The following is a 63493-nucleotide window of genomic DNA, read 5'->3' as shown; positions in this document are numbered from 1 at the left end:
GCCTATGGCGAACTGCAGTGTTCACCTGTGCATCGAAGCGTGACGTTTCCTTTTTTCTCGTGTCGCGGTTGTCGCTTTAGGATGCAGATTAGTATTTCCATGAAAATATGTTTCGGTGGCAGGAAATACCCATTTTTCGGTTGAATGAGCACACATGCGTGCAGTGCTGTTGCCATGGTGAATTTTAGGGTGTTTGGGGCAGTTACTATCAGGTAGTTACTTGGTGGTGGCTGGTGGGTGTTGCTAAAAATTCGGTAGAATGGAGCACAGAATTCAGGCTGTTTGGAAAAATGAATTGTTTAAGTGGCCGATCATTTGTGATTTTATGAAAGATCCATCCCATATCTACAAATTTTGATCAAAATTAGTCACTAGAAAAATGGTTTAGCCTGCCCCTGGGGGCATTTGCCCCTCCCCTGGTTAGTCAATATTTTGACAAGAAAGCAGATAAATTGGAACTGGATTTCGTAGAAAAATGAATCGTTCAACTACCCACTCATTTGCATATTTTGTAAGTTTCAACTCTTCTCTATGCGATGGCATCAATTTTAGTTTGCTGAAAAATGTTCACAAGACCTTCCAGGAGGCTCAACAAGTCCTTGCTCTGTACAGTCTGATCCAGGAGCAAAATTTTGTTTTTTTGAACTTTGAAGAATATTAGGTCGTTGTGTAAGTCACAAGATCCATCAACGGTCATTGGGAAACAAGCGGAACAGTCGCTGGATGCATTACAGCTGCGGGCCTTGAAAACAGGATTTCTCCAATTGAATACCCATATAGGTCCTTCATACACGCGTATTTGGAATTGCTCGCCTTCTTCTTGACGGCCATTATCACTGTATTTCTTACTGCAGCTGCAATCAATTTTTGTGCTGTTCAGCAACAGTAGTCCCCCTTCATAAGTCATAAGAACAAGAGATAATTTTTGACAATCGAGAGAAATTGTCACCAGCTACATAAAGACAAATAACCTCCAAAACTTTGTATCCCATGTCATATTTCTCCTATGTTAAGTTGTGTTTTCGTGGCCTCAACTGTATTTTTATTAATGTCGGATAATAATCACGTCCTCAACCCGTATCAACTCATTTACGGCGAGCGTGCTATTCATTCGTTTGCAGGGAAGACAACTAAATGCCGACCTACATTGTGACAACTTCCAGCAACAAGCTGTCTTTTCAAAGGAGTCACGGATTAATCCGAACTCAAACGACCCTGTTTGCATTTTTTATATAAGCCACACATCTTTGGGTAAATGGTTATTCTATTGAAACAGACAGAGACTTTAGTACGCGTGGTTTGTAACGTGTTATTGTTAATCCTCGTGCGCTTGTTTATTATGTATTAAACTGATCGATTGACTTGGGATTTGATAGCAGCCTTTTTATCAGGAGTCAGATATACCCCATTGTTATTATTTGTGAAGACGTTTAAAGTATATAACGTCCCACAGCTTCATGCTTAGGATTGAATTGAGGGCCTTGTCCGCGAATTTTTTTCAATACAAACGTTGATATTTACTACTGATTATGCTACCTGCATTAAAACGTCAAGCCAACAAACCCCTTTTCCGTAATCTTTATGCGGTCGACTTAGCTTGAAACCGCTAGGTGGCGCTATCGAACTGTTTCGTGTGGAAGTCTTAACGTGTGGATGGTTTGAACTCTCGTTCGACCTCAGCTGCCCAGTTTATATCATCCATAGGGGCCTCATGTAAAACGTGTTGAGCAAAACTATACTGAGTTGGGTTGAAGTGAAAACCAAGATATCCCAGTATTCTTGTGACGTAACAAGTTATAACAACATGAAAATGACAAAAGTTTGCAATTTAAAATGATGGTTTTCTGTGCACGAATTTGTGTTATTGGAATAAAATGTTTTACTTTGAAATAAAATATAACAACGTATTCAACAGATGGCTAAATGTTCAGAAGGGCGGTAACATTTTATGGTCAGTTCATCGCGTTGGGTCCAGAAATGTTTCCTTTGGTAGATCTCGACGGTGGGCAATCCCTGACACACGAGGTGATGAAATTTAGTCGAGGCCAGGTTATTTACATGTTTATAATGGCTGATGCACCGCCCTTGCAAATACCATATGTAATGCATTCAATGCCGCGGAGCGCACGGGTTACTTAAAAATATCAACAAATATTTTGGTGTTGTGCTCGTGGTTGCCACACAATAACGTCAACATTTTGGCATAATTTGTAGACTAGCGCACAATAATCAAAAGGTTGGCGACCACTGCAGTCTCAACATCGTTTTGTTATGATCAGAGCAGGATCCCATGCATTGTTCGGTTTCCTGTATTAGTCACAAACCACAACAGAACAATGAGGTTCGGTCTAATTAGTTTCCGATCTGATTTGGAGACGCGATCTGTAATTTTCCACAGGTCCTAATCACGTGATGTGGCAAACGTGTCATGCTTGTGCATTCAAGCGTGACCCGCAACCTTCTACGCCTCGCTTCGGACATCAAACTACTGTTTCTGTATGATTAGAAACTAGACATGAAACTACCGCCCGAAATAGTTGTTTCTCAAACATTTTTAACCGGAATTAGATCCTTCCCAGCCACATTTTTTGTCGGTGGTCGATTTGACAGATAGGACTTGCTTTGTTACGCAATAAAGCTCGTTGCTCCACCCTCTGCTGAGCCCTCACCCTGCTTTTCAACGCATCTGAGCCCTCACCCTGCTTAAACACTTGATTTTCTAACGTTGTGATAAAACCTGGTCGTCACCATTATTCAAGTTAACCTAATAACAACCCTTTGTCGCGTCACAATGAAAATAATTGTTTTGGTCAACATGGAAAAGCACCAGGGGTTTGCATGACCCTTGTTTCCCATGTTTGACCGATTGACCCGTGGTTGATGATATCTACTGATTTATGTTCCGCTGTGTTCCGCTGTTTCGGCCTTTGCCTTTTTCGCCGCGTTATTTCCTTGCCTTTGGGTTCGCTACTGCGTTTGTTTGATTCTCTGAGTTAGCCTAATCATTCGAAACGTCAAATTATATTCTTTCTAAACAAAAGGTGTATTTTGGTCGTTTTTTCACCGAAGTAAACGAACAGTTTAGAATTCATCAGGTTATCTGGTGTTCAAAAACCTTTCTTTAGTTTTTACAATTCATTTTTTCCGTTTGATTTTATTTCAATTCACCAAAATTCACTAAACTCAAAAAAACTACAAGCAAAAAATTAACATTAAATGCATTTTAACAACATATTCGTTTTTCATATGTAAGATAATTCACTTAGTTTGAGAAAGAATTTAAATTTGTTGTACTTAGTAGGAATGCATCCTCCCATTGATCCATGTAATATTGAAAGTTAAACAGCGCTTAAGGGAGCACGGAAAAATCAAAACTACTTTACAGATTTCGAATTAAGCAATGGAACATGAGTTTTTACAAATATTTTGGCCATCCAACCAAACCAGTGTGTTTGTGTGCGTGCGCCCTCATGCGGTTGATTATATAACGTTGTACACAGAAGGTTTTTTGTGATTAAAATACAGAATCACTCCCACGGTAAGGAGAAGAGACCCGACAGCCAGTAGAGTAAGTGTAAAGTTGATGTCCTCTGTTGTTTTCATTTCCACATCTAAACACATGAAAACTTAGAATACCATGCTTTCGCATAGCAAGGCAGGATGAAACTTGTTATATTATTTCTATGTATTCAGAGCTTGTTTGGATCGCCGAGGATTTTATTACCTGTGCAAATTTTGCCTCCTCTAGTAAGTTTTCTTCCCTCGAAACACGAACACTCAGCTTTTCCATCAACAATTTCACAAACGTCCGAACACATTTCCTTCAAAAATAAACAAAAATCTATGATTACTCAATATTATTTCAATAACTGTTATTTCTTACGTTGTAACACTTTTCAGCTTGTACGATTTTTATGGGTCCGAATGTTAGGCGTCTGTGGTGGTCTGGATCAACAGAACGACGTTTCTTGCTGCAACCCTAGCAAAGGAATAATAATTTACATGAAAAAATATACGTTTACAAAACTTTTTTCGTTAAATGTCCACTGATGTAATTGTTAACGCACGATATGAAGTATTACAGTTTGCATACTTACAGGGTCAACACAGGCTCCAGTTGAATTCTGGCAAATTGTTGAATAACAATGGACGAATATAATTTGTTGCGCGTCACTAACGTTGGTCCACACAAAGGTCTGAAACCTGAAGGTTGAATTATCGGTCTGGAAGTTTCTCAACATCTCCCTGGTTCCAGTTGGTTCATCACCACTGGTATCGGCACAACTGTAAGGTGTTAATAAAGTGTTGCACTGATGTGTCATCGAATTATTGGTGGTAAAACAGTACAGGTTAATGCTAAATATGATATTTCTTAGGGGGATCAACGTTAAACCACCAATGAGTTTTTTTCTTTCATAACTTAAAGTCATTGTTGTCCATAAAACTGTTTGGTGAACCCGACACTTAATCAAAGCGTTCTATCTTAATTACTTATACATTTTCACCAGGATTTCCGCATTTTTTAGATACAGCTACCTCAAAACCGCAAACAAATATTTTATATGAAGTAAACGTACTGTCCAGATATGATGGGGTAAGAAGGTTCTGCGTTCGGGTCCGAAGTCTGCGTCGCCCAACACGTTTCAAGCTTAAATGAAAGAAGGCATTACACATGTAATAAGTGGAGTTGGTTTGTTCATGATTACCTCAACAATAAATTCCCCGTCAGTAACTTGATTAAGAGCAACCTTTCCATACAAGAAGTCGGGAACGGTGATGGAAGCGTCTGCTGGCAGAGCAGAAGAGAAGGCGTCGTTGTCGTAAAGTTGGAGGGACATTTCGAATTCCCCGGAAACTGAATCCAGTGCAGCCATAACTTCACTGAGGTTAAACAAATAGAGTCGTCAAATGTAAGTTAAAATTGGAGAATAACCATTACTTACTCCATCTGTGGCAGAATGTTGACGGATGTCAACTCAGCTGTGGCGTTGAACATACAAGTAAAGTTCAAGGCGTATCGAATGTAACGTTGCACTGGATCGGAGAGATCTGTTTGTTTTTGGTTCCATATTGTGTAAGTCATCTCAATCACATCAGAACCTGCAGGCTGTGAAAAACACGTTGTTTACACAACAAGAAAGCAGGAGAATATTCCAACACTAAGAAAAGAACAAAGCAATATTGGAAACATGTCGTGATTTTAAATGTTCGTTCAGGGAAAATAAAGATTTGGATGCTGAAAACCCGTATTGGGAATTATGGGAGGCAGCATTCCTATTTTCGTAACGATGTAGTCGAGATGTGATGAGAAAAATGCTGACATGTGTTTAAACATAGAGTTCTGTCGCCACCTGGTGGACAAATTTATTGAAAAATTCGACAAATACGTTGTTGTGAATGCTGCTACAATTTTACTTGAGTGAAAAGTTAATATGCAATCAATTGGTAGTTGTTTTTGTACATTGGTTATGGCGGGGCATTGGGAGATGTTGAACTTAAAGAATGCGTCGTCAACAGTGGAACGGCATTCAGGGTCAAGCTGGTCCAGGTTTTCAACTGAATGTGTTGAGATGTAAAGGTGGTCGCCTGAGGTCGCATTCAGTGAAGTCAGATCTTCGTCGAAAAGTCTAAATTTTACCGAGATATGAGATGACAGAAACCACATCCTACATATTGATCTGCAAAATGTTGCTTTTCTATTTACTATATTTATTTTCTCACCATGTCTAACTACGACGTCCGCTTACTCACTTCGCATGCTATTAGTTTTGTCTAATTTACCAGAAGCTTGATATTGACACACGTGAACAAATATGATTTTTTTGCAACTTACGGTATTTCTATTCCGGCTATGCTGCAGATCTTTTCCGGAGCAACTACAAAAATATTTTATTTTAATGAAACTAATGCAGTCAATGAACTGCATTAAATCATTTTAACATAAGTTGTTACATATATCCAGAAGTGCGGAAAATCTTTCGGAAGTTGCCGAATTTATGTAGTAGACATTGAAAAATGTAGTTTGCATGAGTTCAGTTGCCGTTAAATCAACGCTGGTTGGTCCTCTCCAGTGAATTGTGGGTCCATCGGGTTTCTCTGGTTTAATCTAAGTTTCATGCAGTATTGACAAAGAATCAAGAGAGTTTTTCATCCTTCAAGATCACTTACACTCAGCAAAGCTCCTGATGAAAGTGTGATTGGTTGAGTTGTTACTCGAACATCGATTGCATTAGAGGCCGTGGCAGACCATACGCAGGCGTAGTCTTGTGTGGAATCGCCACGATCTTGAATGGTTGCAGGAATATTATTGGCGGTTACTGAGTTCCCACAACCCGCTGTATCTGCGTAAGATACAGGAATGATTTTTTCGTTGATGGAAAAATGACAATAGTTCAAATCGATCTGTGTTTTTGAGAGTATTTAAGTTTCCTGATGTTCAATCGCAACAAAATCTGATCCAAAAACAAACAACTAACTTATGACAAATACAAATGTTCACTTTCTTACTTTTTTTAACTTGAAAAGTAACCGGCTCTCCTGACCGTGGCTGCCCGAACGAGCAGGAAAACAATTCAGCTCCAACCTTGGATACAGCGTGCACTTCACCAGACATGCCGGTGAACGTCGCCAAATCGGTTCCTTCATTATGAACCTGAACGTTTATTGATTAATCACAAAACAAGGTAGATTAATGGTGGCTGAGCGGAAAGGTTTAAGACATACAGGTGTACGTTTCCATTAGAGAAAATACTTCTTGCGGAAAAAACGAAAACCCCATGCGCACTCCTGGCTGTTCAGGGCCAGGAGTGCGCATGAGGTTTGCGTTTAAGCAATTGGTTGTAAACAATTGATGATGGTTTACAAGTATATTGTATACAACTACATACCCGGCACATATTATTTCCAATATCTCCACTCGTTTGATACAAAAACAATACGTTACTTCGTCCCACTCTTACGTCTATGGACAAACACGTGTTATCGATGATCAGCTTTCCGTTAATATCGAATGCGGCCAGGTTGCCACACGATTCCACAGGTCCTGGTGATAAAAACAGGTTGTTGTGGATTCACATACACAAAAATCGGCATTTGAATACGAAAACTAATCATCTTTATTGTCTGTTGGATAACAAACAAAATGGGGATCGGAAACCGTTGTTGGGAAACGCAATAATATTTCATGCAATCGCATGATTGGCAGGATCGCCCCACTGCGCAGGTACTTATTTGATAATAGTGGTAGAGATCCCCTACGTATATGTGAAGGTTGCCTGACAAGTTGTGCGCTTGCGCACCAGTGTACCTTGGCCACAATACACCCCCGTGAAACCGCCGAGCTCCTGTAGCTCAGTTGGTAGAGCGTTGGGCCTGGTTAGCCCAGGGTCGTGAGTTAAAATGCGACGCTTGTAAACCTAACGTTGTTGGTAGTATTTGTATTATTCCGCATTATTCTGCAAATTTACCATCAATAACTGTGAAGGCGACCCTTGCTGTTGTTGCGGGTGACATCACGAAAATCTCGAAGCGGCCATTAAAGTTCATCTGAAAATTGTAATCTTCATAATCTCCTTCAAAGTGTGTTGCGGTGTCATCATCCTGCACCTGGAATCACAAAACAACAATGTTTCTTTGATTTTCACGAATCCAATGGGTCTGTTATTGAATTGGAACTTTTTTGTCGTGATTCAGCTGCAAAAGCCATCATGATCGATATTTGAAGCTAGAAGCAGTGCTGACAACAATTGGTAAATTGTAATCGTTTTACACTGTGTCAATAGTACGCAGTGCAGAGTCTTTAGTATGTGCAAAACCCTTCCATTTTCCTGCATTGTTCAGCTTGCACATTAGTCACAAAGCATAGCGGAACAATGGGAGCCTATACAATCGTTTTCCGCTCTACGTTAGAGACGTCTGTAATTTTTCACCGGTGTTATCTTCGAATCACGTGGCGTTGCTTACGTGGCCACCTTGCGCATTCAAGTGTGACTTGTTTGAGACCTATACGTTAAACAGATATTCTACAAGGCCTGTTCCTATTTTGTGCCGTATTAAGCGATATTGTTCCGTAATGTTACTCCAATCATGAAATGTACTCACAAACAAACGAGCACCGGCCACAAGAAACATCGGTCTGAAAACAAGACGATAGACGTTCGTGGGAGATGGTAAATCAACCACCCAACTACAGACGTCCGGTGGTCCTCTTATTTGAGTGGTTGGTTTTTCAGCCACAACGGGCAGACCGGTGAAAACTTGATTACAGGTTGGAGTAACTGTGGATGTGACGTACAAGTAGTGGAGTAATTATTTTAATTTCTGACGAATCGTGTCTACAGGCATGCTTATATTTGATATATAACAGCAAAGAGCATTTGCAACTTTCATTTCCCCAAATTCGAGACTGGTTTGTTTCAAGATTTTTACAACACACCGCTCGGTTATATCAATCGACACAAACTAAAACCTTCCCGAAGAAGAAACCTTTTGTAACTCGTCAAAGTTTCCTTACCAGGTTTCAGAGCGAAGCCCAGTGGCGTACCAGTGCGATCTTGTGTTAGAACGCATTCTAGAAAACGGTTTCCAGTCACCCTGTTAAAACCAGACGACCTGCCGTCTCCTGTAAAGCTCCTCAGAACATTTCCTGATGCGGAAGTTCCATTATAAAGCTGCATAATAACCCTTAGTTTAGTTTAACATCAAAAATCTCAAATGATGTTGTTTGTTTTGGTGCAAGGCGAAGTAAACTTTTAGGGAAAGTAAGAATTACTTTTAACCAGAACATCCACTTTATTGTTAGTTTACTAGAATGCTGAAAGTTGTTAAAAGAGTTTGCAGTTTTTTACGGATTCGCAAAAACATTAGTAGTAATTTTACAACCTTGCAGATGTCGTTGAGAAGATCCCCGCTTTCGATGTAAAATATTTTTGGATCAGCCTCTGTTGCTGTGAATGAAACTGACAATTGGCGACAGTTGTTGCCAATGGATAATGAAAGAGTGGCGACGCCAAAGCTGAGATTGAGTCCGCAAACGGCTCCGACACCTGAACAAATAAGATTGATCGCGGGTAAATCATGGAATGATTTTTAGGCAACATCTCCCGTAAAAAAAGTTCTTTAGGCAATTTTTTGGGTTTCCGATGCTTCGATGGTGCAAACACACGAAAATTTTCACAACACACAACGATGGACACCATTTACCAACAGCCTGATACTTTCCAGTATTTGTATCAAGGTAAACAGACAAATAAATAACTCACCGTTCAGTTTGAAGCTGATTAATGCGGCAAATAGCCACAAAACAACACGAATTCCCCTCATATTAATTGGATTGATTAACACAGATCCTATTTCTATGTCTAGCCAGTACGACTGATGCACAAGTGAATATTATGTTATGTTGAAGCGCTCATTGCATTGTTCATTGTTGGTTGCCTCCGGAAACGTGGTTGATTGCAACGCATCGTAACGGCCCCCTCGCACATCGCGAGCTCACACCGGGGAGGCCAACATTCGTCCCGAACAAAGACTCACGACCATCTTGTTCTGCAACCTCTGTCAACCAAGAAATGCTGTCTTTTCCTTGCAAACATGCAAACTTAGCCGACTTAAACAAAGAGTTATTAAACGTGCCGCATCAGTCTTTATAAGTCTAAGAACATTATTATCTTTATTTTGCACTCTTTTAAAAAGACTGACTTTTGTCTCAATGTGAAAACTAGCTTTCGCGAGTTTACCTAGCTGTCGTTAGTTGGCGTCGTCGTGTTGCGGCATCGTTCCTGCGGCATCGTCGTGGTGATAATGGCTCATGAATCCCCAATCTCTGTTGAGCTCATCTTTGATGACGTTGAAGCGGTTTATGTGGTGTTGCTCGGCCGTCTCCCATGCTAGTCTTGATTTCCCTTTGACTTTTTGCAAGACCATTACCCGTATATCGTCCACGCTATGCTCGGGCTCGTTAAAGTGTGCCCCCACTGACTTTTCAGTGTTATTATGTCGGACATCGTTCTTGTGGCCATTCATTCGCTTTCGTAGAGTTCGCCCTGTCTGTCCAATGTACAGAGCATGTGGGCAGTGTGCACATGTTATTGCGTGCACCATGTTCGTTGATTTGCAACTGAATAATCCATTGCACATGTGTCCACTTTCTGAATGTGGATGTAACGGTCACACTGCAAAACGGTGAACTCTTTACCTCCATCTACCGTAAACCGACGGATCGAGGTACGTATCTACACCCTTCGAGTTCCCACCCCATACATGTGTATCAGTCCATAATACATTCCCAAACGCTGCGATACAGACGGATATGTTCTCGTTACGTCGACTGCAACACACACTTACGTCCTTTGCGGGATGTATTCCTGGCTTCCCGGCTAGCTTGGTAGATAAAGAAATGAAAAGAGCAGCAAAGATCCCAAGAGACCGTCGTCTACAATACAACAATCAAAGGAAGAACCCAACGCGTTTACCACTTGCAATCACCTACAACTATTAGGTTGGTCGCCTCAAAAAGATCGCAAGAGCCCTGCAACTCATTTCTTCATCAAGACTTTTTCTTTTTTTTTATCAAGATTTGTATTTAACCGGGAATTTATTACAGAAATTCATGTGGTAGTAAATATAAATGATGAATAGGAAGTAAAGTTTATCGCATACAATGGCAAAGTGCATGGATGGTTACAACGTCCAACCGTTACACTAACAGATGGGAAGTGCAGATAAATATTGCATGCTTGTACATACTTATTATAGATAATGGTTAAGCACTGATATACAGGTGCATGATATATCCTTCAATGGCATAAATGGTGCGTTGTTTGGTGATCCTGCGCTCCATCCGGAAGAAACCTCGCTGAATTCCGCATTTTTCATGTCGAAAAACGGGCTAAGGAACCAATGAAATTCTATGTGTAAGGAAATATTTGATGTGTTTCTTTAATTTTATGGCAACTAAAAATACTAGAAGCAGATTCGTTGGTTTGAAGTATTTTTTTCATATAAGAAACTACCAGTTATGTGTGAGAAGATTTTCTTTAAATATTCCGGACATCAGTAGCTCATTCACCTCGATTTTGTTGCAGCCAATACTGGGTTAATTGTGTTGTTCCCTGCAACATTGTAACCACCTGACTAATTGCCCGCAAGTTGCCTGCATCCATACGAGCTCATGTTCTCGCCCAATATTGTATATGTTTGGATACACGCGGTGTGAATACACAAGTTACAACAAGGGTTAAGATGTAAAATTAGTAAGATATTTTTCGAGATTCTACAAACTTTAAAAACTTGCGGTCAACCAATATTTCGACGAATCCAGTAAAAATTACCGAACTAATAGAATTGGATGTAATGGAACTTCCAGTATTAGCATATCCATGAACTTTGATAATACCTTACCGACCAACCGACGACGGATTTCAGGAATCGTGCTTCAATTGATTTTCTGACACGACAATATCGTCAAACACTGATAAACAGATGATTGCAACACTCAGATATCTGGTCACGAAGTTGTTGTTGAATGTGTAAATAGCGTATTGTTAACATAGAGAAGCATGGGCAAATGTGCAATGGCATTTTTTCACGAGAAGTTTTATTTCAATGAATTTAGCATTATTTCAGGGCGCACAAGAATGCGTAGATGTAGTTGCAACATGGGTAGGTGTGTGTGTCGCATCTCAGCTTATACTGCCATAGTGACGTGACGTATGTCACCTGGTCTCGCTTATATATCTTACCCTTTGGCCATCAGCGTTATAACATGGACGTGCTTTCAATACATCTGAATATGAGTCTTTTGAACAGCGACTTACAAGATCAAAACAAAGGCGGGAAAATACTTACCTTTATGATGTGCAAAAAGTAGCGATGTTTATTACGTGTTTGTTATTTTCATGAAAACAAATGACTGATTTTTTAAAGTGTTTGTTTGATTATTTTGTTTTGTTTATTCGATACAACTCTGCATCACTATACATTTACATGTAGGGCCGGTTGGATTACAAACCATAAAGTTAAGAACTTGGGTCATCAATTGTAAACTTAGTCTCAACCTGGTGAACTTTGTGTAAATTACGAAACAGCAACCTTGAGGAAAATATCCTTTGGTTAAAACTGAGGATTTCTTAACATCCTCCAAAAAAGTGGTTGCACAACAAAAAGGGGGAAATGGACATACATTGTTTTAATTGCCCGGCAGTGGTCGCTAGAGATCAACTAACGTTTGTTTTTCGTGACCGATTGACAACATCTAGGTTTTCTTGAGATATTGTGAATGGCCCTGGTATGTAGACAGTTTTTGCTGTAACTATACAGAAACAAAAATTTATGTTGAAAAGACCTCCGGCACGCAACAAAGCCAAAACATTTAAACATTTTGTTAAAAAATTGCAGCTTGTGTAGGTAAACATCGAATCAAAGTGAGTTAATCATATATGCAGTCATTTGTGACTTTATGTTTGACCGACGGCATGTTTTGTGTACACATATAGGCATGCCTTAATAATGGATCGCTGGATAGTTTTGCTTCCCCTGTCCGCTTGCGTTTTGTTTGCACTTTTAGCTGGTTAAATATCAATGGTTATTTACTTTGGCTTACCAACGAAACTGCTGAGTAAACGAACAATAGAAGGCAGTCGCCCAGTAGGTTTCGTTTCCTTGCTTCGTACGACAGCGCTCAAAACTCACGATACACAAAAGATTACTGCGTTGTCATAAACGTTACTGAAAATACACGATGGAATACTGTGATATGTGGCAAAGCAACACAAGTTAATATGTACAAAAAAGCAACAACACATAAAATTCCACAGCATTCAAACAGAAGCGTGTCTATTCACTGGCTTGTATCAGAAGAATCATCACTATTGCAGCAATTCAAATCGATGAAAAAGTTATAATAGAGCATGTTCCCAACCACATTTACACATGACAAAGTTTAATGCGAATGACACACGTGAGGAACAAATCAAGTTAGTGCATTTATTACTACAAAGCTTTGACGTTAGACAACAAACTCTACATTCAGAAGTGTATGTTACAAATATAATGATCACAGGTATTCAATGTTTTAATGCAGCGCGATATCTACAATTGATTCTTTTGTAGTTGAAACAAACTCTTTGTTTGTTAAAGAGAGTTTGACATTTTTTAACTTCTTTATTCATTGTTGTTTTTATTCTAACCGGTCATATGCACGTAATAGTTTTTACTGTGGTTGTTGTTTGCAAGGTAAAAAAAATTGAGAATCTCCGGAATGATTTAAAGCAAAGTTACGTAATACATGGTATACTGAACTAAAAACTGCATTGCAATTTGCAACAAGTTTGAAACATTGTTAATCCTTTACAAGAGTCAAAATTTCTTCAGCATGCTTTAGCCATTTTATGAAATTTTTCATGTTATTTTGCTTGTAGAACCAACAAGCCAAAGTAATTGGCAATTCAGCTAAGACCGAAACAGAACGAAGTTCTGCTTCTTTCAAACAAGCAATCTTGTTTCTGCAGTGAAATATTGGCAAAGCTACTTCAAAACATTGTGCAGCCTCAGCATGCATTTTTCTTCTGATAAGAATCCTTCCATTTTCATTAAGTGTAGAGAGTAGTTTATTCAAGTTCTCACTACAATTAACTTTTATCCAGGTTGTACAAGCTGTGGTAAAATGTTCAAAGCAAACAGCATATTCACATCTTTCAAAGAAAACGTTGCCAAGGTTAAAGTGGTAGTATGCCTTAACCTCAGCATCAATATTTGCAATTTTATTTTTTGTTTTTTCTCCAGCTGGTAAAACTGAATGGGGTTCAAGGTTATTTAAACAAATAGTTTTACCAACTTCACAATTGGCAAGCCTATGTTTATTCAAGGGTACAATTCCACTTTTCATCATATCCTCACACTCATAGTAAAATTGTAAAGCTTGTTGATAATATCTGTAATTCCTAAGACTTTCAGCAAATTGAAACATATTTTCATGCTTTACAACGAATGAAGTTGTTGCACAAATCAACTTTTCCTTTAAAGGAATTTCTAATTTAATGTGTGCCCACCACATTAGTTGGTTTTCTTCTTTGTATTTAGCATTCCATATTCGATAGTGAACTTCCAACTCCAGTTGACGACATCGTTCAGCTTCACAAAAAATCTCTTGTTTTTTTAGTTTTGATCCAATTGAATCCAGTTGATGAGGAATTTGCTGTAAAATTTTATCAGTGTCATCGATGACTTCCTTAGCAATAGTTGCTGACAAGGCAATTACTTGCAATGAGATCTTCACCGATGCATCATAATGTTGAAAGCACAAACTATAATCCTGCTTTTTGCCATAAAGTATGCCAAGTTCTCTGTGACAAAATGCCAAGTCGTAGAGATCACTTTCATCTGCCTGACTATCTTCTTTTAAAGCTTCCAAATATGATATTGCATTATTGAAATGAGTAACTGCCAAGGTTTCTTCTTGTTCCTGAAGTGCACATTTTGCTCGACCTATTTGGCATTTTGCAAGCCGTTTCTTATCAAATGAAAATAGGCCTTTTATCATCGTGTTTTCTACTTGTTGGTAATGTTTTGCAGCATCTTGATATTGTTTACTTTCGAAGAGAATATCAGCCATCTTGAGTTCAGTCTGTTGTTGTTCATCAAGTGATGTAATTTCCATCAAAGAGAGTGAGTTCCAACTCCTTCTGTAGTATTTCTGGTTCAGAAATAAAACGAAATGCCTTGTAATGAGCAATTACTTGCTTTAAAACTTCGATACAGGATTCAGCTTCAGCATGGCATTTCTTCTGGATGAGAGAATTCCGAACTAACTTGAGGGACTCTTCCAATTCATTCAGCCGTTGCCAATTGAATGTTTCAGCCCAAACATCACCTGCCTTCCCAAAATGCTCAAAACTTGCTGCATACTTTTTATCTTTCCAATAAGACAGTCCCAAACCCTTGTGACACAGTCCTATGTAATCCTTATTTTCTGTGTCTGCTTGCTCATCCTCTGGTGATTCAGGGCTTTTGTGGAGAGAGTCGTGTTCTAATACAGCTTTAAAATAGGAAATAGGTTGAATTGTGTGATTTAGTCCATGTAAACACTGAGCAATGTATATTTTGCATAGAAGGAAAGGTTTTACTTCATCTGGTTTCGGTGGGTTTTGATACGTTCTCATGACCTCTTCACAAAGTTTTAATGCTTCTTCATACTTTCCAAGTTTTTCAAGACATTTTGCAAGGTCAAACATTTGTTTGTTCTTTTTAACCGTTCCTTTCTTTTCGGTTACGTTCAATTTCATATTAGCCAATATTTCTTTGCGGATTTGCTCCTCTTTTTCTAGATAAACTTTTGAGTCCTCAGGTGGGCATTCTGAAGCTACTTTGCCATAAACCATCGCAGCAACTGAAAATAAGATTTCATTATTTCAATTTTAGAATATAAATCATTGAAAAAATGGAACAATGTTTGAGATTTTATCAAAGTCCTTTTTTAAATCAGTTTAGTTAAAGCACATGTTTCATTTTTAAAGGAATTTCTTACCTTCCAAGTCAATGCTGCAATTTTCAAATTTGTTTCTTGCCAATTCAAAAATCTTCATGGCTTCGAAAAATTTCTCAAGATCAGCACAACAGCGAAATATGGTATTGATACTGAACATTTTTTCATGTGTGTCCGTTGTTCTTTGCATCAAACTTTGACTTTCTTCTATTGCTATCTCTTTCATTCCCAACCAATATAATACCACCAACCGGTTTAAATTCTCATTGTAAACAGGTTGATCGTCGTCAATGACAAAAGATATTTTCAATTGTGATTGCAACTGCAGAGCTGTTTCAAAGTAAGTTACAACATGATCTTCACCCAGCATTTCTGTCAGAGATCCTACAAATATATCAAACTGACCATTTTTCTCTGTGTAAACCCGCAACCGTGCTATACACGCCAGAGATAATGAAAAAAGAATATTTTCCGCCAAGGGTTTCGTAATTTTTTTACATGCGGATGCAGACAGACCAGTAACCATAATTTTATCCACTAAGTGGCGCTATTTTTTCAGCAATTTTTTTAGAATTTTTTTTAGTTGGGGTGCAATCTGTAAGATCGCGAAAACTTTTCTTGGAGTAAAAAATTAACAAACATGTACAAAACACATTAAAAAAAAATACTTTCTGCCACTCCGAACGGCATGGTTAAATTAATTTTCTTTTGCAATTTATTACACGTTCCGCCATTCTTAGCGCTGCGAAACTCACCCAAACGTCTGTGAAAAGTTACTTAAAAACTATGGCAACCTTAACAAGTTGTTATCTGATGTCGCATACATAAAAAAGCAGAACAAGCATTTCCACATTTAAACCCTGCAACTGAGCTATATGTCAATTTTTGCCTCATATGGAACTTACATTAAAGTATACTGTTGTGATACTAGCCACGCGTATTTCTGTCTCAACTTACTGATTACCAGGAGTGTAGCGTTAATTTTTTAACCGACCAATCAGTTGGTAGGGTAGATGCTAAAGAGCCACCCCACAGATAGGCGGGAATCAACCTTTACTTACAAGATATTAGTTGTTGTTTTGCTATTAGTTGTTAGTTCGGCAAATGTTTTCAAATTAATTGAAATTTGTAGAGGTGCCCTCAGGCAACAATGGAGCTTTACAAAACCCCGCGTAACTCCTATTTCTTGTTATAACTTGATTGCGATACAAAAATCTCTCACTGTCTATTGTCACTGTAATTCATGAGTGAGAAAACAATCCAGCCTTTGTTTGGGCACAATTGGCATATAGCTCAGTTGCAGAGTTTAAATATGGAAGTGCTTGATATGCTTTTTTATGTATGCGACATCAGATAACAACTTGTTAAGGTTGCCATAATTTTCAAGTAACTTTTCATAGATGGTTGGGTGAGTTTCGCAGCGCTTAGAATGGCGGAACGTGTAATAAATTGCAAAAAAAAGTAATACAACCATGTATTTCGGAGTGGCACAAAGTTTTTTTTAATGTGTTTTGGACATGTTTGTTAATTTTTTACTCCAAGAAAAGTTTTCGCATTGAAATGGATGTCGATCTCAAGGAATGCACCCCGACCAATAAAATTTTAAAAAAGTTGCTGGAAAAATTGCGCCACTTAGTGGATAAAATTATGGTTACTGGTCTGTCTGTATCCGCATGTAATTTTTTTCTTCTCACACAACTTTCGAACTATGTTGAAAGACGTTGTTTCTGAAACATCATTAATCTTTCCAAGGGCAGCAACAAACAGACTTGTACTCCGATAAATAAAACGTTTGACGTCGAATTCCTGACTCCGTGGAAAGGAGAACACGAATGGAAACCCATCATGATTCTTAATCCATTTCTCATGAAACATGGGCAAGGTAGTTAATGGATTAAAGTTCTTCAAATCTTTTTTCAAACTCTCTTTTATTTGTTTAGTTTCATCTTCTTTTAATAAGATGTTTTTAGACCCTTGCTTATATCACCCCATTAGTCGACAATTAGTCGTTAGATAGCGCTCGTTAGCTGACACAATTAGCGATTTAAAGCGGGAAAATAGAATCTATCGCTCTATTGTTGGACGCTATCACCGTTTCGTGTTCTATTTTACTAATGGTCAACGGTCATATCTGTGGATGTGTAATGCAATAATATTGGCGATGAATTAATTCAGGTAATTCAACCCTTAAATTAAAATAACAGATATAACGTGGAACTGGCAAGTATAAGAGCGCATAAACCATGTAAAAAATATACATGGTATTCTCATGTATCGACTGTTTCACCTCGTGATAGGGCACTAATATTTTCATTGGAAAATATAAAACAACTTCCTGGAAAAGTCATAGGTAGCTTAAACTGCCATATGGAGGATATTAAAGAAGGATTCCAGGTATATATGTATCTACTTTTATTGTTATTGTGCTGAAAAGAGTTGGGATTGACACTACATTGCAACTGAGTGTATTTTTTATTACAATTGAAAAAAAGCATTTTTGCTACTCTTTCAGCCCATGTATGGTCAAACAAGGGGCCAATAATGTGTCTCACAGACCAACAGTCTGCAAATAGAGAGTTGCAGCCCAAATTTGAATCATAAAACCATAACCATCTATCCACTTGGGTTGCTAATTAGCTGTAAATGCAATTACAGTATCCCAATGTTCACATGTGCGAAAGTCTTAGTGTTGTCAATATTGCAGAACAGTCAGTTAATTTTTCTTATTGTTAACCTTTATAATATGTAGGTCGCCATCAATTTTGACAATAGTTTGTGATGGAAACGTTGTTTGGAGCTGCATTATGTTTGTTCTTTCTTAAGCATCAGCTGTTTTGGGCCTGTATGGACAAGAACAAACAAGCTTAGAAAATTGTGGTAATTCTGTTGCTAAAAGTTGTAAACTAAATTTGATATCAGTACCTCATAAAATAAATTTACTGTGCATGTATTCCTTTTTTAATTAAGGCTTGATATTTTTTGCGAACTACAATTGGTATTCAGCCTGGCATAATTGTGGTTTATTTCCAGGTGGGATTGTGATAGGTCACTAATTTGTGCACGATCATCCTGTGGAAATATTTTGTTTTATTGGTAGTTTTTGTATATTTTGATACTTGAGGCAAATATGATTTTACACCTTGAGGAAGCCTTGTTGAATAACAGGCGAAAACGTCGGTGAATAAAGTTACGTTTTATATATGCCAGAAGAACAGATTATTAAGTTATGATTTTACTGTTGCACGGATTGGATCAATTTTGAGTCTTAGATTAATTAAATTTTTTTTATGATGGCTATGAGCCAAATGATGTAAAAAATATGTTTTAGGAAACACGTGGGATGCAAGCATTTCTTAGAAAATGCTGTAGACAACAAAGAACAGCCCGACGAAAGTGACAGTGTGACACAAATTATTTCTGCATATTATTTTTATAATCATCATTGTTATCGATATTCACGTCACAAACAACAACAATAGACACACAAAGGATGTTGAAGTAAAGATTTTGATGTGGTTTGTAACTTCGCAGTTCGTACTAATCCCCGAGCATCGAAAATAAAGCACCCCAAAATCGCTCACCCCATTTGTGAACAACGCAAAAGAATAATGTTATTTTATGCAAGCGACAAAAGCGCGCAGCATTTGCCTACCGCCCACCGAAACAGGCTAACCCTAAATGGTCATGCCCCTTTATGCAACCATGATGTGACACTCTAGTTTTCTTGTTTCCTACTCAACTGGCTTGAAATTTTTAACACATGAACTACAAGGTAATTCGAGTTGTCCTACCAAACCGTTTTCGTATAAACGCTGTTAATTTTATGCATGAGACAGAAGCGCGCAGCACTTGCTTGCTGTCTGCCGAACAGGCTAACCCTCAATGGTCATGCCCCTTTATGCAACCATGATGTGACGCTATAGTTTTCTTGTTTATTACTCAATTAGCTTGAAACTTTCAACACACAACTACAAGGCAATTCGAGTTGTCCTACCCAACAATTTTTATTTAAACGTTCTCAATTTTATGCATGAGACAGAAGCGCGCAGCGCTTGCCTACTGTCTTCCGAAGCAGGCTAACCCTCAATGGTCATGCCCCTTTATGCAACCATGATGTGACGCTATAGTTTTCTTGTTTATTACTCAATTAGCTTGAAACTTTCAACACATAAACTACAAGGTAATTAGAGTTGTTCTATTAAACCGTTTTCGTTTAAAACGCTGTTAATTTTATGCATGAGACAGAAGCGAGCAGCGCTTGCCTACTGTCTTCCGAAGCAGGCTAACCCTCAATGGTCATGCCCCTTTATGCAACCATGATGTGGCGCTATAGTTTTCTTGTTTATTACTCAATTAGCTTGAAAATTTTAAAACACAAACTACAAGGTAATTCGAGTTGTCCTACTAAGCCGTTTTCATTTTAATTCCGCAAATTTTATGCAGGAAACTGAAGCGCATGAACACTTGCCCATTGTCCCTTGCTTATCACGTAAACCATAATTTACAAAAAAATAGGAGTTGTTCTGTCAACAGGTTTCACTGATACCAATGGCGTCGCAACAGCCAGTGCTGGGAAATTCTGTGTATATAATATTCGAAGACCCAGGCACAATTTGATGAAGATTTGAACACACAACAATATCGCTCGATTTTCTTGTTCAAATAGAAAGCAGCGTCAGCGATACTAAACAACAGTTGCACATATTATAAATTTATAAAACGACAAAAAAGGGTTAAAAACCTTGCCGGCAAAAGATTTTTGGCAGAATAGCAAATGCATTAAACATGCAAATAGACACCGAAAAACGAAACCTATTCAATCAAACAAAATGCCAATTTCGACGAAAATTATTGTTATTGACCAGTAGTGGGATTCTTTCACTATGCCATTGGTTATATACGAGTTCTAATGTATTGTCTCTGCACAATACGTTGTAAAAGTTGTAAGCTATCAATAGCATGTAATTAGCAGTCAGAATACAATACATGAAGTGAAACATAGGCCTGTACATACGCTTCCTAACCGGGATAACTGATTTACGGAGGTCATTACAATTTCAAGAACAGGTTTGCAGGAATCGGCTTAATCCCACCACTACTACTGCCACATAAACAACATAAAGTAAATACTCATTACGCATACAGTAGAACTCGGTTAATCCATTGGGTTGTGGGAAATTCACATGCATTTGAAAGCTTGGTACTCCTCCTGCTTTACCATTCCCATTTCCTCCATTGTTTTCATGTTAATTGTTGCCCTGTGCTACTTGCGGAAAAGCTGTGTTTGGAGTTGCAGCTGGTATTTTTTCAATATGATTTGAATTGCAAAATTATGAAATATTCCGCCTCAGGGCACACTTCATTTCAAATGCTGCTAAACTTCCCTTCTTATATTTGTAGTTGTGTGGCACGGGCTTTCAGCTAGCCGACCATCTATTGCTTGACCACCTAAAATAATTAGTGTTAAATACAGTGAGATTAATAAAGGATACCTGACTCGATAACCTATGGTTTTATCGGTGCCCATTTCTTTGTGTTTTGTTGTGCAAAATACACATGATTTTATTTCAATAGAGGTAATTTAACTTTGTAGCAACATAGGTTTTTTATTTTTTACTTGAAGCACACCCACCAGTATGTGAAATATAGTTGGCACTTGATTGTGGCTCTTCTTTCTTGTCTACAGCACTAGATCAGTATTTGAAAAAAAAATGCTTCCATTTGAGCTTTTCTTTCCCCATGTTTCCTTATTATTAACAGACATTAATTCCCTGCCAAAACATGTTTGCAAAAAGTATTTGAACATGTGCATAAAATTATAATTTGTGAAAGCTAACGTTATCAAAGGCCTATGCTGTTAACAAGTAACGAATTTTTCTAATTTTTGTTCAGGTATTAGATTTATATAAAATATATTTTACTACATATCAGTTGATTAGCAAAATTATACGTATTTACAGAAAAGAGGTTAACAAAATGGTAACTTTAAATTAACAAATTCGGTTCACAGCCATTGTATGAAAACTCAAAATCTATGTGACAGTAAAATCATATTTTCCTTTAAGTAACAAAATATAGCAATAGAACAAAATACTTGTACAGTATTATCGTGCACAAATTAGAAAAAAAATGAACCAAGACTTGGCCACATTTATGCCAGGCTCAATAACAATTGTACTTGTACCACACAAAAAATATCAAGCCTAAATTATACATGCACTGTAAATATGTATTAGGAGGTACTGATATCAAATTTACATTACAACTTTTAGCAACATAATTACCACAATTTTCTAAGCTTGTTTGTTCTTGTCCACCCAGGCCCAAAACAGCTGATGCTCAAGGAAGAATAAACATAATGCAGCTCCAAACAACGTTTCGATCACCAACTATTGTCAAAATTGATGGTGACCTACATATTACAAAGGTTAAATAGTAAGAAAAATTAACTGACTGTTCTGCAATATTGACAACACTAAGACTTTCGAATATGTAAGCATTGGGATACTGTAAAAAAACATCATTGCATTTACATCTAATTAGCAACCCAAGTGGATAGATGGTTATGGTTTTATGATTCAAATTTGGGCTGCAACTCTCTATTTGCAGACTGTTGGTCTGTGAGACACATTATTGGCCCCTTGTTTGACCATATGTAATGTGGGCTGAAAGAGTAGCAAAAATGCTTTTTTTCAATTATAATAAAAAATACACTCAGTTGCAATGTAGTGTCAATCCCAACTCTTTTCAGCACAATAACAATAAAAGTAGATACATATATACCTGGAATCCTTCTTTAATATCCTCCATATGGCAGTTTAAGCTACCTATGACTTTTCCAGGAAGTTGTTTTATATTTTCCAATGAAAATATTAGTGCCCTATCACGAGGTGAAACAGTCGATACATGAGAATACCATGTATATTTTTTACATGGTTTATGCGCTCTTATACTTGCCAGTTCCACGTTATATCTGTTATTTTAATTTAAGGGTTGAATTACCTGAATTAATTCATCGTCAATATTATTGCATTACACATCCACAGATATGACCGTTGACCATTAGTAAAATACAACACGAAACGGTGATAGCGTCCAACAATAGAGCGATAGATTCTATTTTCCCGTTTAAATCGCTAATTGTGTCAGCTAACGTGCGCTATCTAACGACTAATTGTCGACTAATGGGGTGCTTATATTCAACATAAATTGCTTTCTTTCCAGACACAAAGCAAGAGTTTTCGAGAACTTCAGCTAAGTGGTATCCATTTTTGATTGCTACATCACTCTTTAGATATTCAAGCATTCCCGACACTGGTTTAATCAACTCAGTTCTCCACGGTTTATCTTCTGTTTCATTTCTTCCAAGTGGAAATTTTGATGCATAAGGAACCATGCCATCGAATGAGACACCTCTTGGTGTGTGTTTGTCGAAAAACCAATTGTTTTCTTTAACTTTCCAATCATTAATGTGTGGAATTGTTGCACAGGGAACAATGGTTTCACCCAAGTTAATGATGATCATGTGAAAAATAACTGAAACCCATCGAAAGTATTCTAGAATATCTTTAAAATCCTCTCTTTTGTCAACATTATCTTCCAATAGATAGGCGTGTTCAAAATCAGAGTATGGGGTTATTTCATTTCTTGCCAAAGAACCCATTCCCATCAGGGCATACTCACATGGTGGAGTGCCCATGACAGAAAGACAATAATCCATTATGTCAGACATAAGTAATTTGTAGTCTGCATTGATTCTATTCTGCATGTTTTCTATAATATCCACATGTTGCTGCCTAGTTAGGTTTTCTGGTGTCAATTGTTGCAGAGAAAACTTGACTTTGTTTCTCAAACCTTCTATTTTACTGTAAACTTCTTGTGCCTTTTGTACCAAGTCACTTTCTGATTTTGCAGCATTTGCAACTTTAAGAAGTTGTCCACAGACTTTTCTAAGTCCTTCCTTTATTTCATCTTTATTTTCTGGATTTCTTACAAGCGCAGCATTGAATAATATTGCACTTCTGATGAATGTCATCTTTTGGTCATATTTACAGTCGAGGTTCACATGAAGCTTGCTGTATTCTTGAGCCAGTTTGTAGAATATTTGTGCACATTCTACTGGGTCTTTCTCCTTGCCTTCCTTATCACACAAATCTCTCAGTTCTTTCGACAACAATTCTATGTTGTTACTCATGTTCAAAATTATGTTCTACAATAGTTTATTCGTGAGATTCTTTTGTTTTAATTAGCTGTATTTTTATTATCAAAATCATACTCACACCTAAAAACTACTAACTTACAATACTAATAATTTGTCAACAGCATTTAAGGCTTGCATCTTTCAATATATGTTGCAGGTGCCAGTTCAACAGGGGCTGTAACCGTTTTCGTGACACATGTCACACGGTGACATATGTCACTTTTTCCAAGCATGTCACTTCACGTGTCACAAAACTTCAGCATGTCACTTTGCATGTCACCGTTGGTGCGTGTCACTTTGCATGTCAGTTTGTTTGTTTGTGGTACTGGGTGATATCAAAAAGGTGGAAATTAAGCCTTGAAGAAATAAGAACAATACATCAAATTGCTCATATTGCTGCAAAGATGAACTTTCAATTCTATGACAAAAGAGAATGGTTTCGCAAAGGTGACAGAGCAGATGTAGTAGAACATTGGACATATAACTGACTGCTTACCTGCAGCATACGAATAAGATGACAACCATCACGATACAATGACTTCAAATGAACTATTATATTGTTTTTGTTCTGCCTATTATTTAAAACATTTGTGTCCAAGCTTATGTTATGTTGATACATTTTTATTAAACAGGGTTCAAAAAGCTACATATTGGACATTGTGTTAAATTGTAATAGGCTATATACCGTTATTTAAATGAGGCATTTGAATGAGGTACACAATTATTAAGTTTAGGTCATTTAAACGTTATGAAGTATTCGGTGGTGATATCTAGCATTCCAAAAGCATAAGGTGTTGCAAGGATCCATTTTAATTATGTGTGACTTACAATTATATATATATTTTATATATAATTATGTATATAAAATTTTGTTGTCTTTTGTGTGATACAGTGGATTTTGAAATAAAATTAATGCTAAAGGTATACAAATTGTGCAACAAAGAAATGGATAACAAAAAAGGTACATACCCTACAAGCTTTGTGAAGATTGACAATTTATGACATTCACTTTTATCTATGCAGAGATGCCGTGTTATGACCAGACGTGTATTGATTACACGGACAAAAAAATAAAACGAGGTCACTATCATTGTCCAAAATGCAAAAAAATAATAACTAGAATGCCTAACTTCAAAAATCATATAAGTAAGTTATTGGTTGGCCATGTTGCTGGAAATTATGTTTTATAGATAAGTTAGTTTTTACCAATACCAGTTGTAAATAATTACCGAAAACTGCTTGTAAGAAAAAGTGTTAAGAGACCAATGTCCCATGGTTGCTGTATACAAGCACTAAAGTGTAGTGATAATCAACATGCACAACTTGAATAAAGTATTTATTGCAGCAGAAGTTATGTTTTAGAAAAATGCAAAGGACAGCAACAAACTTTTACTGCAAAGTCAGAGAATACAGTGAGTGAAGGTAGGGCATAATGTTGTTCAAGAAGGTTTTTGAGCAAGAAACATATTTAAAAGAAAACAATAATGAATAGCACAGTTATTTAATAAAATTGTAAACAAATTTGCAGGAAGCAAACAAAACAAACTGTACAATTGCTTACACTGCGATAAAAGCTACAATCATCTTTCGTCTTTGCGAAGACATGCCCAGCAAAATCATGAAATACTGGAGAATAAATTTCCAAGCATTTCCATAGATCAAAGCAGAGGGATTTTTGCTGTAGCAAAATCTTCTGTTGGATTGGCTGCACCCATACATGTGCAAAAAAATATTGCCAAGCAAATGATATTTTGCTCCAATACAGAATGTCAGGACCTAATGAATGCCATTGGTTTATCCAACCCATCCTTGGAATGCGAACATTTGAGGGCACTGGAAAATGCACAAATGGAGACGGAAAAAAAACTGTTAAAGCTAGAATTTTTGCACAAGTTGGTGGAAATCCATTTAATATCAAAGGAAACAAAAAATTCTGTCGAAAAAATGTTTAGCACAAGTGAAAATGAGTCCACCCCCTTGGTTGTGTACCTAGATTTTCAAAGTTTAGGTTACAGCCTAAACACATTTTATTACTCTGTCTATACTGGTCAGGTGAAATATTTTTGCCGTCTGCAAAGGATTAGAGTTTCATTTGAAAGGGCAAGTGGTTACTGGTCTTGCCAGTGTCCCACTTCCAAATGCAATCGATCATGTATACATGAAGCAGTTGCAAAGTGGTATATGATGCAATTTCAGGGAGATATATTTAGAGAAGAAAGGGACAGGTTTGAATTTTATCCAGTAGTCAATGTGCTAAAATAACAAAGTATTATTAACAGATACAAGTACATGACTTTTTGTAGGTTTGGTGGTTTTACTCCATCAAAATCGGACCATTTTTTGATGGATTATTATCTTAAATGCAAGAGAATTCCGGCAAATTTACCTCCAGAACTTCTGAATGAGAATCCACCATTAGGTCCACTCATTGCCACTGAAAAGAGCTGCCCAGCCTGCTTCAGTTCTTTGACATTGTTAAGAGAATTTAATGCTACTGTGTATGGTTTCGGCAATATTTGGAAAAGTAATAAACAATTTTTATAATATTGTGGTGCACAACTTATCACATATTTTGTCCTTGGAAGATGTTCAAGTCGCTGGAAAAAAATGTAACAAATGTGATATAAAGTTTCGATTCCAGGATTACAAAAGTGGCTTTCACAATTTCAACAATTCAGTATTTTTGACAACAAAGCTTTGCTCATATTTTGTTAGAGGCATAAAAGTCAGTAATTTTTGTGCAACATTTATCCTGGGATCTGGCAAACCTTTTTCGCTTTCAGAATCATGTCGCAGTTGAAAGAAGCCTCAAGTTAATTTTTGGCGACAAAAGTGTACCAGTAAACGATATACGAAATGGTGTGTACCATTTTGTAGCTTTACAAGAGCTTGAATACAATTTTGTGTGTCACAAATGTGGATATAATCCAATAATAATTGTTGGAGATGGTAACTGGAAAAACACTTGTTTAAGACCAGGTGCTAAATAACTGTCATCACATAACCATGCTAAAACCTATCTGTGCTTTTTTGTGTGTGTTCAAGTTGAGTCTGTCAAAAAAGTGCAAACACAATGGAAAGAAACTGTTAACATGGACAATCTGTGGCTTCTATATGAAAAAGAGATTATAGGAAGAGGATTTTTCGGTAATAGTTAATTAGTAATTAGTTAATTACTAAATTTGTGAATTGGTTGGTACTGTTAATCACATGTACAAATACATAGTTTAGCATGTTTCTTAGTTAATTTGTTTGTATTTTTGTAATAGCCCCTTCGAACAATCCTTGGAAGGTACCTATAAATTACGAAACAATTTCGCCCTGGATTGGACACAAATCAAGGATTTCGAATGAAATCCCCAACACAGAATTTAAAAAGGGAAATGTTCTGAACAAAGCAAAACCATTAAGCCAAAAATCTAGTTTTTACAAGAATTTGTCTCATGAAGACATAATGAACAGTTTGTTTAGTGGAAACAAAGTAAATTGAAAAAAACATCTCTAAACAAATTACCAAGACTGTCAATGTACATGATATTATTGAATTTTAAAGCAAACTTCTGTGCTTGCTGATGTATACAAAATAATATAACTGCATTTTTTACTGCTGTTAAAAATTATTTATTGACTCAGACCACTGCTAAATTTTTCATACAGGGAAATGCCCACAATCTTAAGCAGTTGTGCACTGAATTTGGCCTTAAATGTGATGGAAGTAGTGACGACATTATAAATGAGCTGATGGAACTGCTTCTTTTCAAGGATTTTTTTCCGAAAGCATTTCGAAGCATTAAGAAATGTGGAGGTGGGTTACACAGTTCTACAGTAATTTAATTTAACCAAAGATTACTTAGCTATTATTTTATAAGTTTTTGTGATGTAATTCACTTGTAGGTGGGATTGTGCATTTTAGATGCATCCATGGAATTTGTGTGTATATGAAATGCCTTCTGCGCCAGGAAAGTGCCAGGGATTATATAGATGGACTTTTGTCATTTGCACAAAGACCAAAATTTATAATTTGTGACATTGCATCCCAGGTGAGTGTTTTATGTTGCAATGGCCTATTTACATTTGAAACATGTCATATGAAAAAAGGTTGCCTTGCATGGAGAAAACAGACTGGCCAATATGTTTTGGCCATACAATGGCATGTTGTATGAATGGAATGATGAAAATTTAAAGTTGGAGAAAGAGGGCATGTTGCCAACTGTAAAAGTGGACATGCATTCTTCTTCCAAAAATCATTACAGTCTTTGTGATTCTTTTCACATAAAATCCAAGAAACGTGGTCCAGCAACAACATTCAGGGACATTAAAAACACAAATTTAATGGTAAACACAAGCATTTGTGAGCAAACAAATGCAGATATGTCAAAGGATCGGTAAGATCTACTACCTGTAGTACAACAACAAATTTTTTTAATTTTTTATTATTTTAGGTATTCAGTGTGTGGAATGAATTTTGTGAACTACATTTTCATAAGCAGGCTTACACTACACCTGCGTAACCAAGACATCAATGAAAAATTTGTAAAAAAGCTAAAAAGGAGATTTTCAAACATTACAACTGACTGTTTGGGAATTGTAACTCCAATTGTGAAAGGTATTATAACTTTTTGTCTTTTACCTGGTTTAGTACATTTCATCAATACCAATAAAATTGCAATTTCTAATTTGTGTGACTAATTTTGTTTGTAGACAGGAGAATTGTTGGAAAGAACAATGCTCAAAGTGATAAATTGAACAAGGTTGCTCTTTATAGTGTAACAGTGATTTTTGACTTTTGGTAACTGTTGTTTTTAAACAGAACGAAGATATTTCTTCCATGCAGGCATCCAGTGCAGATGTGATAGAAAAGGTTACTTTAGTAAATTTGTATGACAAACATTAATCATTACTTTTAAACAGAACGAAGATATTTCTTCCATGCAGGCATCCAGTGCAGATGCGATAGAAAAGGTTACTTTAGTAAATTTGTATGACAAACATTAATCATTACTTTTAAACAGAACGAAGATATTTCTTCCATGCAGGCATCCAGTGCAGATGCGATAGAAAAGGTTACTTTAGTAAATTTGTATGACAAACATTAATCACTACTTTTAAACAGAACGAAGATATTTCTTCCATTCAGGCATCCAGTGCAGATGCGATAGAAAAGGTTACTTTAGTAAATTTGTATGACAAACATTAATCATTACTTTTAAACAGAACGAAGATATTTCTTCCATGCAGGCATCCAGTGCAGATGCGATAGAAAAGGTTACTTTAGTAAATTTGTATGACAAACATTAATCATTACTTTTAAACAGAACGAAGATATTTCTTCCATGCAGGCATCCAGTGCAGATGCGATAGAAAAGGTTACTTTAGTAAATTTGTATGACAAACATTAATCACTACTTTTAAACAGAACGAAGATATTTCTTCCATTCAGGCATCCAGTGCAGATGCGATAGAAAAGGTTACTTTAGTAAATTTGTATGACAAACATTAATCATTACTTTTAAACAGAACGAAGATATTTCTTCCATGCAGGCATCCAGTGCAGATGCGATAGAAAAGGTTACTTTAGTAAATTTGTATGACAAACATTAATCATTACTTTTAAACAGAACAAAGATATTTCTTCCATGCAGGCATCCAGTGCAGTTACTATAACCAAGTGTGACAGTACCAGAAATATTTACAAATTACCACACCATTTTGAAGGTAGAGTTTTGCAAAGTGGTATGCAGAATCATCACCTATTGCAGTTGTTTAGACATATCACAAGCATGGAATACACTAAAAAAAAGTAATGTAAATCGAGTGGAGGCAGTGGTGGAAGATATGATATTTGACAGTAAAGCACTTTTAGGGATTGAAGGCAATTGGCTTGATGACAGAGTAGGTTAAATGTACAAATTGTCATCAATTAAAACCTTTTTTTTGTGCCTGCAGATAATGGATGCTGTTGTTGAAGTGATCTGTAAAGAGGTAAGATAATGTAAAAGCTAATGACCTGTTTTGAAATTAAAGCCAGTAACTTGTATGTATATGACTAGCAGCTAAATGTTCTTTTGAAAACTTTTATAACGTACTGGGTCGTACAGAAAAAAATCAAAGCCATATCCACTCTCTATTCAACTGCGTGGCTGTGGAAGGGTAAATTTAGAACAATGATTACAAGAACCCTGGTTAGTGTAAAAATAAGTCTTCTCTGCGCTTTGTCAAACATATTTCATTGTATTACTTCGTGCAGGCAAAATCAATCATGGAGAATTCATTTATTACACCACTGCATGTAAATTCAAACCACTGGATTCTTCTCGTAAAAAGGTGAAATTGTTTACATTTCTAAGATATTAAAGTTGTAATGTTTCAGATAAAAGATAATGAACAAAAAATCATGCATATGTATGACCCCCTGGGACATGAACGTTCTTATTCGGACCAAACAATTGAAAACTGGAAGTATGGAAGTTTTTATTTATTTCGTATGAAATGCTTTCAGAACCTTGGACTGTATACCTAAATAATATAGCATTAAACAGAGTTATTGCAGTGTGAGGTAGTCAGGTAGATGTAGATTGACAGTTTTATTATGTGCATATGTATGTATGTACATATATATCTTTGCTTCACCATGTGAACTACTTACTGGTCGGTTTTCAAATGGCGTGCTGTGTACAAATTTTTAGATCAATGTGCAAATTTTATAAAAAAATTCGAAGTTTGGGTGAGTGGAAAGTAAATTACGACAAACATGCAGTACAGATTGATGGACACAACTGTGGCCCACTAGTTTTGAAGGTAGGCAATTGTAATAAAATTACCTAAATTTACATGTGCTTGTGCAGGAAATGAGATTAAAAAACATTTTTTTTTGCAGCAAGCTATGAATTTCCTTAACAACAACAGTTTTCCAAAAACTGACAAAGCTTCTTGTGCCAATTATAGAATAGAAATTGGAAATCTATTATTAGATTCTTCTGGTACAGTTGTCATTTTGTGCCTCAAATAGCATCATTTTATATTAGGGCTAAACTAAATATTTTATGTTAGATATTAATGCAGTAAAAAATTTATGCATAAACTGCAGCAATGAAATTCCGCCTGCATCAAAGAAGCGAAATGTGGAATGGGTATTTATTTTGTGTAACTTGATGCGAAATACTCCCAACACATAAATTCCAACAAATGTTTTAACCATTGCAGGTATTGTGTGATGGATGTGGTAGATGGGCACACAAGGAATGTGCATCAATTGCTTCATTAAATTTGAGCCAATCAGATTTTTTTTGTGATATTTGCCGTCTTTGACGTGTGGAATACAAATTGCAAAAAACATGCTGTATATGTGTATGACAAATAGTAACCTTAATGTTACCCATGATTCGAACATTTAAAAGCTTATGAACAAAATAGGGGAAGGATTGTCCAACTGATAAATTGCATGAAATACAAAGGGTGAGCACCATTGTTCATTTAGAAGTAAAATTGGAACAGGAGATACACAGTGATGAAACACAAGGATGAAACACAAGAAAGTATCCAGGAATTGGCTGTTTCATAATTCCACCTTAACCATCTGCAAATATGTTGAGAAACAGTATTCCACTTGAAACATTTCTAATGTTAGTGGTGGTGATACTGAAACACATAACATAAATGTAATCAGCCAATTTTGATGTTTTTTGGTTAACAATAAGGATTATCCGAATTTGTTTTGTATGTTATTATATTTGTTAATTATTTTTGCACAGATTATCAGTAAATTTTATAAAAGTGATGCGGCCTCAGCACAGGCCAAAAAATTGCAACCCGGACAGTTTCAGTCCGTTAAACACGACTATTATTAACAGTAAATAACACAAAAACCTTGTACAAATCCATTTATTTTCCTTTTGTAGCAAAGGTATTTATGAAGAATATTTTTCATTGGCTAGCTTTGCACTAAATTCGTTCAACTATAGGTGTGTAAACATTTTGGTTTTATTAATATGCACCTCTTTGAGATGTTGCACTGTACACTTCCTATAGATTTTTTCTTTTAATAGATTACTTGTACAAAGTAAAATAATTTTATTAATTGCCAAGCTTTTTCTTTACCTTCAACTGCCAACATTGCACTTCTGTGCTGCTGCTGCTGCTGCAAGCATAATGCAATTCTCCCGATGTGTCCCCAAACTAGCTACAGATGTGTACATTACAAACGGCATTCTAACATATTTTACAAGTGACATACCATAGTATACTCCTTTGGGAAACAGTAGTCTTCTTGGAATCATTTCTAACTGCTACCCCAACACCTGCATTATAAGGTTGCTTAATTACATAGGAATATGCAGTAAATATGGGTGCTTCTAAGAAGACATTCAGCCAAGAGGAATCATAGGCAATGGGCATAGGTGTGCCCACCATTCCTACAATGCTGAAGCTCAATGCCTACATTAACCGGTAAATACACACACAAATACAGATCTTAGGTGTGGTGTTTCTCAATTGAACTTTGCAACTATTATAGTTATATCCATATTCAAATTAACCATATTTTCACAACTGTGTAGTTTACTTACCATGTAATTTAAGTAAAGTGGCATATCCAACATAACACTGCAACTTGCACTTGAATACCCCAGTACAATACACCATTGCACATGCTCTTGTCATTCTGGAAACATCACCAGAATCCGGAAGTGTGGAAAACTTTCATCCAGAATTGGTGAAAATCCAAAATATTCACATTGTTTCCCATTTCCAAAAAATGATTGCAATCAGCCGTGTGTCACATGCAGATTTCCAAGTTGTGGATGATCTGCTAAGTCAAGAAGTTTTGAGGAAAATAACCCCCAAAGCTCCAATTTCATGTTTGTTTCATCTGCAGCAGGCAGGATTGAATACAAGCTAGTAAGATGGGCACTAGCAGCATTTCACTACACAATAACAGTTTCTAAAGGCACCTCCTGATTTACTTACAAACATTAAAAGTTATGTGTCTGTTGTAGCCTACTGTTCACATGAGAAATTTTATTCCTCGAAATCGCCTATAACCTAAATCGTAGCATTCTAATTATCTTAATTCCACTAAATAAAATGATTTAGTTAGTAGTCGAGCCCTTTCTTGCTTCAAAACGTAGATATCAAAACACTGCAAGCAACAAAGTGGTAAACTACGCAAATTCAACCTGTTTGAAAAGTGACATGCAAAGTGACATACAGTTGTTGAGTTTGGTTGTGAACAACATGTCACATGTCACCACTAGGGGCGCTGTTGAGCTACTTATCCATACTTATGGACATACCGATGTTAGGTTTAGCTCAACAGCGCCCCTAGTGGTGACATGTGACATGTTGTTCACAACCAAACTCAACAACTGTATGTCACTTTGCATGTCACTTTTCAAACAGGTTGAATTTGCGTAGTTTACCACTTTGTTGCTTGCAGTGTTTTGATATCTACGTTTTGAAGCAAGAAAGGGCTCGACTACTAACTAAATCATTTTATTTAGTGGAATTAAGATAATTAGAATGCTACGATTTAGGTTATAGGCGATTTCGAGGAATAAAATTTCTCATGTGAACAGTAGGCTACAACAGACACATAACTTTTAATGTTTGTAAGTAAATCAGGAGGTGCCTTTAGAAACAGTTATTGTGTAGTGAAATGCTGCTAGTGCCCATCTTACTAGCTTGTATTTAATCCTGCCTGCTGCAGATGAAACAAACATAAAATTGGAGCTTTGGGGGTTATTTTCCTCAAACCTTCTTGATTTAGCAGATCATCTACAACTTGGAAATCTGCATGTGACACACGGCTGATTGCAATCATTTTTTGGAAAAGGGAAACAATGTGAATATTTTGGATTTTCACCAATTCTGGATGAAAGTTTTCCAGAATGACAAGAGCATGTGCAATGGTGTATTGTACTGGGGTATTCAAGTGCAAGTTGCAGTGTTATGTTGGATATGCCACTTTACTTATAAATTACATGGTAAGTAAACTACACAGTTGTGAAAATATGGTTAATTTGAATATGGATATAACTATAATAGTTGCAAAGTTCAATTGAGAAACACCACACCTAAGATCTGTATTTGTGTGTGTATTTACCGGTTAATGTAGGCATTGAGCCTCAGCATTGTAGGAATGGTGGGCACACCTATGCCCATTGCCTATGATTCCTCTTGGCTGAATGTCTTCTTAGAAGCACCCCATATTTACTGCATATTCCTATGTAATAAAGCAACCTTATAATGCAGGTGTCGGGGTAGCAGTTAGAAATGATTCCAAGAAGACTACTGTTTCCCAAACTAAAAGTATATACCGTTTCTACATCTACCATTGTGTGATATTTTAAATGCTTCCGTGTTTCTAAATGTGATTTGTTAAATGTGAAAGTGTATGTTATATTTTTGACTGTGCTGTGACATTACCACCAATGAAAATTTTAATTTTTTATACTATTTATTGAGCTTTAAACTGCTTTAAACATGGTTTAGTACACACATAATTCTTCCATATATTTCATAATTCTTCCTTTTAGTAGTATATGAATATAGAATTTTTCAGCATGGAATGGCACTTTACATCCACCAACTTTTGCAAAGTGTTGTTAGCGCATTAACTGGATGTTGTCTAAGATGAAAATGAGTGAATACTATCACCTGCTACAAGTGTGTTTACCTCAGCATTATAAAAATCTGCCAATGTATGTTGCCCAAAAAGGTGCTAAAATTTTACACCAAAACTGCAAACCTTAACCCATTCTTTTAAAGATCGCCAAAGCTAACAATGTGCTAGTAGACATGAGCAAGCATTGTACATGGAAGGAATGAATGGCTATGCCCAGAAAGGGGTAAACAAGCTTGTCGGGCATGTTGTGTGCAAGGTCGAAACGTTTGCTCATGTCTGCTAGCACGTTATTAGCTTTGGCGTTTGTCTGTACAATTATATGCTCCACATGTTTTGCACTCAACCCATTCTATTTTACTGCTTGTACTGCAATATCATGACACTACAGTGATTTTTGTAACCTAGATTTTCCTATGTAATATCTGCATTAACAAAACTTGCAAGTATTTGTCCACTATATTGCAACGAAATGCTTTACTATTTTATTGTAAGTAGATGTCACACAATATTTAATTTTCAGAAAAGTGAATTACTATTCATGATTTTTTGTTGGTGGGCATTTTGGTGGGTTGCTCTGTGTTAAAGGTAAACTCCAGGCAAATCGCAGTTATGTCAATTAACTGAACGCAGTATTGTCTTTCCCTGTAGCTCTTATTTGCCTTCAATTGCAACATTGCCAATAAAAGTTTTTTCCAAATGGTTGTTTTTTGTTTAATCCATCAAGGTAAAAACGAAAACATCAGAAAGTGAGCTTCATTACATACACATCAAGCTACAATAAGTAATAAGTTATATGTCTTAAAATATATTGCTACATCAAGACTAAATGTTTTTGAATTTGGTGTCTCTCCGTAACATACAAAGTGACATGTTGGTGACACGCAATGTGACATACTGGTGACATACAATGTGACATACTGGTGACACGCAATGTGACATGTTGGTGACACACAATGTGACATACTGGTGACACGCAATGTGACATGCGGTGACACGCAATGTGACATGCTGAAATTTGGTGACATGCATAGTGACATGCTCGATTTGGTGACATATGTCACTTAGTGACACGTGTCATAAAAATGGTTACAAGCCCGCCTCTGCCAGTTAGTGCTGAAATTTCCTTATCGTTGTGTATACCAATTGTTTGTCAGGACAAAGTTCTTGTTTGCGATACATGACTGTGACGTCATAAAGCAAATATGGTTCGCTTGTTCCCTTACTAGGGTGCTGGCCCTGAATTCGTTGGTCAAATAGATTCTTGCTGGTCAAATAGATTCTTGTAGAATTTCATTCTTTAGACAAGTGTGCAAGTATATACAACAAAATTGCTATTGGTTCGTGCGGAATGTCCAAAATGTCCTCACAGTTTTCGTCGCTGCATTTGTTTGTACCTGGTACATTTACATGCGCAAATTGTAGTGTTTTTTTAATTGGAATTTTTATCAAATGGGTTTTTACAAAAACGTTTCGGTATATTTTATTTATTTATTTATTTTTTAAATAATACCCAGGATATCCTAGTCAGGTCCTTAAATGGGAATTTCGTTTGCACGCAAAGCGCGTCACTCAATTGAAATCAAATATAAATCTTTGACGCCCTCAGGTGATTGTGTGAAGTGCAAAAACCAACGTAGATTTGAACTGTTTAAATGGCGTTAAAAGTTTGATTGTTGCAGCTTTAGTAAAAAGCAATTGTTGTTGTTGTAACACAATTATGGCGCATTGCTAATATTGAAAAGATACAAACTTTTTCCAAACAAACACTTCCTTGGAAAACAAGCGGGAACAAAAGTATAATCACCGGTGCATTAACAGCACTTCTGCGATTCATTTCTTGCAATACTTGGGTTTTACCAACAGTACACCCAGTAGCTTTATTGCAATCCACAAAATTACACTAAACCTCATCCAAAGATGCATGAATTTGTTTTATTAATGTATGTGTACTCGTTAAACCTTCCGGTTGACACCAATGCATTACAGGTTGATGTTGTTGCGTTCAATTATTCTCATTGAAAAGAGTTCGAAACGAGCATTTGCAGATCTAGAAATTTTCTTCAATATAAATCCTAAGATGGGGCCAGTAGTGAAGGAAGGTGGGAACCTCAAATACCCAATACACCATAGTGCAGTTTGGTGATTTGAGACAGATGGGTTTCTATATAATTAGTTGATACAATTATTTAAATCAGATCAAATTACAGCATTTGTTTACATATTTGAATTAAGTATAGTGTCCCCATTGTATGTATTTAAATATACACATATTAAATATAAAAATGCATGCATAAATAAGAGTACACGCTAGTAAAGAAAAGTGCATAATATTTCCCAATCATTGCCATACACATAAAGTCCAAATGTAAATCGTTAAAGTAAGATATGGGAAGAGGATTAAGCTTGCTTATTTTTCCATGTTGAATACAATTATAAGCACTGATAAACTGATGCAAGATTTATTTTTCAATGGCAGGAATAGTGAGTTGGTTGATGATCCTGCGAAGGACCAACTCCATCTGGAAGAAAACCTCGCGAAAAGATGAGTTTCTGCATCCTTCAGTCGTCATGTCGAAGAACGGACCAAGAAATCCATGTGACTCTGTGTGTCACAAATTATATTCTATTTATTTTTGACCTCACTGGGATTTGAACCCAGGATATCCTGGATACTATTTCCGGTCAGGATTTCTTCTCTTTCGAGTTCGGTGAATTGGTGACTTATTGTGGTTGCTGCAGTAACAATACTACGTGTTCTATGCTATGCGGACAACGCGACAACGTAATGTTTTCGAAGCAATTAAGACTATATATCTGTAAGTATGGCTTCACTAAACAGTATCATGTTTCATAAGATCACATATTATGACGTAACATGTAAACAATATAAAATATTCTAAATATTTCCAAGGTATCCTATAGATCGTTTTTTGCCAAGGTTTTTCCTTGATGCATTTTATTTCATCTTGTAATCAATATCTGCACCACTAATTCAAATAGAAGCCGTGTCAAACTTGGGACTTAGGATTTTGTACAGCAATTGTTCAAAAAATTCGTTGATAAACCTTTGTTACACATAAAGCTATCGGGACTTTCATTATTTCCATGACGCATGTCAGCAAAATGTCTCACCGGCAGTTTGACGAATTTCAGGAATCGTGCAAAGTTTGTTTGATCCCGGTCTTGGGTTGACAAACACAACAATTACAGAATCTCGTTTTTTCAGCCAGTCGTTAGATGGACCTGCCAACATGGTTAAATCATCGGCCACAGATAAACATATGATGGCTCCTTTTAGATATGGAGTGACAGAAGATTCACTGAATGTGTAAATGCCAACTTCGTAGTCCAGAAATTTCAGCAGCCAAGCAATCTAAATAACGTAAAGCGTTTAATTTCAATAATATTCTTCAACTACCTTCATTCGTGAAGCAATCTGGCAAACATTTAATAATGTATATGTACAGATTCGCAAAGTTATAAACTTTTACCCTTCCAGGTGTTAAGTCTTGTCTGTCTGATTCGAATACTCCAACCTTTTTCTCATTTCCCTGTGAATATTTTCACTGATATAAACTGCGAGTAATGTTTGCCGAATTCATCATAGATGAAGCGTATATTTTGACTTTTCCATAATAACACGGCCATATTAAAAGAGAATATTAAATGTTTTTTATAGCTTAAGGTAGAATTTAAGTAACAAAAAATTGTGGGCAAATGCAGTTTACAACTTACAGAAAGCGAAGTTTCTGCCACAACGCTGGTGATTTCACCGTTTTCAACCGTCACTCTCCTCATATTTAGCTGCAAAGTATATCAATATGGCAATGTGGATTTTATGATGAAGCTTTTGTTTTGAATAATTGTCCTTTACACACATCATGACATCATTAGTTATTTTTTTCATGACATCATTAGTTTTTGTATCATCCTGAACAACGGCAATTTATCAAGTAAGGTTTCTTACCTCATTTCCATCCTTTTCTCCAACCATGTAAACTAAAGCGAAAACATTAGTGTTTATAATTGGTCTACAAAGTATCTAAGTAATAATATAACACTTACAAGGTCCCTTCATGGGGATTGGTTCAGCACGTGCATGTCTGTTAGAACAAAAACAAGTTTTCTGACGTTAAAAACATGCATTGGATTTGGCTGCGTTATTATTTAGGAATGACAATGATTAGTTCTTGGAATTACTTCAAAGACCAATCACATCAAATTTCATATCGCAACAACGAAGTAGCGCCTCCCCAGCACAAACTAAACGTATTCAGCGTTGCTTGCTTAAGACGAATCGTTCCTGCCCATCGCACAATACATCATATATGTTTGATACACGAAATGCTCACCCGAATGGTTTCATCACATCGGCATGTTGAGAATAGTTTTCCATTTCCAAGTCTTCCTTTCACTGCAAATATTTTTCAAAACCCAATTTTCAAATACTGGCTTCATGGTATCTGAGCCTTCATATATAGACAGTTAATGCGTGGGATAACGTGGGTTTAGTTGCAACATGTGCAGGCGTTCCAAAAACACTTTGCTTGACGTCATATTATGGAGGCTGGTGGTCACAGGATCACAATCAAAATACATCGGCAAAGATGCTTTTTTTATTATTCATGACGCGATTCGTTGACTACAATGCAAGGATTTTCATTTTACCAGAACCCGAATGGTTTGGTACGGAAGCCAAACTTTACCGATGCACTATGGTTGCATTTCTCATCATTCTTCCCTGCATCAGTAAACCCAAATGCACTTGTCTTGTCATAAACTGTGTCGTAACAGATATTTTGCGACAATTCGTATAAAACAGACTATTATGTGTGGAGATACACCGTCACACTTATTGAGGTAATCACGCCATACTGACTGTCGTATCACTTCCTACTCACGTCATTTCAACATACTGGAGTTGCAACATGTTACGTCGGTGTCCAAACCTCCTCATTTCTCACATTCATTTGTGAGTTGACTTAATTTATCCTCACAGCCAGGAAGTTTATCGGTGGTAAATAATGGATTTGGGGTTGTCATAAAACCGTATCTGGCAACCTTTATTATTGAAGATGATTCCAAACCTTCAATTAATGTTCTTCATAGCAGGCTGATGAAACCAATGGATTTTAAGTTTTTAACACGGCACAGATAAATCTACAGGTGATTTTCTATTATAAGTTTGTTAATTAAATCACGCATTTACTGCATGCATTAAACTGCATTGAACAAAAGTTACGCAAAAGAGTACTGCACACAAGCAATCACTAGAGTCAACCAATAAATAAGTAATGTCTTGAAGTATTGAGGAATGCAGCAAGCAACAAGTAACATTACTCACAGAATTGCACAAAACTTCCGCCTCTTACGATAGTGGTAATTAGGTGTGAAGACAGAATTCGACCAATCTTCATAAATCTTAGTATCCAATATTCATATAATGAACTTTGTTGATACCAAAGCAGTCGCTTGCAACTTGTGCCCTGCGGCCGAATAAAGTTTCTGGTTTCTTTTAATCACGTGTTTGAGTCAGTATTGCAGCGGCGGAATGGCGTGCACAGCAACCTTAAAGCTGTGGAGTTTTCTGTTAATTTTCATGCTGTTCACGTTGGCTTACTATTCTATCACCGTGCGTTACCCTATCATGGTTAGGAAGCTAAAGGGGAAGAACCCAAATACTTCAAGCACTTTCAAGGTGAGTAAATCCCAAGGAATTTAACTTCATCTTTCCTTCATATTTTTGTGTTAATTTCTGATTGAAGTGGTGAAGTCATTGACACATTTGGTTTGTTTTTCATTCCCAAATTATAATTTATTTTGCATTCCAGTAGAGACTTTAGTTTATTTCCATTTTGGAACAAGAATCATTCTGTGTTCTGTCGCAATGTTTTATTTTCAAGATTACAATCATGCTCATAATTGATATCATTGATATATTTGTTGCTAGCAACAAACATTAGCAATTCTGTATAAGAAAGCCATGACATTATTGACTGAGTTTTTTAATGCAATGAATTTCACACGAAGTTTCGAGAAAACCGGCGACGAGAAAATGAAATTTATGATTTGTAAAGTTTTTTAGGGTTATTTTACTGGTGATGAAATAATCGCAAACAGTTTTACTATGCTGTTAAAATGTGTCTGGACCTTCGTATCAAGGCTTCATTCAGCATTTGTCAGTGTTGCGTAGATGTAGTTGCGACATGGGTAGGTGTGTGTGTCGCATCTCAGCTTATACTGCCATAGTGACGTGACGTATGTCACCTGGTCTCGCTTATATATCTTACCATTTGGCCATCAGCGTTATAACATGGACGTGCTTTCGATACATCTGAATATGAGTCTTTTGAACAGCGACTTACAAGATCAAAACAAAGGCGGGAAAATACTTACCTTTATGATGTGCAAAAAGTAGCGATGTTTATTACGTGTTTGTTATTTTCATGAAAACAAATGACTGACTTTTTAAAGTGTTTGTTTGATTGTTTTGTTTTGTTTATTCGATACAGCTCTGCATCACTATACATTTACATGTAGGGCCGGTTGGATTACAAACCATAAAGTTAACTTGGGTCATCAATTGTAAACTTAGTCTCAACCTGGTGAACTTTGTGTAAATTACGAAACAGCAACCTTGAGGAAAATATCCTTTGGTTAAAACTGAGGATTTCTTAACATCCTCCAAAAAAGTGGTTGCACAACAAAAAGGGGGAAATGGACATACATTGTTTTAATTGCCCGGCAGTGGTCGCTAGAGATCAACTAACGTTTGTTTTTCGTGACCGATTGACAACATCTAGGATTCGTTGAGATATTGTGAATGGCCCTGGTATGTAGACAGTTTTTGCTGTAACTATACAGAAACAAAAATTTATGTTGAAAAGACCTCCGGCACGCAACAAAGCCAAAACATTTAAACATTTTGTTAAAAAATTGCAGCTTGTGTAGGTAAACATCGAAGCAAAGTGAGTTAATCATATATGCAGTCATTTGTGACTTTATGTTTGACCGACGGCATGTTTTGTGTACATATAGACATGCCTTAATAATGGATCGCTTGGTAGTTTTGCTTCCCCTGTCCGCCTGCGTTTTGTTTGCACTTTAAGCTGAGTAAATATCAATGGTTATTAACTTTGCCTTACCAACGAAACTGCTGAGTAAACGAACAATAGAAGGCAGTCGCCCAGTAGGTTTCGTTTCCTTGCTTCGTACGACAGCGCTCAAAACTCACGATACACAAAAGATTACTGCGTTGTCATAAACGTTACTGAAAATACACGATGGAATACTGTGATATGTGGCAAAGCAACACAAGTTAATATGTACAAAAAAGCAACAACACATAAAATTCCACAGCATTCAAACAGAAGCGTGTCTATTCACTGGCTTGTATCAGAAGAATCATCACTATTGCAGCAATTCAAATCGATGAAAAAGTTATAATAGAGCATGTTCCCAACCACATTTAAACATGACAAAGTTTAATGCGAATGACACACGTGAGGAACAAATCAAGTTAGTGCATTTATTACTACATAGGTTTGACGTTAGACAACAAACTCTACATTCAGAAGTGTATGTTACAAATATAATGATCACAGGTATTCAATGTTTTAATGCAGCGCGATATCTACAATTGATTCTTTTGTAGTTGAAACAAACTCTTTGTTTGTTAAAGAGAGTTTGACATTTTTTAACTTCTTTATTCATTGTTGTTTTTATTCTAACCGGTCATATGCACGTAATAGTTTTTACTGTGGTTGTTGTTTGCAAGGTAAAAAAAATTGAGAATCTCCGGAATGATTTAAAGCAAAGTTACGTAATACATGGTATACCGAACTAAAAACTGCATTGCAATTTGCAACAAGTTTGAAACATTGTTAATCCTTTACAAGAGTCAAAATTTCTTCAGCATGCTTTAGCCATTTTATGAAATTTTTCATGTTATTTTGCTTGTAGAACCAACAAGCCAAAGTAATTGGCAATTCAGCTAAGACCGAAACAGAACGAAGTTCTGCTTCTTTCAAACAAGCAATCTTGTTTCTGCAGTGAAATATTGGCAAAGCTACTTCAAAACATTGTGCAGCCTCAGCATGCATTTTTCTTCTGATAAGAATCCTTCCATTTTCATTAAGTGTAGAGAGTAGTTTATTCAAGTTCTCACTACAATTAACTTCTATCCAGGTTGTACAAGCTGTGGTAAAATGTTCAAAGCAAACAGCATATTCACATCTTTCAAAGAAAAATTTGCCAAGGTTAAAGTGGTAGTATGCCTTAACCTCAGCATCAATATTTGCAATTTTATTTTTTGTTTTTTCTCCAGCTGGTAAAACTGAATGGGGTTCAAGGTTATTTAAACAAATAGTTTTACCAACTTCACAATTGGCAAGCCTATGTTTATTCAAGGGTACAATTCCACTTTTCATCATATCCTCACACTCATAGTAAAATTGTAAAGCTTGTTGATAATATCTGTAATTCCTAAGACTTTCAGCAAATTGAAACATATTTTCATGCTTTACAACGAATGAAGTTGTTGCACAAATCAACTTTTCCTTTAAAGGAATTTCTAATTTAATGTGTGCCCACCACATTAGTTGGTTTTCTTCTTTGTATTTAGCATTCCATATTCGATAGTGAACTTCCAACTCCAGTTGACGACATCGTTCAGCTTCACAAAAAATCTCTTGTTTTTTTAGTTTTGATCCAATTGAATCCAGTTGATGAGGAATTTGCTGTAAAATTTTATCAGTGTCATCGATGACTTCTTCAGCAATGGTTGCTGACAAGGCAATTACTTGCAATGAGATCTTCACCGATGCATCATAATGTTGAAAGCATAAACTATAATCCTGCTTTTTGCCATAAAGTATGCCAAGTTCTCTGTGACAAAATGCCAAGTCGTAGAGATCACTTTCATCTGCCTGACTATCTTCTTTTAAAGCTTCCAAATATGATATTGCATTATTGAAATGAGTAACTGCCAAGGTTTCTTCTTGTTCCTGAAGTGCACATTTTGCTCGACCTATTTGGCATTTTGCAAGCCGTTTCTTATCAAATGAAAATAGGCCTTTTATCATCGTGTTTTCTACTTGTTGGTAATGTTTTGCAGCATCTTGATATTGTTTACTTTCGAAGAGAATATCAGCCATCTTGAGTTCAGTCTGTTGTTGTTCATCAAGTGATGTAATTTCCATCAAAGATTGGGTGAGTTCCAACTCCTTCTGTAGTATTTCTGGTTCAGAAATAAAACGAAATGCCTTGTAATGAGCAATTACTTGCTTTAAAACTTCGATACAGGATTCAGCTTCAGCATGGCATTTCTTCTGGATGAGAGAATTCCGAACTAACTTGAGGGACTCTTCCAATTCATTCAGCCGTTGCCAATTGAATGTTTCAGCCCAAACATCACCTGCCTTCCCAAAATGCTCAAAACTTGCTGCATACTTTTTATCTTTCCAATAAGACAGTCCCAAACCCTTGTGACACAGTCCTATGTAATCCTTATTTTCTGTGTCTGCTTGCTCATCCTCTGGTGATTCAGGGCTTTTGTGGAGAGAGTCGTGTTCTAATACAGCTTTAAAATAGGAAATAGGTTGAATTGTGTGATTTAGTCCATGTAAACACTGAGCAATGTATATTTTGCATAGAAGGAAAGGTTTTACTTCATCTGGTTTCGGTGGGTTTTGATACGTTCTCATGACCTCTTCACAAAGTTTTAATGCTTCTTCATACTTTCCAAGTTTTTCAAGACATTTTGCAAGGTCAAACATTTGTTTGTTCTTTTTAACCGTTCCTTTCTTTTCGGTTACGTTCAATTTCATATTAGCCAATATTTCTTTGCGGATTTGCTCCTCTTTTTCTAGATAAACTTTTGAGTCCTCAGGTGGGCATTCTGAAGCTACTTTGCCATAAACCATCGCAGCAACTGAAAATAAGATTTCATTATTTCAATTTTAGAATATAAATCATTGAAAAAATGGAACAATGTTTGAGATTTTATCAAAGTCCTTTTTTAAATCAGTTTAGTTAAAGCACATGTTTCATTTTTAAAGGAATTTCTTACCTTCCAAGTCGATGCTGCAATTTTCAAATTTGTTTCTTGCCAATTCAAAAATCTTCATGGCTTCGAAAAATTTCTCAAGATCAGCACAACAGCGAAATATGGTATTGATACTGAACATTTTTTCATGTGTGTCCGTTGTTCTTTGCATCAAACTTTGACTTTCTTCTATTGCTATCTCTTTCATTCCCAACCAATATAATACCACCAACCGGTTTAAATTCTCATTGTAAACAGGTTGATCGTCGTCAATGACAAAAGATATTTTCAATTGTGATTGCAACTGCAGAGCTGTTTCAAAGTAAGTTACAACATGATCTTCACCCAGCATTTCTGTCAGAGATCCTACAAATATATCAAACTGACCATTTTTCTCTGTGTAAACCCGCAACCGTGCTATACACGCCAGAGATAATGAAAAAAGAATATTTTCCGCCAAGGGTTTCGTAATTTTTTTCTTCTCACACAACTTTCGAACTATGTTGAAAGACGTTGTTTCTGAAACATCATTAATCTTTCCAAGGGCAGCAACAAACAGACTTGTACTCCGATAAATAAAACGTTTGACGTCGAATTCCTGACTCCGTGGAAAGGAGAACACGAATGGAAACCCATCATGATTCTTAATCCATTTCTCATGAAACATGGGCAAGGTAGTTAATGGATTAAAGTTCTTCAAATCTTTTTTCAAACTCTCTTTTATTTGTTTAGTTTCATCTTCTTTTAATAAGATGTTTTTAGACCCTTGCTTATATTCAACATAAATTGCTTTCTTTCCAGACACAAAGCAAGAGTTTTCGAGAACTTCAGCTAAGTGGTATCCATTTTTGATTGCTACATCACTCTTTAGATATTCAAGCATTCCCGACACTGGTTTAATCAACTCAGTTCTCCACGGTTTATCTTCTGTTTCATTTCTTCCAAGTGGAAATTTTGATGCATAAGGAACCATGCCATCGAATGAGACACCTCTTGGTGTGTGTTTGTCGAAAAACCAATTGTTTTCTTTAACTTTCCAATCATTAATGTGTGGAATTGTTGCACAGGGAACAATGGTTTCACCCAAGTTAATGATGATCATGTGAAAAATAACTGAAACCCATCGAAAGTATTCTAGAATATCTTTAAAATCCTCTCTTTTGTCAACATTATCTTCCAATAGATAGGCGTGTTCAAAATCAGAGTATGGGGTTATTTCATTTCTTGCCAAAGAACCCATTCCCATCAGGGCATACTCACATGGTGGAGTGCCCATGACAGAAAGACAATAATCCATTATGTCAGACATAAGTAATTTGTAGTCTGCATTGATTCTATTCTGCATGTTTTCTATAATATCCACATGTTGCTGCCTAGTTAGGTTTTCTGGTGTCAATTGTTGCAGAGAAAACTTGACTTTGTTTCTCAAACCTTCTATTTTACTGTAAACTTCTTGTGCCTTTTGTACCAAGTCACTTTCTGATTTTGCAGCATTTGCAACTTTAAGAAGTTGTCCACAGACTTTTCTAAGTCCTTCCTTTATTTCATCTTTATTTTCTGGATTTCTTACAAGCGCAGCATTGAATAATATTGCACTTCTGATGAATGTCATCTTTTGGTCATATTTACAGTCGAGGTTCACATGAAGCTTGCTGTATTCTTGAGCCAGTTTGTAGAATATTTGTGCACATTCTACTGGGTCTTTCTCCTTGCCTTCCTTATCACACAAATCTCTCAGTTCTTTCGACAACAATTCTATGTTGTTACTCATGTTCAAAATTATGTTCTACAATAGTTTATTCGTGAGATTCTTTTGTTTTAATTAGCTGTATTTTTATTATCAAAATCATACTCACACCTAAAAACTACTAACTTACAATACTAATAATTTGTCAACAGCATTTAAGGCTTGCATCTTTCAATATATGTTGCAGGTGCCAGTTAGTGCTGAAATTTCCTTATCGTTGTGTATACCAATTGTTTGTCAGGACAAAGTTCTTGTTTGCGATACATGACTGTGACGTCATAAAGCAAATATGGTTCGCTTGTTCCCTTACTAGGGTGCTGGCCCTGAATTCGTTGGTCAAATAGATTCTTGCTGGTCAAATAGATTCTTGTAGAATTTCATTCTTTAGACAAGTGTGCAAGTATATACAACAAAATTGCTATTGGTTCGTGCGGAATGTCCAAAATGTCCTCACAGTTTTCGTCGCTGCATTTGTTTGTACCTGGTACATTTACATGCGCAAATTGTAGTGTTTTTTTAATTGGAATTTTTATCAAATGGGTTTTTACAAAAACGTTTCGGTATATTTTATTTATTTATTTATTTTTTAAATAATACCCAGGATATCCTAGTCAGGTCCTTAAATGGGAATTTCGTTTGCACGCAAAGCGCGTCACTCAATTGAAATCAAATATAAATCTTTGACGCCCTCAGGTGGTTGTGTGAAGTGCAAAAACCAACGTAGATTTGAACTGTTTAAATGGCGTTAAAAGTTTGATTGTTGCAGCTTTAGTAAAAAGCAATTGTTGTTGTTGTAACACAATTATGGCGCATTGCTAATATTGAAAAGATACAAACTTTTTCCAAACAAACACTTCCTTGGAAAACAAGCGGGAACAAAAGTATAATCACCGGTGCATTAACAGCACTTCTGCGATTCATTTCTTGCAATACTTGGGTTTTACCAACAGTACACCCAGTAGCTTTATTGCAATCCACAAAATTACACTAAACCTCATCCAAAGATGCATGAATTTGTTTTATTAATGTATGTGTACTCGTTAAACCTTCCGGTTGGCACCAATGCATTACAGGTTGATGTTGTTGCGTTCAATTATTCTCATTGAAAAGAGTTCGAAACGAGCATTTGCAGATCTAGAAATTTTCTTCAATATAAATCCTAAGATGGGGCCAGTAGTGAAGGAAGGTGGGAACCTCAAATACCCAATACACCATAGTGCAGTTTGGTGATTTGAGACAGATGGGTTTCTATATAATTAGTTGATACAATTATTTAAATCAGATCAAATTACAGCATTTGTTTACATATTTGAATTAAGTATAGTGTCCCCATTGTATGTATTTAAATATACACATATTAAATATAAAAATGCATGCATAAATAAGAGTACACGCTAGTAAAGAAAAGTGCATAATATTTCCCAATCATTGCCATACACATAAAGTCCAAATGTAAATCGTTAAAGTAAGATATGGGAAGAGGATTAAGCTTGCTTATTTTTCCATGTTGAATACAATTATAAGCACTGATAAACTGATGCAAGATTTATTTTTCAATGGCAGGAATAGTGAGTTGGTTGATGATCCTGCGAAGGACCAACTCCATCTGGAAGAAAACCTCGCGAAAAGATGAGTTTCTGCATCCTTCAGTCGTCATGTCGAAGAACGGACCAAGAAATCCATGTGACTCTGTGTGTCACAAATTATATTCTATTTATTTTTGACCTCACTGGGATTTGAACCCAGGATATCCTGGATACTATTTCCGGTCAGGATTTCTTCTCTTTCGAGTTCGGTGAATTGGTGACTTATTGTGGTTGCTGCAGTAACAATACTACGTGTTCTATGCTATGCGGACAACGCGACAACGTAATGTTTTCGAAGCAATTAAGACTATATATCTGTAAGTATGGCTTCACTAAACAGTATCATGTTTCATAAGATCACATATTATGACGTAACATGTAAACAATATAAAATATTCTAAATATTTCCAAGGTATCCTATAGATCGTTTTTTGCCAAGGTTTTTCCTTGATGCATTTTATTTCATCTTGTAATCAATATCTGCACCACTAATTCAAATAGAAGCCGTGTCAAACTTGGGACTTAGGATTTTGTACAGCAATTGTTCAAAAAATTCGTTGATAAACCTTTGTTACACATAAAGCTATCGGGACTTTCATTATTTCCATGACGCATGTCAGCAAAATGTCTCACCGGCAGTTTGACGAATTTCAGGAATCGTGCAAAGTTTGTTTGATCCCGGTCTTGGGTTGACAAACACAACAATTACAGAATCTCGTTTTTTCAGCCAGTCGTTAGATGGACCTGCCAACATGGTTAAATCATCGGCCACAGATAAACATATGATGGCTCCTTTTAGATATGGAGTGACAGAAGATTCACTGAATGTGTAAATGCCAACTTCGTAGTCCAGAAATTTCAGCAGCCAAGCAATCTAAATAACGTAAAGCGTTTAATTTCAATAATATTCTTCAACTACCTTCATTCGTGAAGCAATCTGGCAAACATTTAATAATGTATATGTACAGATTCGCAAAGTTATAAACTTTTACCCTTCCAGGTGTTAAGTCTTGTCTGTCTGATTCGAATACTCCAACCTTTTTCTCATTTCCCTGTGAATATTTTCACTGATATAAACTGCGAGTAATGTTTGCCGAATTCATCATAGATGAAGCGTATATTTTGACTTTTCCATAATAACACGGCCATATTAAAAGAGAATATTAAATGTTTTTTATAGCTTAAGGTAGAATTTAAGTAACAAAAAATTGTGGGCAAATGCAGTTTACAACTTACAGAAAGCGAAGTTTCTGCCACAACGCTGGTGATTTCACCGTTTTCAACCGTCACTCTCCTCATATTTAGCTGCAAAGTATATCAATATGGCAATGTGGATTTTATGATGAAGCTTTTGTTTTGAATAATTGTCCTTTACACACATCATGACATCATTAGTTATTTTTTTCATGACATCATTAGTTTTTGTATCATCCTGAACAACGGCAATTTATCAAGTAAGGTTTCTTACCTCATTTCCATCCTTTTCTCCAACCATGTAAACTAAAGCGAAAACATTAGTGTTTATAATTGGTCTACAAAGTATCTAAGTAATAATATAACACTTACAAGGTCCCTTCATGGGGATTGGTTCAGCACGTGCATGTCTGTTAGAACAAAAACAAGTTTTCTGACGTTAAAAACATGCATTGGATTTGGCTGCGTTATTATTTAGGAATGACAATGATTAGTTCTTGGAATTACTTCAAAGACCAATCACATCAAATTTCATATCGCAACAACGAAGTAGCGCCTCCCCAGCACAAACTAAACGTATTCAGCGTTGCTTGCTTAAGACGAATCGTTCCTGCCCATCGCACAATACATCATATATGTTTGATACACGAAATGCTCACCCGAATGGTTTCATCACATCGGCATGTTGAGAATAGTTTTCCATTTCCAAGTCTTCCTTTCACTGCAAATATTTTTCAAAACCCAATTTTCAAATACTGGCTTCATGGTATCTGAGCCTTCATATATAGACAGTTAATGCGTGGGATAACGTGGGTTTAGTTGCAACATGTGCAGGCGTTCCAAAAACACTTTGCTTGACGTCATATTATGGAGGCTGGTGGTCACAGGATCACAATCAAAATACATCGGCAAAGATGCTTTTTTTATTATTCATGACGCGATTCGTTGACTACAATGCAAGGATTTTCATTTTACCAGAACCCGAATGGTTTGGTACGGAAGCCAAACTTTACCGATGCACTATGGTTGCATTTCTCATCATTCTTCCCTGCATCAGTAAACCCAAATGCACTTGTCTTGTCATAAACTGTGTCGTAACAGATATTTTGCGACAATTCGTATAAAACAGACTATTATGTGTGGAGATACACCGTCACACTTATTGAGGTAATCACGCCATACTGACTGTCGTATCACTTCCTACTCACGTCATTTCAACATACTGGAGTTGCAACATGTTACGTCGGTGTCCAAACCTCCTCATTTCTCACATTCATTTGTGAGTTGACTTAATTTATCCTCACAGCCAGGAAGTTTATCGGTGGTAAATAATGGATTTGGGGTTGTCATAAAACCGTATCTGGCAACCTTTATTATTGAAGATGATTCCAAACCTTCAATTAATGTTCTTCATAGCAGGCTGATGAAACCAATGGATTTTAAGTTTTTAACACGGCACAGATAAATCTACAGGTGATTTTCTATTATAAGTTTGTTAATTAAATCACGCATTTACTGCATGCATTAAACTGCATTGAACAAAAGTTACGCAAAAGAGTACTGCACACAAGCAATCACTAGAGTCAACCAATAAATAAGTAATGTCTTGAAGTATTGAGGAATGCAGCAAGCAACAAGTAACATTACTCACAGAATTGCACAAAACTTCCGCCTCTTACGATAGTGGTAATTAGGTGTGAAGACAGAATTCGACCAATCTTCATAAATCTTAGTATCCAATATTCATATAATGAACTTTGTTGATACCAAAGCAGTCGCTTGCAACTTGTGCCCTGCGGCCGAATAAAGTTTCTGGTTTCTTTTAATCACGTGTTTGAGTCAGTATTGCAGCGGCGGAATGGCGTGCACAGCAACCTTAAAGCTGTGGAGTTTTCTGTTAATTTTCATGCTGTTCACGTTGGCTTACTATTCTATCACCGTGCGTTACCCTATCATGGTTAGGAAGCTAAAGGGGAAGAACCCAAATACTTCAAGCACTTTCAAGGTGAGTAAATCCCAAGGAATTTAACTTCATCTTTCCTTCATATTTTTGTGTTAATTTCTGATTGAAGTGGTGAAGTCATTGACACATTTGGTTTGTTTTTCATTCCCAAATTATAATTTATTTTGCATTCCAGTAGAGACTTTAGTTTATTTCCATTTTGGAACAAGAATCATTCTGTGTTCTGTCGCAATGTTTTATTTTCAAGATTACAATCATGCTCATAATTGATATCATTGATATATTTGTTGCTAGCAACAAACATTAGCAATTCTGTATAAGAAAGCCATGACATTATTGACTGAGTTTTTTAATGCAATGAATTTCACACGAAGTTTCGAGAAAACCGGCGACGAGAAAATGAAATTTATGATTTGTAAAGTTTTTTAGGGTTATTTTACTGGTGATGAAATAATCGCAAACAGTTTTACTATGCTGTTAAAATGTGTCTGGACCTTCGTATCAAGGCTTCATTCAGCATTTGTCAGTGTTGCGTAGATGTAGTTGCGACATGGGTAGGTGTGTGTGTCGCATCTCAGCTTATACTGCCATAGTGACGTGACGTATGTCACCTGGTCTCGCTTATATATCTTACCATTTGGCCATCAGCGTTATAACATGGACGTGCTTTCGATACATCTGAATATGAGTCTTTTGAACAGCGACTTACAAGATCAAAACAAAGGCGGGAAAATACTTACCTTTATGATGTGCAAAAAGTAGCGATGTTTATTACGTGTTTGTTATTTTCATGAAAACAAATGACTGACTTTTTAAAGTGTTTGTTTGATTGTTTTGTTTTGTTTATTCGATACAGCTCTGCATCACTATACATTTACATGTAGGGCCGGTTGGATTACAAACCATAAAGTTAACTTGGGTCATCAATTGTAAACTTAGTCTCAACCTGGTGAACTTTGTGTAAATTACGAAACAGCAACCTTGAGGAAAATATCCTTTGGTTAAAACTGAGGATTTCTTAACATCCTCCAAAAAAGTGGTTGCACAACAAAAAGGGGGAAATGGACATACATTGTTTTAATTGCCCGGCAGTGGTCGCTAGAGATCAACTAACGTTTGTTTTTCGTGACCGATTGACAACATCTAGGATTCGTTGAGATATTGTGAATGGCCCTGGTATGTAGACAGTTTTTGCTGTAACTATACAGAAACAAAAATTTATGTTGAAAAGACCTCCGGCACGCAACAAAGCCAAAACATTTAAACATTTTGTTAAAAAATTGCAGCTTGTGTAGGTAAACATCGAAGCAAAGTGAGTTAATCATATATGCAGTCATTTGTGACTTTATGTTTGACCGACGGCATGTTTTGTGTACATATAGACATGCCTTAATAATGGATCGCTTGGTAGTTTTGCTTCCCCTGTCCGCCTGCGTTTTGTTTGCACTTTAAGCTGAGTAAATATCAATGGTTATTAACTTTGCCTTACCAACGAAACTGCTGAGTAAACGAACAATAGAAGGCAGTCGCCCAGTAGGTTTCGTTTCCTTGCTTCGTACGACAGCGCTCAAAACTCACGATACACAAAAGATTACTGCGTTGTCATAAACGTTACTGAAAATACACGATGGAATACTGTGATATGTGGCAAAGCAACACAAGTTAATATGTACAAAAAAGCAACAACACATAAAATTCCACAGCATTCAAACAGAAGCGTGTCTATTCACTGGCTTGTATCAGAAGAATCATCACTATTGCAGCAATTCAAATCGATGAAAAAGTTATAATAGAGCATGTTCCCAACCACATTTAAACATGACAAAGTTTAATGCGAATGACACACGTGAGGAACAAATCAAGTTAGTGCATTTATTACTACATAGGTTTGACGTTAGACAACAAACTCTACATTCAGAAGTGTATGTTACAAATATAATGATCACAGGTATTCAATGTTTTAATGCAGCGCGATATCTACAATTGATTCTTTTGTAGTTGAAACAAACTCTTTGTTTGTTAAAGAGAGTTTGACATTTTTTAACTTCTTTATTCATTGTTGTTTTTATTCTAACCGGTCATATGCACGTAATAGTTTTTACTGTGGTTGTTGTTTGCAAGGTAAAAAAAATTGAGAATCTCCGGAATGATTTAAAGCAAAGTTACGTAATACATGGTATACCGAACTAAAAACTGCATTGCAATTTGCAACAAGTTTGAAACATTGTTAATCCTTTACAAGAGTCAAAATTTCTTCAGCATGCTTTAGCCATTTTATGAAATTTTTCATGTTATTTTGCTTGTAGAACCAACAAGCCAAAGTAATTGGCAATTCAGCTAAGACCGAAACAGAACGAAGTTCTGCTTCTTTCAAACAAGCAATCTTGTTTCTGCAGTGAAATATTGGCAAAGCTACTTCAAAACATTGTGCAGCCTCAGCATGCATTTTTCTTCTGATAAGAATCCTTCCATTTTCATTAAGTGTAGAGAGTAGTTTATTCAAGTTCTCACTACAATTAACTTCTATCCAGGTTGTACAAGCTGTGGTAAAATGTTCAAAGCAAACAGCATATTCACATCTTTCAAAGAAAAATTTGCCAAGGTTAAAGTGGTAGTATGCCTTAACCTCAGCATCAATATTTGCAATTTTATTTTTTGTTTTTTCTCCAGCTGGTAAAACTGAATGGGGTTCAAGGTTATTTAAACAAATAGTTTTACCAACTTCACAATTGGCAAGCCTATGTTTATTCAAGGGTACAATTCCACTTTTCATCATATCCTCACACTCATAGTAAAATTGTAAAGCTTGTTGATAATATCTGTAATTCCTAAGACTTTCAGCAAATTGAAACATATTTTCATGCTTTACAACGAATGAAGTTGTTGCACAAATCAACTTTTCCTTTAAAGGAATTTCTAATTTAATGTGTGCCCACCACATTAGTTGGTTTTCTTCTTTGTATTTAGCATTCCATATTCGATAGTGAACTTCCAACTCCAGTTGACGACATCGTTCAGCTTCACAAAAAATCTCTTGTTTTTTTAGTTTTGATCCAATTGAATCCAGTTGATGAGGAATTTGCTGTAAAATTTTATCAGTGTCATCGATGACTTCTTCAGCAATGGTTGCTGACAAGGCAATTACTTGCAATGAGATCTTCACCGATGCATCATAATGTTGAAAGCATAAACTATAATCCTGCTTTTTGCCATAAAGTATGCCAAGTTCTCTGTGACAAAATGCCAAGTCGTAGAGATCACTTTCATCTGCCTGACTATCTTCTTTTAAAGCTTCCAAATATGATATTGCATTATTGAAATGAGTAACTGCCAAGGTTTCTTCTTGTTCCTGAAGTGCACATTTTGCTCGACCTATTTGGCATTTTGCAAGCCGTTTCTTATCAAATGAAAATAGGCCTTTTATCATCGTGTTTTCTACTTGTTGGTAATGTTTTGCAGCATCTTGATATTGTTTACTTTCGAAGAGAATATCAGCCATCTTGAGTTCAGTCTGTTGTTGTTCATCAAGTGATGTAATTTCCATCAAAGATTGGGTGAGTTCCAACTCCTTCTGTAGTATTTCTGGTTCAGAAATAAAACGAAATGCCTTGTAATGAGCAATTACTTGCTTTAAAACTTCGATACAGGATTCAGCTTCAGCATGGCATTTCTTCTGGATGAGAGAATTCCGAACTAACTTGAGGGACTCTTCCAATTCATTCAGCCGTTGCCAATTGAATGTTTCAGCCCAAACATCACCTGCCTTCCCAAAATGCTCAAAACTTGCTGCATACTTTTTATCTTTCCAATAAGACAGTCCCAAACCCTTGTGACACAGTCCTATGTAATCCTTATTTTCTGTGTCTGCTTGCTCATCCTCTGGTGATTCAGGGCTTTTGTGGAGAGAGTCGTGTTCTAATACAGCTTTAAAATAGGAAATAGGTTGAATTGTGTGATTTAGTCCATGTAAACACTGAGCAATGTATATTTTGCATAGAAGGAAAGGTTTTACTTCATCTGGTTTCGGTGGGTTTTGATACGTTCTCATGACCTCTTCACAAAGTTTTAATGCTTCTTCATACTTTCCAAGTTTTTCAAGACATTTTGCAAGGTCAAACATTTGTTTGTTCTTTTTAACCGTTCCTTTCTTTTCGGTTACGTTCAATTTCATATTAGCCAATATTTCTTTGCGGATTTGCTCCTCTTTTTCTAGATAAACTTTTGAGTCCTCAGGTGGGCATTCTGAAGCTACTTTGCCATAAACCATCGCAGCAACTGAAAATAAGATTTCATTATTTCAATTTTAGAATATAAATCATTGAAAAAATGGAACAATGTTTGAGATTTTATCAAAGTCCTTTTTTAAATCAGTTTAGTTAAAGCACATGTTTCATTTTTAAAGGAATTTCTTACCTTCCAAGTCGATGCTGCAATTTTCAAATTTGTTTCTTGCCAATTCAAAAATCTTCATGGCTTCGAAAAATTTCTCAAGATCAGCACAACAGCGAAATATGGTATTGATACTGAACATTTTTTCATGTGTGTCCGTTGTTCTTTGCATCAAACTTTGACTTTCTTCTATTGCTATCTCTTTCATTCCCAACCAATATAATACCACCAACCGGTTTAAATTCTCATTGTAAACAGGTTGATCGTCGTCAATGACAAAAGATATTTTCAATTGTGATTGCAACTGCAGAGCTGTTTCAAAGTAAGTTACAACATGATCTTCACCCAGCATTTCTGTCAGAGATCCTACAAATATATCAAACTGACCATTTTTCTCTGTGTAAACCCGCAACCGTGCTATACACGCCAGAGATAATGAAAAAAGAATATTTTCCGCCAAGGGTTTCGTAATTTTTTTCTTCTCACACAACTTTCGAACTATGTTGAAAGACGTTGTTTCTGAAACATCATTAATCTTTCCAAGGGCAGCAACAAACAGACTTGTACTCCGATAAATAAAACGTTTGACGTCGAATTCCTGACTCCGTGGAAAGGAGAACACGAATGGAAACCCATCATGATTCTTAATCCATTTCTCATGAAACATGGGCAAGGTAGTTAATGGATTAAAGTTCTTCAAATCTTTTTTCAAACTCTCTTTTATTTGTTTAGTTTCATCTTCTTTTAATAAGATGTTTTTAGACCCTTGCTTATATTCAACATAAATTGCTTTCTTTCCAGACACAAAGCAAGAGTTTTCGAGAACTTCAGCTAAGTGGTATCCATTTTTGATTGCTACATCACTCTTTAGATATTCAAGCATTCCCGACACTGGTTTAATCAACTCAGTTCTCCACGGTTTATCTTCTGTTTCATTTCTTCCAAGTGGAAATTTTGATGCATAAGGAACCATGCCATCGAATGAGACACCTCTTGGTGTGTGTTTGTCGAAAAACCAATTGTTTTCTTTAACTTTCCAATCATTAATGTGTGGAATTGTTGCACAGGGAACAATGGTTTCACCCAAGTTAATGATGATCATGTGAAAAATAACTGAAACCCATCGAAAGTATTCTAGAATATCTTTAAAATCCTCTCTTTTGTCAACATTATCTTCCAATAGATAGGCGTGTTCAAAATCAGAGTATGGGGTTATTTCATTTCTTGCCAAAGAACCCATTCCCATCAGGGCATACTCACATGGTGGAGTGCCCATGACAGAAAGACAATAATCCATTATGTCAGACATAAGTAATTTGTAGTCTGCATTGATTCTATTCTGCATGTTTTCTATAATATCCACATGTTGCTGCCTAGTTAGGTTTTCTGGTGTCAATTGTTGCAGAGAAAACTTGACTTTGTTTCTCAAACCTTCTATTTTACTGTAAACTTCTTGTGCCTTTTGTACCAAGTCACTTTCTGATTTTGCAGCATTTGCAACTTTAAGAAGTTGTCCACAGACTTTTCTAAGTCCTTCCTTTATTTCATCTTTATTTTCTGGATTTCTTACAAGCGCAGCATTGAATAATATTGCACTTCTGATGAATGTCATCTTTTGGTCATATTTACAGTCGAGGTTCACATGAAGCTTGCTGTATTCTTGAGCCAGTTTGTAGAATATTTGTGCACATTCTACTGGGTCTTTCTCCTTGCCTTCCTTATCACACAAATCTCTCAGTTCTTTCGACAACAATTCTATGTTGTTACTCATGTTCAAAATTATGTTCTACAATAGTTTATTCGTGAGATTCTTTTGTTTTAATTAGCTGTATTTTTATTATCAAAATCATACTCACACCTAAAAACTACTAACTTACAATACTAATAATTTGTCAACAGCATTTAAGGCTTGCATCTTTCAATATATGTTGCAGGTGCCAGTTAGTGCTGAAATTTCCTTATCGTTGTGTATACCAATTGTTTGTCAGGACAAAGTTCTTGTTTGCGATACATGACTGTGACGTCATAAAGCAAATATGGTTCGCTTGTTCCCTTACTAGGGTGCTGGCCCTGAATTCGTTGGTCAAATAGATTCTTGCTGGTCAAATAGATTCTTGTAGAATTTCATTCTTTAGACAAGTGTGCAAGTATATACAACAAAATTGCTATTGGTTCGTGCGGAATGTCCAAAATGTCCTCACAGTTTTCGTCGCTGCATTTGTTTGTACCTGGTACATTTACATGCGCAAATTGTAGTGTTTTTTTAATTGGAATTTTTATCAAATGGGTTTTTACAAAAACGTTTCGGTATATTTTATTTATTTATTTATTTTTTAAATAATACCCAGGATATCCTAGTCAGGTCCTTAAATGGGAATTTCGTTTGCACGCAAAGCGCGTCACTCAATTGAAATCAAATATAAATCTTTGACGCCCTCAGGTGGTTGTGTGAAGTGCAAAAACCAACGTAGATTTGAACTGTTTAAATGGCGTTAAAAGTTTGATTGTTGCAGCTTTAGTAAAAAGCAATTGTTGTTGTTGTAACACAATTATGGCGCATTGCTAATATTGAAAAGATACAAACTTTTTCCAAACAAACACTTCCTTGGAAAACAAGCGGGAACAAAAGTATAATCACCGGTGCATTAACAGCACTTCTGCGATTCATTTCTTGCAATACTTGGGTTTTACCAACAGTACACCCAGTAGCTTTATTGCAATCCACAAAATTACACTAAACCTCATCCAAAGATGCATGAATTTGTTTTATTAATGTATGTGTACTCGTTAAACCTTCCGGTTGGCACCAATGCATTACAGGTTGATGTTGTTGCGTTCAATTATTCTCATTGAAAAGAGTTCGAAACGAGCATTTGCAGATCTAGAAATTTTCTTCAATATAAATCCTAAGATGGGGCCAGTAGTGAAGGAAGGTGGGAACCTCAAATACCCAATACACCATAGTGCAGTTTGGTGATTTGAGACAGATGGGTTTCTATATAATTAGTTGATACAATTATTTAAATCAGATCAAATTACAGCATTTGTTTACATATTTGAATTAAGTATAGTGTCCCCATTGTATGTATTTAAATATACACATATTAAATATAAAAATGCATGCATAAATAAGAGTACACGCTAGTAAAGAAAAGTGCATAATATTTCCCAATCATTGCCATACACATAAAGTCCAAATGTAAATCGTTAAAGTAAGATATGGGAAGAGGATTAAGCTTGCTTATTTTTCCATGTTGAATACAATTATAAGCACTGATAAACTGATGCAAGATTTATTTTTCAATGGCAGGAATAGTGAGTTGGTTGATGATCCTGCGAAGGACCAACTCCATCTGGAAGAAAACCTCGCGAAAAGATGAGTTTCTGCATCCTTCAGTCGTCATGTCGAAGAACGGACCAAGAAATCCATGTGACTCTGTGTGTCACAAATTATATTCTATTTATTTTTGACCTCACTGGGATTTGAACCCAGGATATCCTGGATACTATTTCCGGTCAGGATTTCTTCTCTTTCGAGTTCGGTGAATTGGTGACTTATTGTGGTTGCTGCAGTAACAATACTACGTGTTCTATGCTATGCGGACAACGCGACAACGTAATGTTTTCGAAGCAATTAAGACTATATATCTGTAAGTATGGCTTCACTAAACAGTATCATGTTTCATAAGATCACATATTATGACGTAACATGTAAACAATATAAAATATTCTAAATATTTCCAAGGTATCCTATAGATCGTTTTTTGCCAAGGTTTTTCCTTGATGCATTTTATTTCATCTTGTAATCAATATCTGCACCACTAATTCAAATAGAAGCCGTGTCAAACTTGGGACTTAGGATTTTGTACAGCAATTGTTCAAAAAATTCGTTGATAAACCTTTGTTACACATAAAGCTATCGGGACTTTCATTATTTCCATGACGCATGTCAGCAAAATGTCTCACCGGCAGTTTGACGAATTTCAGGAATCGTGCAAAGTTTGTTTGATCCCGGTCTTGGGTTGACAAACACAACAATTACAGAATCTCGTTTTTTCAGCCAGTCGTTAGATGGACCTGCCAACATGGTTAAATCATCGGCCACAGATAAACATATGATGGCTCCTTTTAGATATGGAGTGACAGAAGATTCACTGAATGTGTAAATGCCAACTTCGTAGTCCAGAAATTTCAGCAGCCAAGCAATCTAAATAACGTAAAGCGTTTAATTTCAATAATATTCTTCAACTACCTTCATTCGTGAAGCAATCTGGCAAACATTTAATAATGTATATGTACAGATTCGCAAAGTTATAAACTTTTACCCTTCCAGGTGTTAAGTCTTGTCTGTCTGATTCGAATACTCCAACCTTTTTCTCATTTCCCTGTGAATATTTTCACTGATATAAACTGCGAGTAATGTTTGCCGAATTCATCATAGATGAAGCGTATATTTTGACTTTTCCATAATAACACGGCCATATTAAAAGAGAATATTAAATGTTTTTTATAGCTTAAGGTAGAATTTAAGTAACAAAAAATTGTGGGCAAATGCAGTTTACAACTTACAGAAAGCGAAGTTTCTGCCACAACGCTGGTGATTTCACCGTTTTCAACCGTCACTCTCCTCATATTTAGCTGCAAAGTATATCAATATGGCAATGTAGATTTTATGATGAAGCTTTTGTTTTGAATAATTGTCCTTTACACACATCATGACATCATTAGTTATTTTTTTCATGACATCATTAGTTTTTGTATCATCCTGAACAACGGCAATTTATCAAGTAAGGTTTCTTACCTCATTTCCATCCTTTTCTCCAACCATGTAAACTAAAGCGAAAACATTAGTGTTTATAATTGGTCTACAAAGTATCTAAGTAATAATATAACACTTACAAGGTCCCTTCATGGGGATTGGTTCAGCACGTGCATGTCTGTTAGAACAAAAACAAGTTTTCTGACGTTAAAAACATGCATTGGATTTGGCTGCGTTATTATTTAGGAATGACAATGATTAGTTCTTGGAATTACTTCAAAGACCAATCACATCAAATTTCATATCGCAACAACGAAGTAGCGCCTCCCCAGCACAAACTAAACGTATTCAGCGTTGCTTGCTTAAGACGAATCGTTCCTGCCCATCGCACAATACATCATATATGTTTGATACACGAAATGCTCACCCGAATGGTTTCATCACATCGGCATGTTGAGAATAGTTTTCCATTTCCAAGTCTTCCTTTCACTGCAAATATTTTTCAAAACCCAATTTTCAAATACTGGCTTCATGGTATCTGAGCCTTCATATATAGACAGTTAATGCGTGGGATAACGTGGGTTTAGTTGCAACATGTGCAGGCGTTCCAAAAACACTTTGCTTGACGTCATATTATGGAGGCTGGTGGTCACAGGATCACAATCAAAATACATCGGCAAAGATGCTTTTTTTATTATTCATGACGCGATTCGTTGACTACAATGCAAGGATTTTCATTTTACCAGAACCCGAATGGTTTGGTACGGAAGCCAAACTTTACCGATGCACTATGGTTGCATTTCTCATCATTCTTCCCTGCATCAGTAAACCCAAATGCACTTGTCTTGTCATAAACTGTGTGGTAACAGATATTTTGCGACAATTCGTATAAAACAGACTATTATGTGTGGAGATACACCGTCACACTTATTGAGGTAATCACGCCATACTGACTGTCGTATCACTTCCTACTCACGTCATTTCAACATACTGGAGTTGCAACATGTTACGTCGGTGTCCAAACCTCCTCATTTCTCACATTCATTTGTGAGTTGACTTAATTTATCCTCACAGCCAGGAAGTTTATCGGTGGTAAATAATGGATTTGGGGTTGTCATAAAACCGTATCTGGCAACCTTTATTATTGAAGATGATTCCAAACCTTCAATTAATGTTCTTCATAGCAGGCTGATGAAACCAATGGATTTTAAGTTTTTAACACGGCACAGATAAATCTACAGGTGATTTTCTATTATAAGTTTGTTAATTAAATCACGCATTTACTGCATGCATTAAACTGCATTGAACAAAAGTTACGCAAAAGAGTACTGCACACAAGCAATCACTAGAGTCAACCAATAAATAAGTAATGTCTTGAAGTATTGAGGAATGCAGCAAGCAACAAGTAACATTACTCACAGAATTGCACAAAACTTCCGCCTCTTACGATAGTGGTAATTAGGTGTGAAGACAGAATTCGACCAATCTTCATAAATCTTAGTATCCAATATTCATATAATGAACTTTGTTGATACCAAAGCAGTCGCTTGCAACTTGTGCCCTGCGGCCGAATAAAGTTTCTGGTTTCTTTTAATCACGTGTTTGAGTCAGTATTGCAGCGGCGGAATGGCGTGCACAGCAACCTTAAAGCTGTGGAGTTTTCTGTTAATTTTCATGCTGTTCACGTTGGCTTACTATTCTATCACCGTGCGTTACCCTATCATGGTTAGGAAGCTAAAGGGGAAGAACCCAAATACTTCAAGCACTTTCAAGGTGAGTAAATCCCAAGGAGTTTAACTTCATCTTTCCTTCATATTTTTGTGTTAATTTCTGATTGAAGTGGTGAAGTCATTGACACATTTGGTTTGTTTTTCATTCCCAAATTATAATTTATTTTGCATTCCAGTAGAGACTTTAGTTTATTTCCATTTTGGAACAAGAATCATTCTGTGTTCTGTCGCAATGTTTTATTTTCAAGATTACAATCATGCTCATAATTGATATCATTGATATATTTGTTGCTAGCAACAAACATTAGCAATTCTGTATAAGAAAGCCATGACATTATTGACTGAGTTTTTTAATGCAATGAATTTCACACGAAGTTTCGAGAAAACCGGCGACGAGAAAATGAAATTTATGATTTGTAAAGTTTTTTAGGGTTATTTTACTGGTGATGAAATAATCGCAAACAGTTTTACTATGCTGTTAAAATGTGTCTGGACCTTCGTATCAAGGCTTCATTCAGCATTTGTCAGTGTTGCGTAGATGTAGTTGCGACATGGGTAGGTGTGTGTGTCGCATCTCAGCTTATACTGCCATAGTGACGTGACGTATGTCACCTGGTCTCGCTTATATATCTTACCATTTGGCCATCAGCGTTATAACATGGACGTGCTTTCGATACATCTGAATATGAGTCTTTTGAACAGCGACTTACAAGATCAAAACAAAGGCGGGAAAATACTTACCTTTATGATGTGCAAAAAGTAGCGATGTTTATTACGTGTTTGTTATTTTCATGAAAACAAATGACTGACTTTTTAAAGTGTTTGTTTGATTGTTTTGTTTTGTTTATTCGATACAGCTCTGCATCACTATACATTTACATGTAGGGCCGGTTGGATTACAAACCATAAAGTTAACTTGGGTCATCAATTGTAAACTTAGTCTCAACCTGGTGAACTTTGTGTAAATTACGAAACAGCAACCTTGAGGAAAATATCCTTTGGTTAAAACTGAGGATTTCTTAACATCCTCCAAAAAAGTGGTTGCACAACAAAAAGGGGGGAATGGACATACATTGTTTTAATTGCCCGGCAGTGGTCGCTAGAGATCAACTAACGTTTGTTTTTCGTGACCGACTGTGATATGTGGCAAAGCAACACAAGTTAATATGTACAAAAAAGCAACAACACATAAAATTCCACAGCATTCAAACAGAAGCGTGTCTATTCACTGGCTTGTATCAGAAGAATCATCACTATTGCAGCAATTCAAATCGATGAAAAAGTTATAATAGAGCATGTTCCCAACCACATTTAAACATGACAAAGTTTAATGCGAATGACACACGTGAGGAACAAATCAAGTTAGTGCATTTATTACTACATAGCTTTGACGTTAGACAACAAACTCTACATTCAGAAGTGTATGTTACAAATATAATGATCACAGGTATTCAATGTTTTAATGCAGCGCGATATCTACAATTGATTCTTTTGTAGTTGAAACAAACTCTTTGTTTGTTAAAGAGAGTTTGACATTTTTTAACTTCTTTATTCATTGTTGTTTTTATTCTAACCGGTCATATGCACGTAATAGTTTTTACTGTGGTTGTTGTTTGCAAGGTAAAAAAAATTGAGAATCTCCGGAATGATTTAAAGCAAAGTTACGTAATACATGGTATACTGAACTAAAAACTGCATTGCAATTTGCAACAAGTTTGAAACATTGTTAATCCTTTACAAGAGTCAAAATTTCTTCAGCATGCTTTAGCCATTTTATG

The 63493-nt window shown here is 36.2% G+C and overlaps 5 protein-coding genes and 1 long non-coding RNA gene across 14 annotated transcripts; 1 reads left to right on the top strand and 5 right to left on the bottom strand.

Moving 5' to 3' along the window:
• Positions 1-20156: 20156 nt before the first annotated feature.
• Positions 20157-23810, bottom strand: LOC145902541 (uncharacterized). Of its 2 annotated transcripts, none has more exons than XM_082990554.1 (4): positions 22265-23810; positions 21766-21893; positions 21114-21252; positions 20157-20929 (listed from the first exon to the last, which is right to left on the bottom strand). In XM_082990554.1, the coding sequence occupies exon 1, from the start codon at positions 23673-23675 to the stop codon at positions 22641-22643; it is 1035 nt and encodes a 344-aa protein (XP_082846680.1). In that variant the 5' UTR covers positions 23676-23810; the 3' UTR covers positions 20157-20929; positions 21114-21252; positions 21766-21893; positions 22265-22640. The 2 variants fall into 2 exon arrangements, with proteins under 2 accessions (XP_082846680.1, XP_082846681.1); XM_082990555.1 differs by having other exon boundaries at positions 21114-21227.
• A 164-nt stretch (positions 23811-23974) lies between these two features.
• On the top strand, positions 23975-35052 carry LOC145901678 (uncharacterized). Of its 6 annotated transcripts, XM_082989440.1 has the most exons (23): positions 23975-24642; positions 24705-24827; positions 25985-26205; positions 26267-26406; positions 26465-26660; positions 26727-26828; positions 26951-27162; positions 27339-27486; positions 27576-27721; positions 27780-28066; positions 28124-28287; positions 28383-28432; positions 28492-28542; positions 29628-29663; positions 29732-29863; positions 29929-29997; positions 30052-30140; positions 30368-30479; positions 30559-30661; positions 30732-30811; positions 30885-31136; positions 33448-33661; positions 33930-35052. In XM_082989440.1, the coding sequence occupies exons 3-21, from the start codon at positions 26025-26027 to the stop codon at positions 30987-30989; spliced, it is 2403 nt and encodes an 800-aa protein (XP_082845566.1). In that variant the 5' UTR covers positions 23975-24642; positions 24705-24827; positions 25985-26024; the 3' UTR covers positions 30990-31136; positions 33448-33661; positions 33930-35052. The 6 variants fall into 6 exon arrangements, with proteins under 6 accessions (XP_082845566.1, XP_082845563.1, XP_082845564.1 ...); XM_082989437.1 differs by lacking the exons at positions 23975-24642; positions 24705-24827 and adding an exon at positions 24843-25906; XM_082989438.1 differs by lacking the exons at positions 23975-24642; positions 24705-24827 and adding an exon at positions 24843-25906 and having other exon boundaries at positions 25961-26205; positions 29780-29863.
• Positions 31204-32884, bottom strand: LOC145901680 (uncharacterized). Of its 3 annotated transcripts, XR_014402564.1 has the most exons (4): positions 32246-32883; positions 31915-31978; positions 31779-31860; positions 31204-31319 (listed from the first exon to the last, which is right to left on the bottom strand). It is a non-coding gene; the product is annotated as an uncharacterized LOC145901680 (long non-coding RNA). The 3 variants fall into 3 exon arrangements; XR_014402565.1 differs by having other exon boundaries at positions 31779-31966; positions 32242-32884; XR_014402563.1 differs by lacking the exon at positions 31779-31860 and having other exon boundaries at positions 31220-31319.
• Positions 35053-36534: 1482 nt separating the features above from the next.
• Positions 36535-38766, bottom strand: LOC145903451 (uncharacterized). Its single transcript, XM_082991531.1, has 7 exons — positions 38655-38766; positions 38368-38405; positions 38270-38301; positions 38038-38106; positions 37794-37853; positions 37435-37675; positions 36535-36904 (listed from the first exon to the last, which is right to left on the bottom strand). The coding sequence occupies exons 1-7, from the start codon at positions 38696-38698 to the stop codon at positions 36762-36764; spliced, it is 627 nt and encodes a 208-aa protein (XP_082847657.1). The 5' UTR covers positions 38699-38766; the 3' UTR covers positions 36535-36761.
• Positions 38767-47413: 8647 nt separating this feature from the next.
• On the bottom strand, positions 47414-49645 carry LOC145903470 (uncharacterized). Its single transcript, XM_082991549.1, has 7 exons — positions 49534-49645; positions 49247-49284; positions 49149-49180; positions 48917-48985; positions 48673-48732; positions 48314-48554; positions 47414-47783 (listed from the first exon to the last, which is right to left on the bottom strand). Exons 1-7 carry the CDS (start codon positions 49575-49577, stop codon positions 47641-47643), a joined length of 627 nt encoding a protein of 208 aa, XP_082847675.1. The 5' UTR covers positions 49578-49645; the 3' UTR covers positions 47414-47640.
• Positions 49646-58292: 8647 nt separating this feature from the next.
• On the bottom strand, positions 58293-60524 carry LOC145903471 (uncharacterized). The gene is made up of 7 exons (XM_082991550.1): positions 60413-60524; positions 60126-60163; positions 60028-60059; positions 59796-59864; positions 59552-59611; positions 59193-59433; positions 58293-58662 (listed from the first exon to the last, which is right to left on the bottom strand). Exons 1-7 carry the CDS (start codon positions 60454-60456, stop codon positions 58520-58522), a joined length of 627 nt encoding a protein of 208 aa, XP_082847676.1. The 5' UTR covers positions 60457-60524; the 3' UTR covers positions 58293-58519.
• Between the last annotated feature and the right edge of the window lie 2969 nt (positions 60525-63493).

The sequence above is a fragment of the Ascidia mentula genome, chromosome 5, assembly GCF_947561715.1.
Source record: "Ascidia mentula chromosome 5, kaAscMent1.1, whole genome shotgun sequence".
Classification (NCBI taxonomy): Eukaryota; Metazoa; Chordata; class Ascidiacea; order Phlebobranchia; family Ascidiidae; genus Ascidia; species Ascidia mentula.
Note: the sequence above shows the minus strand (reverse complement) of the source record. Positions and strands in the feature narration are given on the sequence as shown.

Bases quoted from the DNA above. Each gene is read 5' to 3' on its own strand.
- LOC145902541 (XM_082990554.1), bottom strand. From the start codon at position 23,675: ATGAGTAACAACATAGAATTGTTGTCGAAAGAACTGAGAGATTTGTGT.
- LOC145901678 (XM_082989435.1), top strand. From the start codon at position 25,425: ATGATATTTTGCTCCAATACAGAATGTCAGGACCTAATGAATGCCATT. The intron at 26,206-26,266 runs GTAATAAACAAT...TGTCCTTGGAAG, and splicing joins TTTCGGCAATATTTGGAAAA to ATGTTCAAGTCGCTGGAAAA. The intron at 28,543-29,627 runs GTTACTTTAGTA...TTGTGCCTGCAG, and splicing joins GTGCAGATGTGATAGAAAAG to ATAATGGATGCTGTTGTTGA.
- LOC145903451 (XM_082991531.1), bottom strand. From the start codon at position 38,698: ATGGAAAACTATTCTCAACATGCCGATGTGATGAAACCATTCGG. The intron at 38,302-38,367 runs GTAAGTGTTATA...TTTTCGCTTTAG, and splicing joins AATCCCCATGAAGGGACCTT to TTTACATGGTTGGAGAAAAG. The intron at 38,107-38,269 runs GTAAGAAACCTT...TATACTTTGCAG, and splicing joins GAGAAAAGGATGGAAATGAG to CTAAATATGAGGAGAGTGAC.
- LOC145903470 (XM_082991549.1), bottom strand. From the start codon at position 49,577: ATGGAAAACTATTCTCAACATGCCGATGTGATGAAACCATTCGG. The intron at 48,733-48,916 runs GTAAGTTGTAAA...AAATATTCACAG, and splicing joins TGGCAGAAACTTCGCTTTCT to GGAAATGAGAAAAAGGTTGG. The intron at 48,555-48,672 runs GTAAAAGTTTAT...TACGTTATTTAG, and splicing joins AAGACTTAACACCTGGAAGG to ATTGCTTGGCTGCTGAAATT.
- LOC145903471 (XM_082991550.1), bottom strand. From the start codon at position 60,456: ATGGAAAACTATTCTCAACATGCCGATGTGATGAAACCATTCGG. The intron at 60,164-60,412 runs GTGAGCATTTCG...TTGTTCTAACAG, and splicing joins GATGTGATGAAACCATTCGG to ACATGCACGTGCTGAACCAA. The intron at 60,060-60,125 runs GTAAGTGTTATA...TTTTCGCTTTAG, and splicing joins AATCCCCATGAAGGGACCTT to TTTACATGGTTGGAGAAAAG.